This window comes from Drosophila grimshawi, unplaced genomic scaffold, assembly GCF_018153295.1.
Source record: "Drosophila grimshawi isolate 15287-2541.00 unplaced genomic scaffold, ASM1815329v1 contig_131, whole genome shotgun sequence".
In the NCBI taxonomy this organism is placed as follows: Eukaryota; Metazoa; Arthropoda; class Insecta; order Diptera; family Drosophilidae; genus Drosophila; species Drosophila grimshawi.
In genome coordinates this window covers 613,029-670,471 of record NW_025062826.1, presented here as the reverse complement: position 1 = coordinate 670,471, position 57,443 = coordinate 613,029, and the positions used below count along the sequence as shown (strand labels likewise).

At 38.9% G+C, this 57,443-nt stretch overlaps 2 protein-coding genes across 4 annotated transcripts; one reads left to right on the top strand and one right to left on the bottom strand.

Moving 5' to 3' along the window:
• Positions 1-23,765: 23,765 nt before the first annotated feature.
• LOC6568827 (protein krueppel) lies at positions 23,766-26,956 on the top strand. The gene is made up of 2 exons (XM_001995346.2): positions 23,766-23,802; positions 25,248-26,956. The coding sequence occupies exons 1-2, from the start codon at positions 23,766-23,768 to the stop codon at positions 26,930-26,932; spliced, it is 1,722 nt and encodes a 573-aa protein (XP_001995382.1). The 3' UTR covers positions 26,933-26,956.
• Positions 26,957-54,141: 27,185 nt separating this feature from the next.
• LOC6568828 (MORN repeat-containing protein 3) lies at positions 54,142-55,762 on the bottom strand. Of its 3 annotated transcripts, XM_032740982.2 has the most exons (3): positions 55,167-55,695; positions 54,974-55,014; positions 54,702-54,905 (listed from the first exon to the last, which is right to left on the bottom strand). In XM_032740982.2, exons 1-3 carry the CDS (start codon positions 55,642-55,644, stop codon positions 54,777-54,779), a joined length of 648 nt encoding a protein of 215 aa, XP_032596873.1. In that variant the 5' UTR covers positions 55,645-55,695; the 3' UTR covers positions 54,702-54,776. The 3 variants fall into 3 exon arrangements, with proteins under 3 accessions (XP_001995383.1, XP_032596873.1, XP_032596874.1); XM_001995347.3 differs by lacking the exon at positions 54,974-55,014 and having other exon boundaries at positions 54,142-54,905; positions 55,167-55,762; XM_032740983.1 differs by lacking the exons at positions 54,702-54,905; positions 54,974-55,014 and adding an exon at positions 54,906-54,973 and having other exon boundaries at positions 55,167-55,696.
• Between the last annotated feature and the right edge of the window lie 1,681 nt (positions 55,763-57,443).

Below are 57,443 nucleotides of genomic sequence, written 5' to 3'. Positions count from 1 at the left end.
CCTGCGTTTCTCGAGTATCGATGCACTTAGATTTCCGATAGCAATAAAAGCGATCATTTTAAATGCCATGGGCTTCGTATTTATAAGTAATATACATTTACAAACATATTTTAATTTTGATCTCATTTAAAAAAGGGAAATTTGCGAATAGAACCAGAATATGGTCAACAGTTGGTTTAACAGGGTATATTGTAGTCGAGTCGGGTAAGCGACTACAGCATTCTTACTTCGTGTTGTTGTTGTTATTACATCTAACGGTTTGTTGTGGTCGGCAAAGCTTTCAGTAAAATTGTGTTGTGTCTGTATAAAGGACCCAGCAGCGAAAAGACTCCATTACGAATTGGATTCGTAATCTATATTTGCAGCCTCTCATACCTTGTGTGAGGGGTTATTAGCGGAATACTGATATGACAAGATATATATATTGTAATGCAGTTGCATTCAAAATGAAGAAAGCTTACTATAATAAAAGTATACAAAAAATTATCCATATAGAATGCATCCGGTAATTAAGTGTCATTCTCTAGACTCTGTAGTTCGGCTACTGCTGGGGTCTGTAAGAAAGGAGTAATGAATGGGAGAGCAATAAGAGAATAGGCAACTACATAAATACACACATGCATATATACACATCTAAATACATATTTATACATGTGTAGTAGTGGACTAGCTTAAGCTACCCCCTCACCCCCTCACGCCCCCTACCCAAAAGCTGACTTACTTGTTGGTTTTACGTGCTCTGTTTGCTAGTTTGACCATTTGGTTAGACTTGTGTTGTGTTGTTCCCCATTAAATTGATGAGCATACATTTGGGGATTCCCTTTTTATGAACAGTTACTACACGTCCACACACCCCCACCTTCTTCCTGTGTTGTCCGATGACTCATTATGAGAGGGAGTTAAAGATTTGCGCAAAGGATTAAATTGCAATCAGTTCTCACGGCATGCAACCTTGCAACAGGGTTGCATTTACCGAGAATAAACAAGAACAACAATGTACAATGACTTAAGGGGCAAGGGAAGTAAAAGGTTAACAGAGGATAACAAGAAAAACAGTGAATGCGAAGGTGTTGCTTCTAATAGGGTTGACTGCTGAGCTGAGCCTGTCACCAAATAGGGAATAAGTAAGAAAAGAAGAACAGAAGAACAGAAACAACTAAGACTGCTAGTCGCTCGACTCGACTACAATATACCCTGTTAAGACAACAGTTAAATAGATTCTAGTTTTATTGCTAAATTTTCCTTTACAAAGTTTTACACACCTAAATGTAAGCAGAGGCTTCCTATTGATGTATTCAAATTTCTGGCTTTTATTGGTTTCACTCTGAGATGGACATGCGGCCATGGCTATATGTCTATTGTCTGTTGATCCTGATCAAGAATATAAATGCTTTATGCCTTTGGAGATGCTTTCTTCTGCTTCTGTTGCATACATTTGCACAAAATCATTATACCCTTTTTACCCATTTTCAAAGGACTTAGGATATACAAAAGGAACCAAACAAAGAAGAGGAGGAAATAAGTCGCTGCACTTGCCAAGCAAAGTGAAAAAGGGTAGCCGAACAGAAGGGTAAGGATGAGGATGAGGAGGATAAGAAAAAGAACTGAGCAATGATTGAAATCGTAAGCATAACAAATTGAGAACTCGATATGGAAGGAGTAAAGATGTCCAGCAAGGCGATAAGATATTGTTTAGAGCATGTTAGGGTTAAGAGTTAAATGCAGAAGAAAAAGCAGCAACAGATAAAGGAGAAGAAGCAGACAAAGACGAGGAAGCAGCAACTTGTTTATAGAAATAATAAATGACTTTAGTATTTTGAATTTTTCGATTGAATCACATTATATTCGAATTACTTTTTTGCATGCCTTATTTTTGGGTATATTTTTAGACATTTCCGCAGAAGGCATGTGTGATATTGATTTCTTATATATATAAATAAATATATATATATCTGTGGATGCAATCTGCTTTTTGTGTTGCATGGCAATTCGATCGCAGTGTCCGGTTTATTGTTTGCCTCAGAAAAACTAGGACACTAGGTTGAAGATGATGATGATGATGATTACACAGGCGTATCCTGCACATGCGTATGTTGATATATATGTAAGCCTGCGGTTTCCATTTTCATTGTGAAAGTGAAAATACAAACGGATGCACTTCATTTCATCTCATCTCATTTCACTTTACTCTTCGACTCAGGTTGAGATTTTTTTCTGCTTCTGTTATCATCATCAATGAAAATGCAAACCTTAAGAATGGGTCCTCTATTTGCGGTCTGCGTGTCTCTTTGTTTTCCCTCAAGTGGTTTCAGATTCACTCTCTCTCCATTTCTCCATCTCTCTCTTGCGTTATTTACTCTTCGTTTCATGCAATTTTCGCGCATCTTTTGCGCTTTGTTGAACATTCTCACAGGTGTTTTGAGTTTTGTTTGCTGTCCATTCGTCCAGATTTCCTTTCATCGGATGAGCTAATGCCCCCTTGGACAGCGAGATCTTGGTCCTTTGGCGCAACTCTTCAGCAAATAAATGGCTTATCTTCCCAGGCCTATAACTTGGTCAAAGCTGAACCGGAATTCAAAAGCAATACATTTTGGGTTATGGTTTGTGCTCTGAGCTGAAATTCAAGTTGGAGACGAGAAGCTTCGAAACTTAAAAATAATGTAACTCCTTCTAAACTAATACGATTTTCCAAAAGGTGGTCTTCTTAGTCATCAAAAACAAAAGTGGAATTGGATCCATGTTTCAAAATGCTAAAGCTCAACCGATTCTCAAAAACTAGATTCTTTTTATCACGGTTCGACCTTGAGAACATGGTTTGCACCATAGATATATGGTAGATCTATAATGTTCAACTCAATTATATTGTTCGACAGTATTTAAAATGCGTTGATTAGAATAGATTGCTCGCTTTTAATAAAATGCGTTACTTTGTCCCGTCTTTCAAATATTTTCTTCTGTTATAAATGAACTAAGTGAAAAGTTGTCGGCCTAATGCTGGCTGGCATCACTGCATCCAAATCCTACTCTCACTCTCACTCTCCGCATCCCCAATTCTAGTTGTTTCCAGCTGCCAGGCACGCACTCAAGGTCAAGCAAAGGTGAAAAATGTGCAGCGCAGATGAAGATGGTGAAAAAGACTCTTCTCTCTTCGACTCCCCTCGTTCAACCGGGAAGAAGACGACAAAAAAATATCATTTATTTAAATTCTTCTCCAAGTGGCAAGCATATGCGGCAAGCAAATGGCCCCCCTGCCACCACTTGCTGTGTGTTGCACAGACAATTGCTGCAGATGAGCTGAAGCGTTGCAAAGGAAATGAGACATTTGCTGGGGTTTTGTTAAAAAATATTTGAACTTTTTAACATTTGAAATGCAGCGAGTGAGGCACGCTTCCCGATGCAAGATACACATGCAACCATGTGGCAGGAGTGGGGCAGGAGGGAATGAGGACCGATTGCCTAGTCAACCAATTGCAACGCCTAAGCGAACAAAATGAATGAATTGCTGACAAAAATAGCGCCCTCTGTGAAATGCTGCCCCCAGGCACATTTATATTATTTACTCTGGTCCCCCTTCCCACCTTCAGTGTGGAGGGGGTGAGGGAGGGAGAGAGATGTGCCAGGTGTTGGTTTAGCTACTACTCGAAACATCCAATCAGCTGAGCCAACCGGCAACAGTCCTGTGTGGGGCGTGAAATGGAAAGTGAAATTGTTTAATTTACTTTGTTTTTGTAGTAGAAATTTATAGTTAAGAAAGTAAGTCAATTTAAGGTTTGTAGATTTAACAAACTCATTTTAAGATTGAGAACAGAAAGTTTCATAGTTTTCGAGTCCACTGTGGAGTTTACAATTGTTTTCTAACTATACTTCAAGCTGGAATCCATCCAAACGCCGAGAAACAAACGAATAAATCGGTAATCAAGAAGAACTTTCCAACACTGGGCATACAATTGTAAGGTATATCGAGTCAGCAAGCGCCGAAATATCTATAAAAACAGTGCCAACAATGCGAACAACAAGAAAAGTTACTTATGTATCCTTAAGTATCCTTATTTTGGAATGCAACGCGAATAAGTCGAATCCGAAGTGGAGGCGTTGCCAATCCATAAACCTAAAACCAAAAACAACAAAACCCAAATGGAACTAGCTAAATTATATATATATATATGGGTCACTTAATGTGGCGTTTAATGCCAGCAAGGATGCGTAAAGCGTTCAGCATAAAAAAGTAGTTCACGCGACAGAAAAAGAAGAAGACGTTGGAGCAAGCAGCAGGCAGTCGACTAATTTGTGGCAAAGTGTCGAATGTGCGTGTGTGTGTGTGTGGCCATAAAAGCGCCACGCCAGGATAACAAGGACGGCAAGGACAACACTTACGAGTATTGCGCGTGTAAGCGAAAAATATCCTTCAGATGATGCTGCTTTTGCTGCTGTTGCTTGGAATGTCTGCAGTTGATTGCATTTGTGTCCTTTTTACGATTCGATGACACTTAGCGCCTAATATCCTTTTTAGGACCCAGCCTAGTGGCTGATTTTATTTGCCCAGCTCTGTCTCACTCTGCCTCTCCCACTCCCCCTGTCTCTCTCTCTCTCTCTCTCTCTCTCTCTCTCTATTAGTTTGACAACTAGTTGTGCATAATTCAAGTTCGATCTGCTGCCCCTGCCTCTGCTCTATCTCGCCCTGTGGCAAGTGATTTATCAATGATGAAAATGTGTGTCACAGCTTGACACTTGTCAGCTGCATATCAATCCTTTGCAGGTTGCACGCACAGGATGCAGAAGCAATTGTTGTCGTTGATGTTGTTGTTGTTGGTCTTGTGTGTTGTAATGTGAGATATTGTTGTGAGTACGCGTAGTGAAAGTGTTTGCTTTCCCACACATGTGAAAGGATGCAACATGCCACAACGCGAACACTTGCCACACAGTCATGGGAAAGTGATTGTGCATCCCGTGTTGGCCGTGTTGTGTTGTTGCTATTGTTGTTGTTCTGTGAGGGTTGCCGAAGTGTTTCCCACCTAATCCCAGTCAATGCCTAACCGATTTTCCATTACGCTGCAAAAATAAAATAATAATAGGAGACTTGCAATATTATATATATATATATATATATATATATATATATATATATATTGTAATTGTTGCTTGACAATTGTAAATTTACTGAAAAAAGAAAAATATAAATATATATAGTTAAATTTGTGTAGTGAATAGTCCTATATAAATTAAAATGAACTCTAGAAACGAGGTGCATTTTGATTTTTATTGTTTTTATTTTAGAACAAGTAAGAAGATTCTAGTAGGGAGAACTTTACTAGGAGATATCCTGAACCAATAATAAATAAATAATAATAAATTATCATTAGCCCTGAAATCGAGCCACTCTCATGCCCATAGTTCACTCTACTTCGTATAAGGAAAATCATCTCGCAGATTCTCACCTACACTCGAAAAAAGTGCTGCTTAATTAATCTTGAGTGCACGAATTACGTCCAAAAAAGGGGCGTAACAGTTTTGTGAATATGCTGAACTGGTCAAGCGTAGATTATGCAAGTAGTTGCCGGGAGAACTGTAGATCAACATATGCGAGCAGAAGTAAGATTCCCTGATCCCAGGCAGACTATTCAGAGGATCGCCTGCTGCGAGCTGTGCTCGGTTTTCATAGAAAACTCATGAGACGCTCATCAGAAGTGCAGGGGTGCATTAAGCAAGAGGCATAAGGACAATGGTCAGCGTGGACAAAAGGGATCGCTGCTGAAAGTGCGGCTCATCATTAATAATGTGAAACATGTTGCGAAATTTTCGAGCACTCTTAAACCTTTTTCTTATTTTATGTAGACAATATGGCCAACAGACAAAAGCAATCGAAGGCGCAGAAAACAAAGGATTCCTTTGCCCAGTTTTCCTATTTTCCTGTTTCTCTTTTTGGCAAAGACAGTTGCAGTTGAGTCTAGTCCTGGGCAGTGTCCGGCACTAAATGGCTTCGTATTACTTGTTTGTGGTTGCGAGTTGAGAGATGCGGCAACGTTGCAACAGCAGCTGCCACAGCTGATTGAGTTGCTGCTGCCACACATTGCCAATGTCAACTACCGGCTCTGAGGGAACAAACAATGGAGCCCAGTGTCAACCACAAAAACAGGAGGCAGGTTGACGGCAGGCTTATCTGCATCTCAACTCTCATCCATCTCTCACTCTCCCTGTCTCTATCCTCTCTGTTTCACCCTATGTGGGAATCCTGTGAGTTGTGCCATCTGATACTTTCGGGTAGATTGAACAGGTCCTTCACATCGATCGCTGTTCATTTGTGGGCGCTAAAATGTCATTCACGATGCTTGTCTTGATTGAATTCTCTTATCGCAATCGCCAAAAAAAGAAAATACAAAAAAAGACAGCCGAATATCAGGTGTGTCTCACAGTAGCTGCAGAAAGTATTCGCATCTAGTGTTACACTTCGCCAATTATCTGCATCTGAATTGTCTTAATTGCTAGTCAAATTCCTAGTAATCCCATTTTGTTGGAGTTTTTCAGCTTCTCACGTAGCTTAATCAATGTACTGTCTAAATGGGGGTTTAATGAAAGAAAAGATCTTTAAGTGCAGGAAATCGAGAAGTTAAACAAGTCAAAAATGATGCAGCTGGACAGTGGATGAAAATTAAGTGGACTAGATTGTAAATGAGAGCTATAAAAATCATGTGAGAGTAAGTTGGAAATTGGAAACGTTTTTACGGAATAGAGTAGGAAAAGTAGAGATTGGATTGGACTAGTAAATATTGCTGAGGTAAACACATATTATTATCAAAATTTATTAATAATAAACTTGGATATTACATTGTAGTTTAAGAGGGCATCTAGTCAGTACCAGTGAGGAGGAGTCCTTAATAGATGTCCTAGAATAGCAGTGAAAAAATCTGAAATCCTAGGAAGGAGTATCTTAAGATATTCATATAATCATCCTAAAATCACAATAATAATACGTATCAAAAGTCAGCCGACTTAATTATTAATAAAAACCGAGTTAAAAAGAATATATATATGTAATTTGGCGCTGAATCAGACGATGTGCACCCTTTTGTAATGAGTAAACAAACCATAAAGATAATGCAAACCACACTCGAAATCGAAACACGACACAACAACTCATTACAATGTGTGTGTGTGTGTGTGTGTGTGTGTGTGTGTGTGTGTTTGTGTGTATTGAGTGTATTACAATCGTGCAAATAAATTTTTGACTTTCTTGTAGAGGAAGGGAGATGGGAGTGGGGAGGGGTCAATTGACAATCAGAGACTAAGAGCCACAAACTGCTGCCGATAAGACGCAAAGGTCTCTGAGGGGATCGCCACTCTCTTTTTTTTGGTGAAAGCAAATGCATTTCCGGCTCTGTTTACTCAATTGCAATTCCCTGATAAGCTAAACTCAAAAATAAATGTGCCCGGGAGGGGGAGAGAGTGAGGGTGGGGGCGGGGTTGTAGTGGAAAATGCATTTTGAGAGATAGTCGTTGACTTGGGCAAATTAAAATGTTGCTGAACTTGGCCTCTTTGTGTTGTGTGTTGTGTGTGGGTGACTGATGACGAAGACACTACTGATGATGATGATCGTTATTGGGTTGTCTTATCATGCAAAGTGACTTTGGTCATTATTTGGTCAGTTCAAATATATTTTTGTATTAAATGTCTAAATTTGCTTTGTGGCGCCAAGCGACCAACATGTATTCAAAGTGGGTTCTTTGAACTCTCCACCTGGGAACTTGAACAGCTTGGAGTTGAGCTTTAAGGGAACTTTTTAAAAAAAAATCACATTCACACTCATCAAAAAAATCGTCCTGAATTTTAGAAATTCGTCATTCTTTTGGACACTCCAAACATTAGGTTTTTTATAAGCATTTCTTAATAATATGAAATATTAATAACAACATAAAAAACCTTTATTTGATATTGTCTTCTTAGCGAAAGCCTTTCTAATATTTTTTAAAAAATATCTAAGAATAAAGAAACAATCACAGCGATTATCTAAAATGAAGGAGTAATTTTTTTCTGAGTGTAAGTACTCTAGTCAAGTGTTGGCTTTGGGCTCATTAGAGCTAGCTCATCATTAATCCGTTTTTTTGTTGGCCGTAACAAATCTCAGTCTGTAGAGCTGACCCGAAATCAAGATGCGTATAATGCGTATTCTCTTCCCCTCTCTCTCTTTTTCCCTATACATATCTCTCTCTGTTTGTGAGTATCCCACGCAAAAGATGTGCAATCTTGCGCAAAAGGATAACGAATTAAACGATGGACTGTTGACCCGCTGACCTGCTGACCAGCTAGCCATGAGAAGTGAGAAAAAAAGATGTTTAAGGAAATCCAAACAAGTTGCCTCAAGCATGCAAAATGCGTTATCCTGCCCCTTAACAAGTTGCAAGCGCCACACAAAAAAAATATATATGCCTCGCTGAATTTCCGTATATTTTTGAAGCAATTAAAGTGTGTGTGTGTGTGTGTTGTGTATTGGGTGTGCTGGCATTCCTAATGCGTAACCTGACACTTGGGTAACTAGGCACACACAGAAATAAATCAGCGAGGACGAGGACGTCAATAAGAGTGAAACCATTTCCGGTATCAGCATGTTGTCCTGCGACTTTCGCTTTTTATTTTTATGCCACAGATTTTCTATAATTTCCACATCAAATCGCGGCACAATGGAAAAATCGAAAACGCCCCAAGACCAAAAACCACATTCAAATTTCATTTCCGTGTTGCAGGTCGTCTCAATTGGGTTTTTGATTCAGGTAACGATCGGTTATCGTATTGCAAATCGATATCAGAAAAGTGAAAGGGGGCGTGGCAAGGGGCGGCTCGCTGTTCGTGGTTAAGTGAAAGTATTTTTCGTTTTTTTTTCTCTTTTCGATATACATAAAACTTTTGTCTAAGCATGCACATAGAATGCCCGCATAAGTCAACCACCTCAGCTCGGTTTAATGCTGCCACAACTAACTGCCACATCCGGCGTGACATTCTTTTCTAAAATACTAGCCACCTACCCCCTCACTCCTGGTCAATGGCCACTTAAACTGGCGCCGCTGATGATGATGCGGCACTTCTCTTCTCAGTTCAACTACTGCAATCAAACATAACTAAATATTTCCGCATATTGTTAATCAATTTTTACTGCGAGCTGACTGCCTGCCCCTAGCTGCAAGTTCTCCAGTAAGTGGCCTCTAATTTATGCCACATGGAGGCGTAACAATTGCGAGAGCCCAAACAAATATCCAATAGGATACTCTACCATATTCAAATTGTACATATATATGTGTACATATATATAAATAAAGTATATATTCATTTGCCTTGTTTGCTTCATTGTTTAGGCAAATTTTTCGATTGGTGTTGTTTGCTAATTGTTTGGAATTCTACTTCTTTTTTTGTAGTTGTTGTCATGGTCACGAGACGCGGGCAGTTTGCAAGGGAAGAGTGATTGAGGAAGAGGATTGGGGAGGAGGAGAGTTCTATTTGCTGCCAAAATGCGGGCGACAACTGAAAACACTTGAAAAACCTTTAATATTCTATTAATGAGCTATTCGCTAACTATTATGCGGAAAGTGTGTGTTACAGCTGTGATCAGGGTTTGGATTTAAAAGGTGTGAAAGTGTGTTTGGGGGGAAATTAATGTACAGTTCAACCAAATCTAACATTACTTTTGAGAACTCTTTCAGAGTCTATTGAGGATTATTAAGAGTAATAGAAGCTCTGCTGCATATTTGTAATAGTTTGTATTTTGATGAATATCTTATCTAAATGTGTATAAATTTCATTGGAATCACTTAAGAAACGCAGATTTTATTTTTTAATATGTCTTTTGAGAAGTTTAGTTTTGATTCTTTAACTAAATTATTTATACTTTCCCTCTTTCTCGACTACTTAGTTTGAATGGGCTTAAATGACGCTCAAAATACGCTCAAGTATCCGTTTAGTGGCCCAAGTGTTCAAGCTGAACTAAAAAAGTAACTCAAGCGGCATTTTCACTTGCTGCAAGGATGAAGTTGAAGGCAAAGGACAATTGCACAATGGGTGAACAAAAGGATGCCGTCGATGTCGTCCACTGCGGCAGCAGCAACTGTATAAACAAAAGTGCAATAAAAACAATGCGCAGACACAGCAAGGACAACGACAAGTGGCAGGAAGTGGAAGTCATCGTTGCCAGGATCTAGAATTGGGAAACTAAAAACCCAATTTAAATACGTGTGCGTGTAACCCAAGAATATGTATTTGTTGTTATTGCTGGAGCAGCCGAGTTGCGAGTGATGTTTTGAGAGGGATAAGAATACATTTCGAAAAAATTTGCAGCATTTTAGACTTTTGGCGCCAAGAGGGCAGCTCACCTTATTATTCAGAAAGTAAATTTCTTATTTTCAGATTCTTATACAATTATTAAACATTAGCGTTTTCCGATTTATGATTTTGAGAGAGCAAATTTCATTGTTATTTTCTGAATTTTACAAAGGAGTTTCTAAAAATAATGGTTTGCATTTCTGCTTTTTAGAAATGCATTTCTTAATAATGGAAAAATAGTTTTGGGATTGTGGATTCAAGCCAAGCCTTGCTCATCATGTGAAAAATGTTTTCTTTTATTTAGCATTTATTTCTAACAAGAAAAACTTTGTAGTTTACAGTGCGATTTCTAAAATGCAGGGTTATTTATTTTCTGAGTGTAGGGATGGGCTTGCAAGTAATCACATAGTCCAGGACATGCTGTCAGAGCTGGCGTCAAGGCAACAACGCAGTAGCAACCAGCAGCCAGCAGCCAAGATTTGTGCCAATTTTTTTTCATACAAGGTTTTTAGCAATACAATTCTCCTTTTGGGAACAGGTCACGTCCTCTTTGGCCCGTTGCCCTGTACTGGTCTGCTGGCCAATAGTTACCCATTCAACTGGTTGCTAAGCATTTGGGCCCACTGTGCGAACACGTTCTCCCTTTTGGCTGGGCGACAAATTGAGTTGTCACCTTGCGGCATTAACATAAAAAATCGATTCGGCGGCAATTCTTACGTGATATTATAACAAATTAACAGACACGCATCCCCGGCCAGCTGATTATCCCTTTGCATCGGAGTCCTTTGATGATGTTGATGCCGCCAGCGGCATCTGTGCACTTTGCCTCTCTGCATCATCTGGAGTGACAAGTTGCCAGTTTCGGGCATCAATATCTCTGAATAATACGACGGGCAGTCATATGTACCGTAATCCGGCTGCTTGCGATGTGTGCACGGAGTTGATTGCAAGTCTTAAACGCTCGGTAATTTACTTGCCTGGTAGAGGAGATTGAGTAATACTACATTTAAATGTGAAAACACTACTCCAAGTCAAAATTCGAGCAAAAATTGTTTCCCAAAAACATATCAGTTCAAAACTTTGTCATGGCATAAATCGTACTAAGCTGTTTCGATTTTTAATTTATTTTAATTATGGTTTGGCCTGTTTATTATTACTGCATTCAAAGGTGAAGATACGATTCAGTGTTGAAATTTTATAATTTACAATTAACAATTTTATAACTTTGTCAAATTCGCAACCGATTATTAATTCTTATCATGGCTTATGTTCAACATTTAAACTTAGCGCGATTCGTTTGAAATTCGCTGTGCACATGTTGATAATGTTTGCAACTCGTAATTAATGCTAAAATAGCACAACGAAAAACATATCATGTTAAATTAAATTGTTATTCATCTAATTAGTAAGATTATGCTAGATATGACTTATTCTAAGCCTCAGAAAATCTCAATGTATATTTTCCCTAACAATTTGCAGCTCACCTTGTCTGCAGAGAGAGGGACACGAGGAGACATCTGCTTTGAAAGGAGGTCGATGAGTTGGGGGAAATTGGTATAAAAAGCGGCGACTGTTGCTCCTCTGAATGCGCCTTTCATTAGGCCAAGTTGAATAACTAGAACTACGCCGCATGACGAGAATATTTGACAAAGTGTCAGAGGACTTAAAAAAACCCAAAAATAAAAAAACAAAAATAAATAAAAGAAATAGGAAAACTCGACAAAAGTTGCTCGGTTCGGGGCATTGAAAATTCTTCAACTGCAGTTTTTGTGTCTTTTGCACAAGAACAAGAAATAATCTGCAGCTACAAAAAAAATGTATATATATAATGTCGACGAGCAGAATTATGATTAATGAACATGGAGCTGGAACAGCCAAGTTGGCCAACTGCCTGAGTGTGTTGGCCAAGTGGCCGGGCAGAATTTTTAATGGTCTCTCGACGATCCAAACAAAGCCAAAGGCCATTGACAAAAAAAAGAAGAAAAAAAAGAAAAGCAACTAAAAAAGAGAACAAAAATCGAAGTAGCCGACTTTTATACAATTTTCAAAGTGTCGCAGGAGCTGTGCCTACATCCAAACCATAAATCATGCAGTTTGATTAAAGGACAGCTCCTCCGACTGCTGGCTGCTGACTGCTGTTGTTGTAGGTGCTGTTTGGGTTTGATTAATTGTTGGCCCAAAGGATTGTTGCCCATTTCCAAATTGCAATTCGCCGCGCCTGTTGACAAGTTATCCTTGCAAATATTTTCCCGCTCTCTCTGTCTCTCTTTCTCTGTGTGTGTGGTCCTTTACTGACCCCCGGCCCGCCTGCCCTTTGCTTGCCCTCGTTATCGTCCTGCTGTCAATTGTCGCACAGCTGACAACGGCCAATCAATGCAATTTACAGCTTCATTTTTGCAAATTTATGCCGGCCTCGTTGACAGCTCTTAACAGCAACAGCAATAGCAACAACAAAGGACATCCGCCGCAATGTCCTTCAAGTTTGACTTGAAAAGCTGCTCAAGCGTATGCAATGCGATACTTTTTTTTGTTTATTTTTTTTTAGCATTTAAAATACCTAGTTTGTGTTGGTTTGACTTTTCTAGGACTTCGCGACGGCGTCGCCTAATTGCATAACAATTGCGCCTGATTATCCTGTCAGGCGTCGTCAGCTGTTGTGCGGTTTCCCGCTTTTGTTTAATTGGATTGGATATGGGACATGTGGACATGTGTGAGTGACATCCACGTCATCGGGGCAAGCACATCTTCAGCATTCTCGCACCTTTTTTGCAAAGAAAAAAAAAAAAAACAACGTCGCAACTTTTGACGCCGCAAAAATCGAAAAAATCCAAAAAACAAAAACACTTTTCGAAAAACGCACGTAGTACGCGTCTGCACATGAACGGCCATGACTGCGACCTTATCAGCCCCAGGTTGAGTGTCTCATCTAACATAATTCTAAAAACAAGAAACATCGACCAGCTGCGACCAAGCCGACGACTAAATACCTTTTCAGACCAAAGCCAAGCTGTGGAAAGATTAATTTCATTACATCGACTCTTTGCTGATACAACAATTATATGTTATAGTAGACCCATGTTGTTGATTTTCTGTCTAACTGTAAGGATCATATCAACATTTTTTTTAAGCGAGCTTAGTTTGGATACCTTGTAAAATTAAATAGTTTCTCATACAAGAATTCATGTTTCGACTGATTGTTCCAATGACTGCATCTGTAAAAAAACATCCTGGATATTAGAAATATTTTTCGGAGATTATTAAAAATTGAACCGTGAAATTACGAAAACAAAAAAAACTCTGGGCTTTAGAAATATATTTGCTAACTAATAAGCTGAGTTACCCTTTGCACCAAAAGTATGTCTAATTTCTACAATTCAGGTCGATTTTTTTCTGAATAAAGTTTGCATAGAAACATACAAACTTCAATACAAGATTATAATACCCTACTTTAGTTGTATATACAAAATATGATTCTAAATTTTTTTTCTGCTATCAACAATAAACAAAGTTCGGCATTAGATTGGATTGCACATTAACCCCTTAATAATGATGTCTATGCGAACAATGAAAACAAAAAATAAAAAATGGAAAAACCCTTAGAGAATGTAATTATGTTAGTCTGTTCTTAGAAAGTTAATCTGTTATTCTTCCAATTTTTAATGACTTGTTGTGCAGCGCTCAACTTGATGATAATGAATCTATTTTAATATAATTAATTATGCTGCGGTTGTCATCGTTTGTTCACATGTTTTGATGAAGCATAAATTGCATAAGCATATATATGCAAAATCTGCTATAAATCTTTCTGCGGATTTAGGTATTTATATATTTTGTGATACATATCTAAAGAAACTAATTTGATTCAATAATGGGAAGCATGGCAAGCAGAAGATTTTTATTTAATATTTTGAACTTGCTTGTTGACCAACTTTGATGGCTGATTATATCCAAAGGTATAAGCAAATATATCTATATGCAATCCAATCTAATGCCAAACTTTGTTTATGGTTGATAGCAAAGCTTTTTTAGAATCATATTTTGTATATACAATTAAAGAGGGCTATTATAATCTTGTATTGAAGTTTGTCTGTTATGAAAAATCTCTTATAGATCTTGTTGAAAAGTAGATCGTATATATTTAGTAATAGTGAAGTGAATTTGTTATTTAGAATTCGCCAGTTGTCATTAATTTTGATGGCTGATTATGCCGAATTATGATTTTGATTATGAGCTACCTTGCACTGTCGCCAAGTGCTTGTTGATATGCCCCCACATATACACGCACCCCTCCCCCTCCATTGTGCCCCCTTCTTGCCCATTGAGGCAGCTTGCACTGAAAATCGGGCGACATATTCTTTATACTCTTTGACATCGAAAGGAGATTTCGTTGATTTGATGTTTGCCAAAAAAAAAACGCGTTGATAAGAAACTCGTTGAGTAAATGTGGCCCGGGTGCATTGCTCGACCCACTGATAAGCGTTTGAAAATCCTTGATCTTGAGCTGCTGCTGCTGCTGCGTTTCAAGCGAGCTATTTGATGTTTACTCTATAACCGGCAGCCGCTTAAAAAAAGCGCGTTTTTTTCTTAAATTTTTTTCTGCCTCTATTAAAAAGAGAAGGAGCGAGGCCGCATCTCAAATGCAAGAAATAGCAACTGATATGAGTTCTCAAAAAATAAACAAAATATAAATAAAAGTTGTGTCGCATTGCCGGCGGGCCAAAAAATGCTTGATAAGCGAGATGGAGAGAGAGAGGAGAAAAAGGGAGAGGGGGAGAGAAGTTGCTTAATTACACAATGGGGACTCATTTGCATCTGGTGCCTGATAAAGAGCCAGCTGTGTCTGTTTGTATGTGTGTCCTCTAAACAGTAGCTGATTTCAAGGCACGCGTTTTGGCATTGGCCTAAAAAGCCGCTTAGCAAACGGAGCAAACAGCAGCTGTTTTTTGAGCTGACTGGCTGCCACCAAATGGTACACAAATCTCTGCCAAATTGTGCTTCAGCCGCTTAGAGTTGACTGCGCTGCTTGCCTCTGTGTTCAAGCCCCTGCCCTTGCCACTGTCTCCTCCCACACACCTAGATCTGCCAAGAAGTAGAATCGATACATTATCACAATGCACAAAACTCAAAAAAAAATTGTATAGCACTTAATCCTCTGGCAGCTAGTTATGTAAGAAGCGCACAGGAAACGGAATCTAAACGCAATCTTGGACAAATTGCATCAAAATCCAAAAATACAAAGCAGCCAAAGGGCCAGTGAGCAATAGTTGAAGTCCTTTGTTGTTGCCAAAAATAAATAAAGATATTGATTGAATGGCCAAAAGTAAAAACAGTTAAGGAAACAGATGAAAGGCCAGAACGGAAGTGAGCGCACTAAGCAGTAAGCAGGACGAGGGACGCAGGTCGCAGGATGAACGTCGTAATGCACTTGGATGATTGCATTACGTAGAAGGTGTTGTTCCTTGGGGAGACGCAGTGGAAGCCATATGGGATTCCATAGGGAATAGTCTAATATATAACAAATACTTAATAATTAATCTAAGGAGTGCGTTAAATGTGCATAATCATAGACATTCATAATCTGTTATGGATCTTGTTGAACATTTAATAATGGGTATCTAAATAAAATAATTTGCATTCACATTCTTATCAAATACAAATGGAGAAGTTCTTAGGCTACTTTATATTTTTCTCTGAAATGATTACTTTATTACTACTTACAACATATATCATTCTATGTTTAAATATAATAATAAATAAATAATGACATAATATATTCTTAACTGTACTATCTACCATAGATATCATTCTATATTAGGTATATAAACTTAATATAATAATAAAGATAATTAATTGTTTTATAAATAAAATCTGTCTTTCTATCAAAGCTCAAGTTCCCTAATCCCAATTCGCACATGCCTGATCCTTGCTCTCTTTCTTTTTGTTCACAATTTTCCCAGAAGCTGATTACTTTATTACTACTTACAACATATATCATTCTATGTTTAAATATAATAATAAATAAATAATGACATAATATATTCTTAACTGTATTAGGTATTAGGTATTAGGTATTAGGTATATAAACTTAATATAATAATAAATATAATTAATTGTATTATAAATAAAATCTGTCTTTCTATCAAAGCTCAAGTTCCCTAATCCCAATTCGCACATGCCTGATCCTTGCTCTCTTTCTTTTTGTTCACAATTTTCCCAGAAGCCCACTCATTCTGAGTGTGTTTTTCACACACGCGCTCACTTCCTGCTTGGACTAACTTTAATCCTGGAGATCGAGTCGAAATCCTCGGAACTTGATCACTCCGTCCATGGCTGCTTATTGCGCCACAAATCTGTAGATCCTGGCTTCCTGGCGCTAATCACAGCAGATCAGCTCAGATCTCGCTAATCGCACGCCTTAAGTTAACTATAATCCAAGCTGATCCACTCGTTAAGCAATATGTTCCGGGCACTCGCGACTCTTACCTGCTTGCGCAGGTTCAACGGCTGATTCAACGCCAACTGTTTTTACTTAATCCGGGGGCTTTAATTTTTTTATTGGCAGATGGATTATAATAAACATATTTGAATATTGCCACAGTTTTTATATTGTTTTTTCTAGTCTTTTACCTCTTTTACGCCGTGCAGCTGACTGACTCCCGGATTAGTGGAGGAGTGCAAAAAAAACACGTTGCGCCTACCTCGGGCGGATTAAATTTTTTCAGCAAAATAAGTCAGTGTTAAGCACGGCGATTAGAGCTTGATCCTCCGCGCAGACATGGGCGTAATATTGATGGATTTTCCTCTAAATCCGTCGGCTAATCTCCGGCTTAGCGTGCGACGCGATTTTTTTCGCGACTCTCCGCGCACATTGTGTGTGTGTGTGCGGGTGTGTGTGTGTGTGGGTGTGTGTGTGCTATGTTTTTTTTTCGCTAGAAGGCAAATCGAGCTGACTGCTCTGCTGACTGAGGATCATAATTATGGAATTCCTAAAGAAGAGAAGCCGCCAGAAGTAGTGCTGGCGAAGCTACCTGTAAGCGTGGGTTACCTCTTTGCCCAGGTCGTAGTCGTAGACGAAGTTTCAGGTAGTCGGAGCCGGCCTGGAGGTCGCTGGGCAATTAAGAAGTCAATTTTAGCCAAGAAAAAAATACAAAAAGACAAAAAAATGTGCAAAGCTGAACTAAATCCGGCTTAAGAATGACAACGGCCAAAGGACTTGCGTCATAAACAGCAACGTCCTTTTTCAAAACTCTCTGCAGAGAGAGAGAGAAATGCTCTTTGCATTTGCATGCGATCATAAAAATAAATTCGCCGCAGAGAGCGACAGAGAGCGAGTGAGAGTTCTAAGGTCTCTCTCCTTCTCTCTCTGCAGGCTCGCTCTCTGATTTATTTGTATTCGTCCTTGACTTGCTGCCTAATGAACGCGGTTTGACTTTTTTGGTCCCGTTTTTTACGAGTGTCGTTTTTGTTTTAAGCGCACTTCCGTTTTTTAGACATGACTTTTTTTTTTGACCAGGTTGTTACCTGATTTTATGATTGGCTGTTTTTTGTTGCTTTGCTGTTTTTTAATGAGTCTCGCGAGGTTGCTGAACTGCAAGTGCACAGTGAATCACTTTCGCCAACCGATCTACATAATCATTTAGCTGCAATATTTTCTCATATGAGCAGCTGCTAAGCAGCAGCAACTAACTGACAAATATTTTCCTTAGAATTTTCCATACAGCAAAAGGACAACACTTGGCTCTGGCTCAGGATCTGGTTGTGGCGTATGTTTGTAATTAGAATTAGGCTGGGACCAGCCCACCAATAATGCTGAAGGACAACGCGGAGACCGAAAGACTGAGAGAGAGTGGCGGATTAGCTGCTTAATCCTTAGAGGCCTTTGAGACTTTCTGGGTGTTCTATTTACACGCATTACGGCCATTTGCACAGCGGCCAAAACCATTAGCGCAAAATGTTTGTTGGCCAATTTTTCGATGTTTGCAACTTTCAACTGTTTACGCAGAAGAAGATGCAACAACAGCTAACAAAAATATTTATATGTATACATGTCGATCATAAAAAGATAGTGAATATTTTCCTGGAACTAAACTTCTAACATGTTACAATTTCTTTTTATTTGCTGCAATTGTAAACAAAAATTTGAATTTATAAAATTAATTTCATTAAATTTCTTTTTAATTTCCTTAAATTTGAATATGGCGAAATTTGAATGCTTAAACTATTCCCTGGAGATCTGAAAGAGTCGCTAATCCGGCCTGCTTAGCGGTTGCCTAATCTTAAGCCCAATAGGAACTGAGTGTGTGTGTGTGTTTGTGTGTGTGTGTGTGTGAGTGTCCAGGCTCAAGCTAATCTGCTTCCTGACGTCACTCGCTGGCTTTATTAAATCACACGGATTAGCTTGAGCCGGAGAAGGAGATTGAGCCTGGTAAGATTCATTCAAGCTCAATTTTGAGTTTGAGTTTCATTCGCTTTGCACTCTGCCCCTTGTGGCATGCGTCGTGTGTCTGGCATGCGCTGCAGCTGCACCCAAGACTAGCTGTCTTCGTCGCCTTCTTTTTCCGTCTCTTGCTTGCCCTCAATCAATTTTATATCAAAGCGACTCAAGACCCTTAGCCTGTTGAGATGTTTGCGCCCTAAAAAAAAAAAAAAATAGAAAAAATTCAAAAAGAGGATCGTTTTTTAGTTTTTAGTCCTTGAGGGATGCTGCGGCTGTCAGCACAAACGGCGCCGAGCTTGTTTACACATATGCAAAAGGCAAGGACGACGTCTGACACGCCCCAGTATCAGTATATTAAATTTCAAGTATATATTTTTTGAAAGAAACAGGGAAAGTTTTGCGTGAGGCGCATTTCCTGGAAGCCGACTTAGATAATCTCTCAGTCGAAGAAAGACTGCCTCGTAATTTCCTGTAACTCTGTGCGAGCACAAACACATGTCTGCAAGTAATTTGCCAGATTTCCCTTAAAGCCCGTGCTCATTAGGCGAAGGGGTAATCATCAGCCATCAGCCACGCAAGGGGGTTTTCCTGCGGAGCATTAAAAAGCGGATTTTGTCTAATGCAAAAGAATAATAATGCCGTACTCTCAAGATTGCGTGGCTTAATCCTTATCCTTTTCCTACTAGCGATTCCATTCAGAGCTCGGAGCCTGGACGCGTGCGCATTTCGTCCTGCGGATTAAGCTGTAGGATTAGGCATCTTCCTTAAGCATCTCCTCAACAGTTTCAAGTTCATTAAGCGCCGTACATAATATTGATATATACATATATATATATGCAAATACACACAAAAGATATTGAAAACATTTCTGGTTAGATATACATATATACATCAATAACAATTTGATTTGTCATGTTTATTATTGTCGGCACATTATCAGCTCATCGCTCGATTGACTATAAATCAAAAAATCAAAAATCCCCTTCTCAGCTCGTTCGATCCTCGGTTACAAATGGTTAAAAAATTTGTGGGCACACTCACACTTATATATATATAGATCTGCACACACAGATCGCATGACAAACGCACCCTGGGCTACCCCTAATCTAAGCCACAGGGTGCCCCTAACCCTATGACTAACCCTAACCCTAATCGTAACCCTAACCCTAAATCTGCCCCGCAGCGTAGCGCATGCGCAACGTGCGCTTTCCACTTTCCACTTTCACTTTTTTCAACTTCGCCTCTATTTGCCAAGCACTTGGCTTGAGTCCTGCACCGTTATTATCTGTCTATTGGCAGCCCTCGTTTCTTTCCTCCGCTTTCTGCTCGCGAAATTTGTAAAAAATTTGTCGCTTTTATTTTTATTTTTATTTTTTGGGTTGAAAATTGGTGTTTTTTGTTTGGCTTGCGCTTTGTTTGGTACAAGTTGCTCTTGGTGGGGTTAGATTGGTTGCAAGTAGATGCTGGCAACAGCTGTAACTTGAAACGGGACTGTATAAAACCAGGTTCTGATTTTATTTATATGAAACTAGTGCAGCTGCTGCCTTAATATCTAAAATTCTTCGTTGTTTTTAATGTTTAGCTCATTTTATTATTATTATTATTATTATTAATATATGCAGCGAAATTAGATGGAAAAGTTTAGTTTGACAATTCTGTTTATATATTATGTTAATAATATATTTGCTTATATTTCGAGCTATTTAAATTATATGAAAAAGTTCAATAGTGTTTATATTTTATTCTGATGGATAGTGATATAGGAATTTTTGTTAGTATTTAACTTAATATTATGTGTGTGCATAGTTTAGATAAATGGAACAACTACTTAATGTAGTTTTGTTCAGATTTGTATGTCATAAATGTAATTGAATTATTTTTGCTATCTTAAACTGTTTTTGTCTACAAAACTGCCAAGTTTCTTAGAATTCTGTTTAGAGATGATTTCATTCAGCGATGTAATTATTGATTTGATTATTTCAACTTCTAATGAATTCATCTCTAATCTAAATGCTAAATCACTGCCATGCCAAATTTGCCCAGCCTATACAAAAATATATACTTAATTTCGAGCAGCTATGTGACTCAAAGTACAATTTTTTATAATTTTGTGATTTTTTGGCACGAGCCCAATTGAATAAGTTCAAGGTCAATTTGGCTACGCACTAATTACAGCAATTTGTATTGGGCTAGGTTAGTTGTTTCCCAATTGATAAGAACTTACGCATCTTACGCACTGCTGGCCCACATTTGAAAATAATATAGTATATTTTATTATTATTATTCATGTAGCATGTTTTTAAGGCTGCTTGGAACTGGAACTGTATGCAAATCCGTCTGATCTCATCTGAGCTGTGTTTTTGCTCTTAACTTTCTCTTGGCAACGTAGACGTAGCTGATAATGGGTTGGCTATAGTCAGACATTATATTATCTCTAAAGACCGGATTTAAATGAAGAAGAAACACTAATTCGCTAAACCAATACTTGAAACTGAGCATGCTCAATCTTATCAACACTCAACAGGCGACTAAGCCAAAAATCAGACAAAAATGAAAAATAAAAGTGAATGTGGTAAAGGGGTCAAACATATATAGGCATATGTATTCATTTTAATCTAAAATCTTTATCAGTCTGTCAGTTTGTGTCTTGTTTGCCTTGTCCAGAAATATTGTTTTCATTTTTAATGGGTTTCTGCGTATTTCAGTTTCGGCAAAAACATTTCTTTTCAGTTAATCCGTCGGGAATTGTTTCAGTTTTGCCGTTTTGCATTTTTGCCCACTTTTACGTAACATTATGCAGAGCAAGGATGAGGACCAGACCTATGAGTAGACAGACAGACAAAGGTCCTTTCTGGCCATTGTAGTTTTTCACTTTCGAAAATATGCCAAAAATTTCCACGGTAATTGAAATTAACATCCCGTCGCGACTTTGACTCGATCGGATCCTTGGCCTACCTACTCAATATAATATAATATCTGACTGTATATATGTATGTAAATATACATACATTTATATATATATATAAGTTATGCTTGCCATAAAAATCTACATAAAACCATTTAAAAGTCAATCCTCAAAAGTCACAGCTATGAAATGAGACTGCAAAAAGAAAAACGAACTACGGTTTTTTAGGAATGGTTTGCTTTTTTTTTTACCTGTTTTGCAGTTTAGCTTAATTTTTTTGTTACTTCTTTTTTTTAGCTCGTGTTTTTTATGATTTTTGTGTATGATATCTTTTGGAACGTGTGCCGGCAATTAGTTGCTGGCCATCAATGAGCAACTGCTTCCTCAACAGGCTGCAGCGAAAGATGAAAAACTCACTCACAATTGTTTGCCCCCCTTCTTGGTTTTACTTTCACTTTGAGTGCCCCTTTTTGGAGTCGAATTCGTTTCGTTTTGTTTACTTCCTGTTTACGATTACAGCGCACGCTCCCAAAAAACGTAAACCGACAACGAAACGAGGGAAGCAACGAAAGAAGTGAGAACAACCCCCCCTCCCCCATGCACAAGCCACTGCTCCTACCCCTCTCTTGACTTTTGGCGTTCGCTCTCTCTCTCACTCTCTTTCTCTCGCTCTTGCGTTTCAACCCCCTTTTGAGTTCTTTTTCATGTTTGCAAAGGGGAAATTACTCAAATGAGTTAATTCCTGGCTGCTTTCGAGTATTTTTTTTTTTAACTATTGCAAAACCTTTTTTTAACCCGCATCAAGTGTTTTTTTTATGAAGGCTCTAAAAAATCGGAAGTCCACGCAAGTTTTTTAAGGTCGTTTTTTCTTTTTTGTTTTAGGTAATAATTATTTTTTATCTTTATGACTCTCGGCAGCAAATAAAAAACGCCTCTGCAATAAAATCATAAAAGTATTTACAGCATTTTTTTTAAATGCTAGTTGGCTAAAAAAAAATAGTTTTGTGCTAGAAATTAGATATTGACAGAAAATGTTGTCCCGTCTCCCTTGCACACACAATTTGCATATGAGCTTAGGTAAAATAGCCAATCAAAACAACAACAACAACAGCTAGAAACCAGCTCAAAAAAAAGAGCTGAGACATTTTTGAGCACTTCGTTTTTTTTTCTTATATTTTACAGCCTCAAAGAGAGAGAGAGAGAGAGGCATGAAACGCACACATCAAGCATTGAAAGGAGAGCAGAGCAATTTACCTGCTGCTACTGCTATTGCCGCTGTGGCTGCTGTTGCTGCTTCGGTTTCGGGTTCGGGTTCGTTTGTCGGTTGTCGTTTGTCGGCTCGTTTCTTGCTCCCTTTGACTGACTGCTTGACGATGTGTGCGTGAGCGAGTAAGTGAGCGATTGAGTGCGTAAGTGTGCATGTGCATGTGTGTGTGAGAGAGGGTGAGTTCAGTGAGCGTATTTATAGTTAGCACACGCGGCGAATTCGTATCATTCGTGTTTTGGCTCTGACAGTGAGAGGAGCACACGCACACGCACTCACACACACACTCGCAGTCGCACTTACACTCAGTCGCTCTTTAGAATTTGTTGCTTCTAAAGGATAAGCATAGAAAAAAGGATATTCTCGCACTCAACTTGCCTCGTATATAAAAACGTGTTGCAATCGCTCGTTTCACATCATTTCTCAGCGACAACTCGTCACAGTCACAACTCGAGAAACAATTTAGTTCAATTTCAATACAAATAAACTACAAAACTTCTGTTGTGAAACGTGTGACAACTGAAGAACATCAACATCAACAAAACCAAATACCTCAACAACAACAAAAATAAAATAAAAATTTCAACTACCTCATTTTGTAAATCGTGAACTTTTGTAAACTGTGCAAAAAAAACTACCTCAAAGTACAAACTAAGAAAACAACGACACACACAAAAAGTGCGCGAAACAAATTGTTAAAAATATTTAAAGTTAAACAAGAATAAGAAAAACACAGCTCAAATGAAAATTTGTGTTCAAAACTGAAGGAAAAAAATCAAAAACGTTAAGTGAAATTGCAAGTTAAACGCTTGCAATTTGTTTTTGGCTCGAAGGACAACAAACAGAAACAACAGTTATGGCCATATCCATGCTGCAGGACGCCCAAACACGAAGTAAGTAAATACCTAAATTAAGCAACAAAGAATAAATAAATAAAAATGGAATATATATTAGCTGGCACAGGAAAATAATCTAATTCAAGCTCATAATTTGGCTGCAATTTTGGCTACTTTTTTCAACTTAGCAAATTTTCGAAATCCAAAATTAGGGAAAAAATAAATATTTTCATATTAAGCTATACATTTTTGAAGCTTGAAAAATGTTGGAAATTATAAAAATATCTTATCCGTTTCCCGCTAAAGTAAATTAGAATAAATTTGCAGAGTTTACGCGAGTAGGGGCGAAAAAATCGAAGTAAAACTTTGCATAGAAAATGCAAGATAAATTCAAGCTGCAACTTTTGACTAATTTTGAAGATTACCAAAAATTTCTTACTCACTTAATGCTAGACACATTTAGAAAAAATTCAAATTCTTCAAAAATTCATTAAGATTATTTCGCGCAATTTTCTTATCTAACTTCAAGCTAAATCAGCATTTTAATATTTATATTATATATTTTAAGCATATATATAAAATAAATTACTCATAAAGTTCACTTATTATATATTTTAAATATATATATAATAAAAATTAGTCATTAAATGCAGCAATTTCCCCATAACACATTAAAGCGCACATTAAAGCACCGTTGTTTAAGCACACACACACACACACACACACTTAAACACTCACACAGCGACGTATACAGCAATAACGACGTCTCAATGTGCCCGAGTTAGCATTAGGCGCCATTTTGGCAAATGCTCAACACATACACACACACACATACACACACACATACACACACACACACACATGCACAGCAATTAAGTTTTGTTTACAAGTTTTTTTTGTGCTGCCCACAAAACCGGCATTTAACTCGTTTCACGCAACGCCCACCAAAACAAACGAAAGTGGGAGCGAGAGAGAGACAGACAGAGAGAGAGAGAGAGAGAGAATGGAAAGAGAGCGCAAAATGGTCATGTATGTTTTTTACACACACACGCACATGTGTGTGCTTTTGCTGCTCTTAAGCGCTCTCTTTGCTCGCGTTTTGCTCTTGAAAAGTTTTGACACACGTGCGTTGTTTAAAAAAAGATAAAACAAAAGAAGAAAGAAAGTAAAGTAAAAAATAGGAGAAAAGTGTTAAAAATTAAATATGTTACAGCTAGATTTTCGACAAAAAAAAAAACGTTGCTGATATGCAAAAGCTTCTTGTAGAAAAGTGCCAAAATTAATTTCGATTTTCATAAGCTTACCAAAATAAGAAAAAATGCTTCCGCTAGGACAAAACTGAAACTAGAAAGGTAAAAATATTTCGATTTTCGTAAACTGATAAAAAAATTCTGCCTATAGGGGAAAAATGCTTGCAAAACAATTTAAAAAAAATTTAAAAACGAATGCTTTTTGAAAAACTTTTGCTAACTTGCAACACTTTTTTCTCTCCTCTTTTTTAGGCCTTGCTGCTGCGTTGGCTGGCATAAAGCGTGAAGAAATTGTGGTGGATCGCTCGATGTCGCTGTCACCGCCAATGTCGGCAAACACCTCCGCCAGTAGTCCGGTGGCAGCTACAAATAGTCTCTACCCGGCGATGGGGCTGCAACAGGCAGCTGCCGCATCTGCATTCGGCATGTTGTCGCCAACACAACTCATGGCTGCCAATCGTCAGGCGGCTGCTTTTATGGCACAGCTGCCAATGAGCACATTGGCAAACACGCTCTTTCCACATAATCCAGCGGCACTTTTTGGTGCCTGGGCGGCACAGCAGCAACAACATCAACAGCAGCAGCAGCAACAGTTGCAACAGCAGCAGTTGCAGCAGCAACACTTGCCACTTGGCGGCACGCATTTGCACTCGCCGCCAGCGAGTCCCCACTCGCCGTTAGCCAGCACTGGCAAACACAGCTTGAGCTCACCAAACAGCACTCCACAACACCAACAACAACAGCAAAATATGGTTTTGGGTGAGCCTCTGAAGAAATCGCGAAAGCTCTCCGTCAAGAAGGAGTTCCAAACGGAGATTAGCATGAGTGTCAGCGATCTCTATAATCATCATCATAATTCGCATCATCATCACCATCATCATCATACGCCCAGTGGACCCATTTCACCGCCCTCCAGCGGCAGCTCACCAAACTCCTCCGCACACGAGGCAAGCTCAGCAGGAACAACAACAACAACAGTTGCAACAACAACAGCAACAGTAGCAACAGCTGCTGCTCCCTCCTCAAAGGATCCGTCGCGTGACAAGAGTTTCACTTGCAAGATTTGCTCGCGCAGCTTTGGTTACAAGCATGTCCTGCAGAACCACGAACGCACCCACACCGGTGAGAAACCCTTCGAGTGCCCCGAGTGCCACAAGCGCTTCACTCGCGATCATCATCTGAAGACCCATATGCGTCTCCATACCGGGGAGAAACCGTATCATTGCTCCCACTGCGACAGGCAGTTTGTCCAAGTGGCCAATCTCAGGCGTCATCTGCGGGTTCATACGGGGGAACGTCCTTACACCTGCGAGATTTGTGATGGCAAATTTAGTGATTCGAATCAATTGAAGTCGCACATGTTGGTGCACAATGGCGAGAAGCCATTTGAATGCGATCGTTGCCACATGAAATTCCGTCGGCGACATCATCTGATGAATCACAAGTGTGGCATTCAATCCCCGCCACCCACACCCGCCCTCTCACCGGCCATGAGTGGTGATTTTCCGCTTGCGGCAGTCGCAGCTGCAGCTGCTGCAGCTTCCGCGCTGGAGAGTTCAACGCATAAGTTTGCTCAGATGTGCGCCAGTTATGGCGGCTCTGAGGAGTCCATGGAAATGAGCAAGGATGCCGAAGATGCACCACTCGATCTCTCCGAGGATGGTGGCAGCTCTGTCGATGGCCAGTGTATTGGCAGCGGCAGTGGTGGCAGCAATGCACGCCGCAAGGCTCAAGATATACGTCGTGTGTTTCGGCTACCACCGCCACAGATTGCGCATGTGACAAGTGCGATGCCGGAGCAAACGGAGCCGGAGGATTTGAGCATGCACTCGCCACGTTCGGTGGAATCGCATGAGCCAAACGAGGACATCGACCTCGATGACCTCGACGATGCAGCGGCGCTTTATCTACGCCAGCAACAGCAGCAGCTCCACTAGAGCACTCGCTCCTAATCCTCTTCCTCCTCCAAAGAATGAAGAAAGAAAGTATATTGAATTGTATATAGTTTTGTGGACTGGCGCTCATCAGATGCAGCCTCAGCCTCAATTGAATCGAACAGGAATTTACGTCAAGTACAATTAGCTTGCAAATTACAAAAAAAAAGAAATAGTACTAATATTCATTTTTAGTAAAAAACATTTGCACATAAATCAAGTAAAAATTGTACAAAAAAACACTTTAAATTTAAGCTAAACAAAAAACTCTTAACCCAGCTAATGTTGTGCCATTCTCAAAAGTTATAGTTTAATTTAATTCTTGGTTGTTCATTAATTGTATATATATATATCTATATCTATCTGTAGCCAGCGTTTGCAGCTGCCAATTGTAAATTATACAGCGCTCCAAAATCCAAAAAAAAAAAAACAAAAACACAAAACAAAATCAAAAATATTATTGTTTAGTCTAATTTTACTTATATCTATATAATTTTATTCTCAAAGAAAAAAACCAGCCAATTAACACAAAAATCAAAATTAACTTTAAGTTGAGGTTAAAACGCAAAAAAAGGAAACAAATATTAATAAACTCTTTATGCTTAATGCCAATTGTTTTGTTTGCCATAAATTATAAATTTTTTACGTATAAATATTATTTAATTTAGTCGGTAATGTTTTCTTGCATGAATCTCGTTGTTTGATTAAAAGATCAACTTTTATTCTCATTATTATTCGTATCCCGATTTTTTAGTTTGTATTTTGAATTGTTGCAACAGCGAAAAAAAAAACAAAAAATGTTGCGGCATAATAATTATGAAAAAATAAAATTGATAGAAAATCAGAACAAAAAACGGTTTATTTTTTCTTTTATTTTACGATCGATTTCAGTTCGTTTCTATATTATTATTTTTTAAATATTTTCTTTCTCCCAAGTTCTCCCTTATCCACCCACTTCCAATTTAACTGATATATAGTATATATAACACACATGGAAATCAAAAATGGATAATACATAAATATTACCAAAATACAAAATAAACCTAGTCTAAAGCTAAAGCTAGATCGTAAGTCGTGAACCAAGTAAACAGGAAGAACTACTATAACCGAATACCTCCAATACCTCTAAATAAAAAAACAATTTGTTGTGATTGTCATTAAGCAACTCACACACAGTCACACACACGCGTACACACACATGCAATATATATATATATGATACAATAATTATAAATTGGGCAATCGTACAATTCAACTGAATTTATATACAACAAATAACATAAACAAAATGGGAGCTAAACAAAAGATATACACAAAAATCAAATATATATAGCAATTTTTATGCATATTTTTTATGAACTAAGGCATAACGAACGATTTTCCAAAAACAAGCATTTAGAAAACATATTCCAAAATAACTTAGCTGATAAGTGTAAATATACATATACATATATATAGTCTTTATATGTATTCTATAAGTTGTACATAATCAACAAAACTTACACTACAGAATAATTTTAGTGCAATCTTTGGTTTGGTTTTTTATTTATTTGTGTTTGGAAACAAAAATGCAACAAAATATGGTGTAATTTTCTTTGTTCATTCAAGTGTATGGTATACAAGTTCCTCAAGATTAAATAATTACAAAACAAAACAAAAAAGCCCAAATAGTAAACAAAAACAACGCAACTCAAGTCTGGCCTGAGAAGTGCGCTTTGTACACACACCTCACATGTTTCATATGAATTATGTATTGTATATTTAATGGTAATACTTAACACATAACCTAAACCTAAACTTAAGTGTATAAATAATTAACTTTATATCTATAACTATAACTATATCTATATATATACATATATATTCTCATGTTTAATCGGTAAAGTCAATTTAACTGTAAATACTTAACGCATTATTCATTATGTGCAATATTTAGTCAAAAAAAAAAAAAAACAAACAAAATACCAAAACTCAGCACTTAAACTAACCAAAAGTGAAACTAGAACAATTAATAATTATTATCTGACTTATAAACAAATTATACATATATATATATGTATATATATATTATAATTATACCTACTTAAGGCATACTCTGCTTTGCATATTGATTTTTCTCGTTTATTGTTGTTGTCTTTTCAAACATTTTAACTATATATATATATTATATTAATATTAATTATATATATATACACAACTATATATATATATATATATGTATATCAATCTCAAGCAGCAGATTCATTAATTTTAAATGTGCGAGTATTTATTACGATTATTATTATTATGTTTATGGCGAATTTGTGAATTGTGTGAATATACCAAAGCGACAAATATATATATTACAATATTGTGTTAAAACCCAGAGCAATGTTTTAAATCAATATGCCCCCTCTCCTTTAGAGCCCACCCCTCCCTCCAAAGACGAAGCGAGAACGGGCAACATTATATAAATTTTTAATTTATGCAAACGAAGCCCTTTCGCATTATTTTACATTTGCCACAAGACGCCCTACTAATGCTGTCGACCCCCCCAACCCTCAACCCCCAACCCCAACAACCCCAAACTCGGGCAATTTTGAATTTTTTTCCTCCGTGCGGCAGCTGAGCAAGAAAAGAAAAATATATATATCCTTATATATATATCTTTGTACATAAAAAACGCGCCGCGCGCGCAGCCAGAAAATGTCACAGTGTTTTCCCATTTAATCTCCAGTGAGCAAACAACAATAACAACAACACCAACAGCAGCCGCTACCCCCTAACCCCCACCACCCCTACCATAACCCCCTCGTGAAAACCTTTCAGCCCCCCAACGCGACAACGCCTCCTTTTTTATTTTTTTTTCTTTGTGCCCCTTTCAACAGCAGCAAAAGCAGAGCAGCCAAATATAAAAAAAAGGCTTCGTTCTATGTACAAAATGGCAGCATGTATTACATAAAAGCCGTCTTATGTGCTTACACAGGACGAAGCGATGTCCTCCTCCCCCGCCCACACACACTTTTCATTATGGGGAGCAGGGAGTGGAGAGAGGTTCGTCCTGCGCTGCTTATTAGCATTTCAGCCTTTCTTCGCTGAGCGCGCCAGTTTTGCCTTTCGAGTAAATGATTTAGACTCGGGTAGCCAGAAATTTCTACCAAATGAGTTTACGAGTGTTTGGCTGTAAGGATTTCAATACCCTATACGAGCAGTACTCGTGCAGTATGCTCCTTTTACGAGTGGTGAAACTAAAAGTTGAGCAAAACTTAAATATGATTTATATTTAACATTTTTATTAGGTGTGAATATGTCCTCGGCAAACTGCATATTATTTAGTAGCTCAGTTAACGCCTTATTATAACGAATATATTCCAAACTTACCTTTGGCAACTCAAATCAAGAGATTAATTAAAGTTTTCTTAATTATATACAACATTATGCAGCTCATTTTTGGTTCTCATTTGAATATCTGCAGGAATAAAATAAAATAATAAAAAATAATAATCTTCCGCTTCAGCCAGCTGGTTTTTGCCTCTCTAAAACGAAAGCATAAAAACAAAGTTGAAATACATTCCAAAAGATTTATGTTCTAATAACCTTTCTTCCGAGTAATTAGGGTATCCCATAGTCGATCATGCACAACTAACTAGCTTGTTGTTGCCTCTCTCTAAGGAAAGAATGCAAAGGCAGTTGAAATAAATTTTAAAGGCTTCTCGTGCGTTTCGCTCGCCAAGCGTTGCTCATTATTCAAATTGAAAAATTATGATTTGCGCCCAGGACTCGAGATACAGGACTCTAAGACGCACGAAGCAGGACTTGAAGTCCGAAGTTGGCGTCCAGCGAACCAAACGATTCTAATAAGCTGCCTCAAGTGCAATAGACTATAGAAGGGGCAGTGTGAGGGCAGGGCGGGTACGGGTACGAGTGCGGGGGTGTGAGAGAGTGGGGCAGCTGATGCCGCCGCATTGGCTGCGGCTGCTTTCATTATCCTGCGGCCATTCGCCTCAATTAAATGGGTAAAATTATGAGCCTTATTAATATGGTTGGGCTTTTGCCTGGGTTTGTTTCGCGCTCCTCAATTTGTTGTTGTGAAGGATGGGCTTTTTTGTTGGTTTTTGAGTAATCGCAGCTGGGAGCGTTTTAAAAAAGCGCGAAAACTTAAATTTAGCAGTCCGAAAGATAAGAAATTAAATATATATGCAAAGAAAAACAAAATTAATTTATATTATACATCTAAACAAGAATGAACTCAGACACGCTGACCATTAAATACCCTTGCAGTTGAGCGTAAAACTGGCGATATTTAAATATCACTAGAAATTGAGAAAACTGACAGATTGCTTCCATGCAAGCTATATGATATATTAGTTCGATATTTATATTATTTTACCAAAACGTTAAATCTATTCAGTCGGTTTAGTTTGGATAAAAAAAACTTAACGACAAAATTATAATGCCGTCCGCTAGGGTATAAAAACTCAAAACTTATTTATTTTCTTTTACACAAAGAGCGACTGCAGTAAATTCAAATTCCAATGAAAGCAAAGCTTAAGAATTCTGAAAATATATTTAATATTTATCTTCAGTGACTAATAACAGCTTAAGGGATCTAATTTGAGTTTAATAGAGATATAATATTTTAAGCGTGTTTTTGCTTAATTTAAATAGAATTAAAAGAAAATACTTAAATTCTCAAATGAATTGTAATACTTTAAACAAATTTCCAAAAATCTTAAAATAACATTTTGTGTACCTAAATTAGCTTGCATTCACAGTAAAAACACGAGTATTTAAAATATCCTTTCACATGCTTTTAGAACATTTTAATAGGGCTCAGGCATTGTGATATATGTAACAAAAGTATGGATAATATGAGAGAGACGAGAGAAAGGGGCTTAGACGACATCAATCAAATGCACACACGCACACACACACACACACAACAATAAATTGTAACAGGATCAATAATGCAATGGGTAAACAAAAGGGTTAACGCTGAAGCAGAGCAGAACCAAAGAAATGCCAAAATGCCGCATGAATAAACACAAACTGAAGCCAATTTGTTGCCAGGTCCTTTTCCTCTGCTCTAGACCTAAAACCCCCCTGTGCGGCATGCAAATTTTTTTTGGCAAACCTTTGAGCATATATATGTATGTGTGTGTGTGTGTGTGTGTGTAGCTACAATTAACAGCCAGCGGGTAGAAAGAAAGGCAGAGCGAATACTTCGACTTGGTTTTGTTCCTGGTTTTGTTTTTTTGTTTCTAGCCATGTTGTTGCTGTAAGCGATGCCAGTTTCTCAATTTCGCAGGCATTTGCGAATTTTCTTGGCCACACACAGCAGGCAACCGTGTTGCACAGAGAGAAAGTGGCACTGCTCTCAAGGACATTTGCGCGCAGCATGCTGCAAATTTCTGTTGTTGCCGGTGGCAAAATAAATTGCAATGGTCCGAAGCAAATTCGAAATAAAAAATAAAATAGTACCAGAAATGCTGAATACTGTTTTCACATATAACAATTTGCACTCCTTTCACTTCCCTTAGTTTAACTAGAGATGTCTGGTATCTTAAATAACATTTTTGAAAAAATCATAAGCATTCTCTCTCTCTCTCTCTCTCTCTCTCTCACACACTCTGTAGCTGTTCCTAATTTGGCAACAACTTCGCGCTTATCATCAACAACCGTCTCAACCCCATTGAAGAAAAAACAGTCACAAAAAAGCAACCCTGTCTGCGAGCAGCGATGCGAGCGTCGGCAGCGCAGCGGCGCAGCAGCGATAACGACAAACTCATTTGCATACGAAGTGCTTTCGCTTTCCACTGTGTTTTCTTCTTCTTCCTCTGACATCAACCCCACCCCCCCCCCTCACCCCATCTACCCTTCCCCCACACACAAACACCCCACGCAGCAACCCCTTTCTTGGCTGTTGTTTTGTGCGAATGGCGTCGCCGCAGCAGCAGCAGCAACAGCAGCACCAGCACCTGCGTCGGTGTGCGAGCGAGCAAGATGCCCGTCTAACTTGTCTCGCCCCGTCTCGCTCTAGCTTCTTGGCATTAGTCAAAGAGTTTAATGCTGGCTGAATGCGCAGTCGACGTTGACGCTGACTGAGAGCAGCTTCCTTCTTCTTTTGCTTTGCTGCTGCTGCTGCTACTGCTCATTATCAAGCAAGCAGCGTAAAACTCATTGAGACGTTTGCAGGCAGGTTCCACAGCTACCCCTACCCCCTTCCCACTCCATCACCTTTTTCGGTTTTTTTTTATTTGTTTTTCTCAAGTTGCACGAAAATCAACGTAAAAGCGAAATGAAGAAAATTTTGTTTAAAAAAATTACAAACAACCCCTTTGGCTTTTTCTAAGGCGACAGCGGAATAAAAAAAAAAGAAGCACAGAAAGTAGCAGCAAAAGTTGAGCAGAGAGCGGGGAGGGAGCAGAGGGGGTGCAGTGGGGGTAGGGGGTTGACGCCAAAGCCAAAAGCAAAAGAAATGAGCGTATATTATTCATGGTATTAATGTCGCAAGCAAGCAAAGGCAAGCAGTGGGAGGGAGGTGCTGCCGCTGCTAGGGGTTGGAGCCGCGCTTTTTGGCTGTGTGAAGGTAGAAGCGGTTGGGGTGCGGGGTAGCACACATTTTATTTTTTGGGTGTAACTCTCCAATGCGAGACTTTAAGTTTTCCAAAGAATTTTGAGTGCAAGTGTTCAGGTTGATGAACCATTTGTGCTGCAGAAAGGGGAGGGGGTTGGAGTTCAGCGGGGGTGGGGTGTTGGGAAATGGAAAGTTACTTTGGTAGAGAGTATCAGATGTCTCTGTCGCTGCTTAAGTACGCGTCTCTCTGCTTAACTGCTTAAGCTTCAACATATTCGTAAAAGGCTTCTTCGACTCAATTTTTATGCTGCGTCTCTTTTTAGACAAAGTCGTCTTTTTGTGCTTGTTTGTAGAACTGTGATTAATGCAAAAGATTTCCATATATATATATATATATCAGTTTCCTATCGTGAAACCAGTTTTGCGTCTGTTCAAGTTGAGCATTAATAGTAATCATTATTTGTAAGTAATTTTTTGTGAACATATTAATAGCCATAGATTTGTTGTGTTCTTGTATTCTTCATTTAATTTAAAACTTTAATTGTAGCCTGCTAAACTTTAATTTAAACTTTAAACTAAACACAAAAATCTTATTTTTAATTTGTATCTAAAAGTTTAGTTTAAAATTTGTACAAATTTAGTTTTGTGTGTTTTAAATAAAAATTAATTTTAATAAAATGTAAGCTTAAGAAATACTTGCAATACATTTTTTTAAAATTATTTGAAGCCTATAATTGTCTGCTATATCATATCACATAATATACATTATATTCCAAGCTTAGCATTTTATAATATTTATTCATTTAATCCGTATTCTATTCCAAGCTGAACTTTTTATATTTCTATTCATTAAATATGTGCTTAAATTAATTTTAGCACTAATAATAATTAACATGCCATAAAATAATTGTTTTTACAAGTTTCACACATACTTTTCGCTAATTTTATGGCAGCCAACATGCAAATTTGCACAACGCTGTGACCTATGCCAATATTAACACCCAAATATTCCCACGCTCTGCCCCCGATTCCTACACATATCACATATCAATTTCCATAACACAACTTTATCCAACCACCGACAAACACCCACATCCTCCTTCTCTTCCACCTCCATCTCCCCTCCCTCTTAACAACAACAGCCAGAATAATGGCAACTCTATATAAAAACGTTGATGATTACGCGTACATTAGACAAGTGCCTCACACACACCTCACCCACTTTTTCCTGCCCCTTTTGATGCCCCTGATGCGTTGCCCTTTATTTGCCACAAAATTTCGACAATTTTGTACAAATTTACATGCATAAACCGCGACTTGGGCGGCGGAAACGGCAATTGCCCGACAATAAATGCCAAATACAAAAAGCACATGTAGCAGTCGTAGAAGCGAACAGCAGTCGATTATTGACTACCCTGTAACCTAAATTGTATTGTAATGGTCTTGGCTGAGATTATTAATGTCAGCAAAGAAAACTGTATTTATTCTGTGTTAAACTTATATTCTTTTATCATTTATATGATACCTTTTCTTTCTTATGCTACAAGTATACACTTATAATTTACGCCCCTTGAAGCTTAAGTCTTAAGCATAAAACTTTTAGGATAAGATAACTTTCAATTATAAAACTGACTTAATAATTTGTTTCATGTAGGAACTTTTAAAAAAGTTTTATTTAAGTAAAGCAAAAAGTCCTATAAAGAAAACAATTCCATGCTAAAATCAAATAGATATGATACCAAATCTTATCTCAACAATAAAACCCTCCATTTTCTGTCATTCCATTGCAGGGTATACAAAAAAAAACAAAAAACTACACGCACGCGATTTGCGTGGATATATTACGGGTGGTCCTGTGGGTCTTCTTACTCATACACATACACACACCTACGAATAATATAACGGTCGACATATGAGGCCAACAAACGGCGACCCTTTTTCCCCCTTTTGCCAAAGAAAATTTGTTTAGCGAAAATCAAGTAAAAAGCTATCGTATCAAAAAGAAAAAAAATGCGAAAAACATTTGAAAATCATATGCATAAGGGAGGCTAAGAGCCAGCTTGAGGGTTAACGGGGGGTTTAGAGAGTGGGTAAGGGGTGGTGGTGGAGGAGAAGAGGATGGGGAGGGAGGTGAATGCTTGTTGACATTTTGTGCGAGAAAGAAAAGCAGGAAAAGTGAGCTATCAACAAGCTATCATTCACTACACATATGCAAATCGTTTCTCTATGTGTGTGTGTGTGTGTTATAAGGGCTTGCACATGTGTGTGTGTGTGTGTGCGTGTTTGGCAAACTGTTGATGCGACTTAAGCGATTTGTTGTGGGTTTTTACTGGCCGCAGCTTTCCTTTTATTTTTTTTGCTTGTTTATGTTTGGTTTGGCGGGTTTTTATGCAAAAAAGCGTAGCATACTTTCAGGCATATGTTGACATGTGTGTGTGCTAGAGTGTGTGTGTGTGGGAGTTTGCGAGAGTGTCATATTTGTGTGTGTATATTGGTAGAGGTCAGTGTGTGTGTGTGTGTGAGCTCCTTTTGCTGGGCGTGTCGGGCAGCTGGGCTGTCTTTTTTTTTTTGACTGTTGATTCAATTATAACCCATATATGAGCGGCTAAAAGGATTTGCAAGGATATAGAATGTAAGGGCAGAGCAGGCGGGTAGGGAAGGAGGCGTATACACACATTATTAAATAATGCACAACTTTCAGGCTTTCATTGGAGAGCCACACGCCGCTTCTGAGCTGAGCTGCTCTAATGGTTGCCATAATTCGCTTAGGCCGGCAGGACATGCGAGTCCTTTACTTGAACCAGCCTTTGAACTAATTTGCGCCACAGTGTGTGTGATTGTGTGTAAGTGTAGTTGTACACTCAGAAAAACAAACGCTCTGAATAGAAAGTTTTTCCTGCTTTTAGTAATAGTTTTCATAAAAAAAAAATTTGTAAAAAGGCGCTCGATAAATTAAAAATCCCAAAATATGGTGTTTTCTTTTTAGCAATATGTTCTATTATTTAGAAATCCATTTCTAAAAAGAAGAAATTCAAACATGAATTTTTACAAAACATCCTCTTTAAAATTCAGAAAGAAATTATTAATTTACTGGTTTGCCTTCTATATTGGAACTTAACTGTCGTCATTTCGATTATTTTTTCTCTGAGTGCATTTCAAAAGCTTAATGCCATTGCCACACAGCAGCACATCAAAGTCAGGCAGTGCCAAAGGACTAAGGATTCACGGCTTCTTGTTGGCGGCAGGGGGAGCTTGGGGGAGATAGCGCCGCAAAATATGCAAAGCGCAATTTAACAAGGCAATGAAAATGTTTTAATTACCTCTCATATCCGGCTAAAGTGGACCGGTGACGATGTCAGCTCTCAAGTCATATCCTTAGCCTTATCCTTTTAATAAGCAGCTCCTTTGCATAACAACAACAGCAACAGCAGCAAGGAAAACATTAATTAAAATGCAGACAAAAACGCAGCAGGGCCCAAAGCGGCAAATAAGCGAATTAACAGCAACCAGGACTCTTTGCATAAATGAAAGGATAATCAGCACACGACAACAACAACAAAATGGCGTGCAATTAACATGGAAATGATTCTGTTTGACACCGCGTTGCGGACAAAAGACCAAATGGCGTCCAGTTAAGAATACCGCCAACCCCTCCACCCCCTGCTTAAAAAGGGGTGGCTTGAAATTAGCCTGGTCTTCGTCCTGTGCAGCAAGTTTGTTTTAAGGACGCGACAGCTAAGGACAATGCAGCGCATAATTTAATATTGCCCATTAAGCGCGGCCATTAATGAAAGGACCAAGCAGCAAAGGACTCGCGACTCGCCTGCGCCTGCGCTGGAGTCTGTGCCCCACCACCCCTCTGAGGGCGCTTCCATGGCGAGTAATTAAGTTTATGCGAAGTACAAAATTTAATTTCGTTTGCCACCCTTTCCTGCAACAGCAGCAACAGCCCCTTGTGGCAGCAATAGCAGCAGCTGGGCTTGGGGGTTGGTTGGGGGGTCAGTTGGCTTTCATTTTGTGAACGTTTTTCTTTTTTTGTTTTTAATGCCTTTTGAAGTATTCGCCATTCGACGGGATATGCTGCCTGTAAGTATCTTAACGGCATCATTTGGCGTCGCTTCGCCCAGGTGGCAACACACACTTTTGCCTCTTCTTGACCTGCTTCTTCTTCTTCCTCTACCTTGTTTAATGTACAATTTTCTCAGTTTTTTTTGTTGTATTTTTCATAAAGATGGTATTAGATGTGCGTACTTAGAGGGGGTCGAGCGGGGCTTGGGTTTACTTTGCCTGTTTATAATTTTTAATTGGTGTTTGAAGTGTGCTCTTCTTGAGAGGCGGAGAAACTGTTGCTAAAGTGCCCCATGAAAGAGGGGTTCGGTTGGAGAGGGCTACTTCTTGGAAAGGTAAATAGGTGCCAAAGCTCTAATAAGTAGGCGTACTGTATTTCAGGCTGTTAGTATTGCATCAAGTTAAGCAACATTTTTCTTAATTCACTATAATTGTTGATTAAAATATCGTATAATGTTTATTGCTTATAAGTCCGTTCTAAGTAATAGGTTATATCATGCTTTAACTGCAGTGAAAATCCAACAACAAATATATTTTCGGAGTTTAGGTTACGGAGACATTTATACAATATAAACATCAAGCTTATACCATTTTATCTATAACTGTTTCAATTTCGCAAATATCGATACAATTGGATTATAAATTGTTATATTCTGCAGTTATTGCTTTCAAAATGATATATAATATACACATATAATAGATCAAGTGCAATGATTTCATTGGGATCGAATAAGAAACGCAGATTTCGTTAAGCAAATATCATATTTAACAAATTACAAGTGGCCCTCTATCTTCTATCTACTATATAGAGAGTTCTTTTATATTCTATGATGCAAAATAATTTGAACTTCTTCATCATACAACTTGTTTAACTATTAATAGAAAAATTAAATTTCCACTTGTACAGTTTCCTTAGAGTTTTCCCACAGATAAAAGAAAAAAAAACAAACAGCACAGTGCGAAATTGCTTCTTGTCTGTTTTGTTCGCATCGCTGGCATGTGGCGAATCATAAATCAATAATTTCCAATAAAGCCAAAGGATTTTCCAGCCACATCATCAACAACCAACAACCAACAACAACAAAAGGCGTCGCATATTTTTCAAATTAAAAACCCAACAGCAGTGAAAAAAAAGTGCGAGAAAGAGAAAGAGAAAGAGAAAAGAAAAAAATCATTTCGCAGCGCTGCCTCGCTGCATAATCAGCTCCAATTGCTGTCGCAGTCCCAGTTGCCGTTGCTGCCACGCTTTCAGTCTCGCGATGCGCATAAATTAAGTTAACCCCTCAGCAGAGCAGCCGCCGCAGCAGCGCGTCTGCCTCATTTTTTTCTCCTGTTCATCTATTTTTTATTTTTTGTTACCGTTATGTATTTTGTGATTAACTTTCGTTTTGCATGCAACGCTGCGTGCTTCTTCTTCATTTTTAGCTTATTTTTTGTTTCCAGCCCATATATCTCAACCCTTTGGCTGCTGTGGGCCTGTGGCCTGCTTGTCTGCGCATAAGTACTATTTTTTTTGGTTTATTTTTTTTTTTGGTTCAGCCAAGCTTTATGAATTTTGAGTTTTTTAAGCGGATATTACGGGTGGTTTTTTGCAAAGACTTATGAACAGGGTGTCGGTGGAACGAATTGCAATAAGCTTTGAGAGAAACTGGCTGACAGTTTAATATATATTTAAGCATAATACATATAGTTCATTTGTCGGATTATACTGATAAGCTTTGAAATCAATATATTTTCAATAATTTCTACTGCTTACTATTTACTATAATATTATTTTGACACACCTTGCAATCAATTTAACGTTGTTCTCTAGCTAAATTCTTAAATTACAATGCTTTTTAAATATGATTTTTATTTACAGCTCCCTCTAGGCGGAAACTTCAGTAAGTTTGCTAGAACTGTATTCCTTTATTTTTAAACAATTTTAAAAACCCCTCACTTCGATCCTCACCGACAGCTACACCCTGTAAAAAGCGCCTGCATCACTTTTTCAACTCTTTTTTTTTTGGCCCGACCAAATCAACCCAAATTATTCTGCACGAGCACATGCCAAAGTACCCACGTTTTTTGCCTTCAATTTTTTTTGTTGATTCCTCTGCCCGCTGCGCGGCCCTGAAAAGTTTTTAACCCTTGCATAAAAAAAATTACATGAATATTCACTTGTCAAATACAAAAAATACAAAAAACGAGTATAACATTTATGCGCCCGTCTGGGGTAAGTTTCAAACTTGATTTTCGAAATCCCAAAAAAAATGCAAATTAAAGTGAAATAAAAAGCAGAACTTCTGGAGAACCCTTTAAAAAAGGGTTGTGCACAGCCGCAGGACTCGAGCCGTTGTCTGGGTAACAAAAAATAAAAAAATCAGGGGGGTGCGCGTGTGTCGTGTGTCCTGCCAGGCACAGTCTCACTATTTTTTTTTAATATTTAATTTTTTTGTTCGTTTTCGTGCCGTATGCAAATCCAGCCGGCAGTTGAAAAAAAAAGAATAGAAAAAAATAAACTACACCCCATAGACAGACAGACAGATCAATGTTGTTGAGCTGGAGATTTTGAAAAGGGTTTTCGGTTGCGCTTATTGACTTGCCTGCAGTTTTTCCACATTTTCCATTATCCATTTGCATTTTTGCATATGGACCCGTAATCCATGTTTACGAGGCCGCACATGGCGCAAGATCAGCGCAAGTAATTTGCGCAAAGGATGCGCGTCTGGCACACGTCCTGGCTGTGGCTAAATATTTTGGCCTTTGTTCGCCTGCCGGCAACGGAAATTAGTTTTCCTTTTTTTCTTTCTTTCTTTCTTGCTTTCTTTCTTTCACCCGTCTCATCTCGGTCATTGGGCGTCTCATTTACGCCTATTAACATTTTTGACAGCTGCGCCAAAGGTAAAACGCTTGCGCCTCAAAGGCTTGCCAGTTGCCAGTTGCCAGTTGCCAGTTGCTCAGCAGAGCTTCTGCTGCTGACAGCTGCCCAATGGCGCCCATATCCTGCGGCGCAGCTCGATCCAAAGCACCCTCCCTCCTCCAACCAAATAGAGTCCTCGGTTAAATGCCTTGGGCAAACATTGGACTCTGGTCAAACTGTCGGTGCAGACACATGTCTAAACACAGCAGCACAGGACATTGCAGTTTACACACGAACTCCACAGGCTGCCCCGCTGACCTTTCGATTTGTTTTTGCACAACAAATCAGGTTACTTCCGTGCCACATACACACACACATGTGGCAAATATTGACAGAGGCACACACACGTGCACAGCAGGTAGACAAAGCCAAAAAAAAAAAAAAATCACAACAAAATCGAACAAAGACTGGTTGACAGTAGTTGTTGAACTACTAGAAGATGTCCTGTATATAGAAAAAATTAAATATACATAATTATTAATTATAGGTTCTATATTACACGTATTTCAAACTCGTTATACTTATTTTAGACCCATGACAATAAGTGATCATGATAAGAGAATTTTGAAAACTGTGGCGTAGTTTGTTATCAATAAATTGTTATTCAATAAAAAATGTATAACTATTTTAATTATGTTGAATATGTTACTTGAATATTTCAGGTAGTTTTCCACACCCTATCTTCTTTCGTTCACCCTTAAGGGGTATATAAAGAACCATAGCATACTTATAAGGGTACCTTAGAGCTGGCAATCCCAGATGCAGACGTGGCTTATCGGCAATTACGAGCTGAGATCTGGACACAAGAGCAAAGAAAGAGTTGTCTGTTTGCAACAGATTTGAATGGGGTTTATCAGCCATCGATGATCACACAAGACAATGGAATGTGGCAGGCACTGTTGTGTATAAGGGACATGTGCTCTGTCAGCAACTATTCAGCAAAACTATTCAAAAATGCGCAGACACGTCTTTCACTCAATCTTTCGCATGATTCGGTCTTCTTTCATCAAGTGTCTGGCTTTCAACATAATTTATATTTCGTCGTTTTCGTGGCTCATTTGCGTAGCAAATTTGCTTTCATAGGATTCCTGATGAAGGGTCCTTCGTGTTTGCTGACTTTTGGTCACATTTTTTTAATTTTTAAATTTCTTTTTTTGCATTTTCTCCTTTTTTTTGTCTAATTTCATTTAGGTTTTTTTGGACGCGTGGCGACCCTGTAATTGACGGTGACTTTTCATTAGGCAACCGGGCAAGGATTCTAAAGGATGCGCAGCAGCAAATGTAAAAAAATTGTTGAGAGCTACCCTTAAATTAAAAAGTCGTTGAAAAAAAGTGGAAAAAGAAAGCTGCGTGTGCCTCAAGTTTTTTTCCTCAGTTGCTATCTTTTGTGTGTGGGTCTCTCGACCAGGGACGGAAGCGCGCGTCAGACTCATTTTTTTGATTTTTTTTTTTGTCTCTTATCCTGGTCTTCATTGCCAGCGGCCTATTTGAGACATGCAACAGTATGGGAGCAGAGTAAAAAAAAAATCGATGAAATAATTTCTATTTAAGCAGCTGGTGAAAAGGTTGAGAAGCATGAAACAGCTTCAAATTAGCCAAGAGCAAGAGTTGGGCTAGCACAAAAAATAAAAGTGAATAAAGTTAGCAGATAGATGGATAAGTGGCAAAAGTAAGCAGGAAAAGTATTTCAACTATTTTTCATGTATGCAATTTTAATTAGAGGCAAAGACTTCACAACTTGAAACTACAAAGTTGTTGAGCTAATCGTTACGTAATCTTTTTTCTTTTTTGTTGAACTGTTTTTTTGGTAGCACACCCTTTAAAGGCAACTTGACTTCAATTAGAACCCGTTGAGCAGCGTTGAAAAAAATTGTGTTGGCATAGAAAAAAACTGACACCCTCAAAGAGAAAAAAACTTAGGCTCAGATGTCTCGACATAGACACCGGGCAACCCTAACGCGCTTTTTTCCGCACTTAAATATAAAATTACACTATCAACATTAAGTTTAATACCCGCAAGTGTGGGGCGGGGGGTGGTAGGGGTTGACAAAAGCAAAGCAACTTTCTTTAAAAGAAAAACGTTTTAAGTGCTGAACCCACACATACAATGAAAGTGGCCAGGGTTGTCGTGCTGCCAGCGACGGAGGGAAAACAGAAAAAAAATCCAAAATGTGCCACCCTTCGAAACAAAAAAAAGGGGCAGGGGCGGAAGGAGGCAGCGGCGCAAAAAATTTCTCTAGCTATTAAAAAATGTAAAAGCGAAAACAAGGAAAATCGCGCGTGCAAAGCAAAAGTAGAAAATTTGAATAGCGACGACAGCGACGCCAGCAGCGATGTCGGCGTCAACGTCAGAAATAATGTGGAAAATTTGTTGCTGTGTTGCCCTTCTGCGGGCATAGCCCCCTTAGCCCCCACCACCCCCTCAGCAGAGCTCAACTCAGCTCATTTGCAAAGGGTGAATGGAAATTAAGAGAAATGAGAAAATGAGCAGAGGCAGCACCAGAGCAGTGGCAGAGGCTGAGCAGAGACAGCAGCAGAGGCAGAGATATCACCGCGGCAAAGGATAACGCGTCCTCTGATGAATTAAAGCGTTGGGGATGAAAAATAACAGCGCCACCCTGGGTAATTTTTTTTTAAATTGCACTGAGAAAAATTGTCGATAACTTAATTTGATTTTGATGTATGCGATAACTTATATTCCACATTTTAGGTCTGTTGCTGTTGTAGTCTCTGAGATCTGCTTGATATTACAGATATGTCTAGATCGACTCGTCTGTTGCTGCTTACTGAAAGGTTAATATCTTGCATAACTGTTGAAAGGCCGAAGTCATTGTGCAGTGTACTATTGCTGACATCTATTCTAATTATTAATTAATCAAGGAATTTATATTTATTTTAACAGACCTTCTTCTTGGAAATCTATTTATTTATTAATTTTAACTAAAAAATACAAAAAGTAATAGATAAATGAAATTAAAAATCAAATTTTAAGTGTACATTTAAAAAGTTTGAAATATTTATAGGATTGCAGGTTGATTTATGTGCTCAGTGTAGTTGCTTTCTTACAAACTCTCACATATAGAAAGAAGCGCACACTTTTTTACATGCCAGTTCAATTTCCTCATCAAACATGCTTTTAATTTTAAGAGCGCACGTCGAGGACATGCACAGCGCTACCTCCACTCCCTTCTACCCCTACCACACACCCCACCCCACCCCCTGCCAGTATAGACTCTCCACTTGGCAACGATGAGGAAGAAGAAGAAAGACAGCGTCGCCAAAAGCAAAAGCTCATATCAGAAGCCCTTTCGTCTGCTTTCTCATTTACCCGACGTAAAGCCCCCCTTGAAAAGGGGTTGGAGTTCGTTAGCTGATGCTGCCGACTGTTGATCGATATTTTAATTTTATTTTTTCGCAATTTTCGCAATTTCTTCTTGGCATTTTTTTTGGTTTTTTTTTTATTTCTTGTTTCTTGAGATGCGTTTCCTTAGCTTTGGCTTTTGGCTTTTCTCATTTGGCGCTTTGATTTTCCTGCCAAGGATGTTGACGCTGATGTGGCTGAGCAGCTCCACCACCACATCCCCTCTCCCCCCGCCATCGCTTGTTGCCTTTTGTTCATTTGCATTTGCCTCGTTTTCATTATGAGGCCATCGTCGCCCCAAACACACACATATAGTATATAATGTATATATATCTATATAGATGGGCGCCTTTTTGCCACCCTTCTTCTTTTTCATCGACGAGCCTTTGTTATTAAGTTTGCAATTTGGCGCTTCGAGCGTTGTTGCTCGCTCACTCTCCACTTCCTGTCTCTCTCTCTCTCGCTCTCTTTCTCTTTCTGTCTGTCTGCCTGTTCCCTTTGGCGTGGCTCATATCCTTGGCAACTCTTTTGATCTGTGTGTGTGTGTGCCAAGCAAAGGCTGTGCTAATGAGTGAACCGAGGTGTATTGGGCTACAGTTGTGTTTCTAATAAATATTTTTATTTTTATTTAATTTAGTTATTGACTGTAAATTGTCTACCCTATAACCTACACTAAAACACATATTTATACTTAAACACAGCTTTCTGTTTTAATTTAATTACTGTCTGTAAAACGTAAACTAAAATATATATGTGTATTTAAAGACAACCTTTTATTTTTGTTTAGTTACTGACTGTAAATGATCAATCTTAAAAGGCAAACTAAAACATATACATATACTACAAGGAGGTTTTTATTGTTTTGCATTAAAGTTTGTGCAATAATTCGAGGCCTAAGTGCTCAAGAGGACAGCAAAAAGCTTTCAAAATGCAGTCGACACAAAAAACTACGAAAACAATTACGCCAATTATGACTTGTAATAAAAACTTAAAAGCAGCGACATAAAACAAACAAAACGAACACAAACACAGAAAAAAAATCAACATGTTTTTGTTTTTGTCGGACATTTTGCGCGAAATCAACGCACAAATAAAAACAACAACATATCATAACAAATGAGATGTTGGGCTGGGGAGGGGTGGGGATGGCTCTTAGCCATAGGTGACTTGACATACTCCGCCCCCCTTCCCCTTTGCACCCCGGCAGAAACCTGCACCCCTGCAGCAGCGAATAAAAATGTCATAAAATTTGAAAAGCACGAGACAGACAGAAGACAAGCAAACAAGGACATGACAACATGTGCCTCTCTGCCTAGGCACATGCAATTCCAGGACATATAAGGATATCCTTGAGGGGTTGCCGCCCAAGCTACTTCCACTTCCCCACTCAAATCTCAATTTTAGCTTCTTGTAATGCAATTAGATGAGTGGAGAAGTCTTCTTCATATACTTTCTCAGGTCACACACACAAATTTGTTAATGTGTTTTCCTGATATATTTATCCAAATATACAAAATGCATATGAATATTTTATAGTTCATAATATTGGAGAGCTCCTGTATTTTTGTTTATCTGTCAGTCTGTTGGAATTAATATGCGCAGTATTAGCAAATGAAATTATTGCTTATTTATAAGCGCAATCAAATTAGAAATGAATATTAGCTTAAGTGTCTCTTACGATATTTATATTTTTAAGATTGGAATCCATTTTCCCGTCTTTAAGAACTTAAGAATATCTATTATATTTATAGTTAGATTAAATTGGGAAACTAGAGTGCTTTTACAAGCTTAGTTACTCTTCTCTGAGATCACCAAGGGTTAAGTGTTCTAATTTCTTTTTATTATCGATTTCTAATCACATCCATTAATTGTAAATCTTTTCTCTCATGGATAAAAATTGAAAAAAATAAATTAATTCAATCTAAATGAAATCAATAAATATCATATATTTATATTATTAAATATTATATTCAATTAGAAATGTCACTTTCTTTAAACTAGTCAGCTAGCGTGCTCTTTCCTTCTTTTTATTTTAACTTTCACTTCCACAATCTGTGCCATCGCACATAAATATATGACTATCAATTGAATTGTAGATAGATACACTCACCGATAACTGATCAAATTAGCCTCACACACATGCAATTTTCGTCCATATGTTTTTGGGGTTGCTTGCCACTTATCAATCAATAGAATGCGAACTGAGAACTGACATCTAAAATCCAAAATCTAAAATCATTTGGCCAAGTGCCTTGACGGCAATCGGCAAATAAACAGCTCACTCACAAATTGATAACCAGGCGTAAGGGTTGTCCACACTCGCACACATATGTATGTGTGACCCTTGTGGCAGTTGTAACAAAAGAGGCAACAAAGGCTGTAGTGAAAGGAGTAGCTCAGCCTCAGCAAAACATGACATTTATTATGCTCTATTAGCGGAGCAGGCAGGATATGCACTGCCACGATAATAATGGGCAGTCAATTCTACTGCGGTGGCTTTTTATGCGTTTTTTTTTACACACATGAGCGACAGCAAATTCCCAGTGTGTGTATGTGTGGTGTGTGATGTGTATGTGGTGTGCAAGCGTGCGAATCCTTTCGCATTTGAGGGTGAGACTCCAAGGCGAGGCTACGATTTGTAATGCGTGCGGGTGCGAGACTCTTATATGCTAATACACAACACACACACAACACACACTAAATGTTGACGCGTGCTGCTGCGGTCGACTTTACCCCACACACATACACACATATGTGTGCATTAGGTGGGGGGTTGTGATCGGGGTCGGAGGTGAAGCTGCTGTTTGTTTTGCAAGTCGCTGAAAGGTTAAACGCCGCCGCTAGGCACATAATTTTGTCAAGTGCTGTCAGCACACACACACGTCTCCAATTCCCCCACATGTGTGTGTGTGTGTGTGTGTGTGCTTTACGTGCTGTTCTCTCGCACTGCTTAATGGGAAATTAACAACTTAATTAATTCCATTGCCATTTATCTTCGGTTGCACAGCACAACAACAACAACAGCAAAACTTCAACCACGAAAAATCAACAAATTCCATTGGTCAAACTTTTGGCGCATAGTCGCCCCCAAACCCCCACAAAACCCTCAACCCCCAACGCCCAAACACAAATGAGTTTTATTTATGCGCGTGTAGCGAAGACAAACAAGCAGCCCGTGGGCCTGGCCAAGAAGAGGGGAAGAGCGTCAGAAGGGCGGGACGAGTGGTGTCAAAAGCAGCTGGCTGTTCTATGTAGACCTTATATATATGTACACACAATATACATATTTAAATTCCTTAAATCTAACTAATAGACCGATGATTGCCTAAAGACATCTTGCAGCGATTTCAAAAAATCATGTGTTTTACTTTAGCACAGTTGATCTCTTGAAGGCAGATTTCTCTCGGGTATATTTATCGGAAGCTCGTTTTACATATATGCTTTTATATGTTTGTTGATTCGTAAGGAATATAGCTGTCGATCGACCTTTAAAAAATCTCTATCTGATTTATGACAGATTTAGTCAAGAAAGTCTGGGCTTACATTATAAAACTTCATCAAAATTCGACAACTCTTCAGCATACAAATCTAAAATCTGATCTCCTTTGTCTGACTTAACAGTTGAAGTCTCCGATTAGCTCTCATTATTTTAAAAATGCATTCAAAAAATTAAAAATTTTCATTTTGAATAAATAATATTTTTGTAGTTTTAAAAAAATCCAGTCCCGCAGACGACATAAATTTGCTCTGCCACGTAGACTTACTTTTGTTGTTAAGTCCCCGTTGCCCCAAAGCACAGATCTACCTCGTTATTTTCGGTCTACCCTCAACCCCCCGTAAGAAACCCCTGCTTCCCTCTAAAGCACAAACTCCATTGAAACCTTACAAATTGTAACTTATACTCGAGATGAGTGGCTAAGAGTTGGAGTTGAGAGTTGGCGGTTTGGAGAGTTGGGGGCAACTGCCTGCTAAGGGTGGCAGTTTTAGGGTTGGGCGTTTTGTTGGGTGAATGAATGAAAAACCTTTTGTTTTTATCATTTTCCAATGCGCGCGCTGCGTGGCTGAAGTTGTTGTTTCTTTTCCTTCTTCTGGTCTTGTCGCAGCCTTGTGTCCTGCCAGGATGCCAGGATGCCAGGAGAATGCCTGGAATGCCAGGATGCTCACCTCCTTCAGGATGGCCGCTGAACCTATTGTTGTTGTCGTTGTTGTTGTAGCTGTTGCCATTGTTGTTGGTACTGCCACTTTTCGGCCTACGTGCTCTTTGCTTAATTTTAAACACCCCTCATTTGCATAAATGAATTATTTTTTTCAACCCCAAAAAAACAACAACAGCGTGAAGAGCGAACAAAAATTAAGATTGGAAAATGAGAAAAGCTAGGGAGAGAGAGAGAGATTGATGGAAAGAGAGAGCGAATGAGAAACGAAATAATAAAAGGCGAGAACCGAGACGAGTGCGAATAGAAATTGCTGTGCAAGCGCAAAATTTCAAGTGCAAAGCACAAGACGAGAAACGAAAGAGGATAGCAGAATGGCACTTAAAAGTGAGCTTAATGGGCAGCTGCGAAAGAAAGGGGGGCAGGCATGAGTGAGGGGGAGAGGGGTGCTGGCCACGTCAAGAGTTCGTTTTTGGGGACAAAAACAACAACATATTCGATAAATTGTATGCCTTTGCTTTTTCTGGATTTTTTCTTTTTTGTGACAGCAAACAATTAAAATTGACAGTAAAAATGAGGCAAGAGTGTAAACAAAGCAGAGAGCTGAGAACTGCTTCCAGGACCAGGTGTGTCCTTGTACTCGTCCAGCGTCCTGCCCTTGGCAATGGCATGAAATGACACAATTTCAGTTTCAGTTTTATGGCGAATTTTTTGTATTTCTTTTCTTTCTGCTCGACTGAAAGGCAACACCAGAAAATGCAACTGCAACTGTTGCAGCCGATTGTTGACCTGCCTCTCAAACAGTTCTTCTCCTTCTCCTCTACTCTGTGCGTGTTTTTTTGTTTACTCAACAGCCAAATGTCAAGCGGGCGTGGGTTTTAGTTTTCCCATCCGTTCTATTGTTTTTTGTGGGGGTCCCTCGCTCAAGAGTTAACACCATTCACAGTATTTCAGGGGCGGATTGGAAAGTACACAAAAAGAAAATAGTAATAAGAAATCCGCTAGGTTTTTTAAATGCCCTAAATGAGCGTAAAATATTAGGCAAGATTGTCTGTGGCAGCTAACCATTAGGTGAGCTACCTGGCCGAAAAAGGTTCCTCTAATCAATCATATTGACAATTTCTTTTTGCAATATTCTAACTGTTTTTTCTTCTTCTTTCTTTTTCACGAAGAGTTCATTGTCCACACTCATTAGCTGTTTGTGCATTGAGAAATCCTTCAAATACTTTTCTGAATACTATTCAAAAAGGGAAATTGTCGATTTTTGTCTTAGAGTGGGAGGTATGTTACTATATGATTATATGAATATATATAAATGAGTGCCATAATAATTTTCAGTTAAAAATTCGATAGTTCAACTCTAATTATAAGATTGAAAGGATTTGCATCTCACCTGCCGCAGTCAGCAGCTGTCAAATGTATCTTTCATCTGTATTCAACTGCTGCTTGCCCCTCCCCCTTGGTCTTATCTCTTTTTACAGCGTGCTCTCATTTTGCATAATGAAATGGATCATAAGGATCTGTAGAATTTGTTTCTTTGTTCTGCTAGCTGGCACTTTATTTGCAGGACACTTGGCGGCAATCAGGCGTGAGGCAAGAACTGAAGCAGCAGCATGGGCGGAGGCAGGTGTGCGTCAATTTGGCATGCAACATTCAACATGCAGCATGCAGCATGCAGCTCGGAATTTGAGCCACATTAAGACTTACAGTTGGATAACAGGAGAAGGGGCGGAGACGAGGCACGCGCTTTGTTTGGTTAACGGTGCCACAGGCTGTTGCAATTAGAACCCAGCAGAGATTGAGTGGAAGTGATTAATGCCCAAGCAGGTACACAGAATTCATATTCTCCAGAGAGACGAGAGAGAAACAGAGGCAAGTAGGGGGAGAGAGAGAGGCAGAGAGCCGAGTGAAGAGAAACTTTTTGAGACAAGTGCGCGTTTGGAATCAAAGAAGGCTGGCGAAACAAGTCAAAAGCCAGCACAAGTAGGAAAAACGGGAAAAACTTGTAAGTCCTTTCGACAGCTGCTGCTGCTTACATGAGTGCCACACCGTGGGGCAGGCAGCGTGGGCGGGAATTGCAGGGGGAGGACAGTGGGCCACTGGGCAACTTCTTAAAAAAAAGTTCATTAAAATTATGCCCTTTTCTAATTTTGAATCGCCTGGACGATGCGGGGGCGGGGAAGGGGCGTGGTGGTTAGGTGCGGGAGCGAGCCAGGCTCTGCTCTGAAAAAGTTCCTTCATGTTGATAGGCACTTGTTTTGCTTCCTCATTTCTGGCTTTTGACAATAATCACTGGACTGTTAATTTGTTTTGCCGCATATTTCTTCTTTTTTTTGCCTGCTCATATACTTTTCAGATTTTTCTTCTTCTTCTGCTTACCCAATTTGTTGTTGCTGTTGTTGTTTTTGTTGTGCTTTCCAGTTGAAGAAACTTTGGCGCATTTTAAGCAAATCAAATGAAATCAAAGTTTTCAACCAACATAAACAAAAAAAAAATCCACAAAATAAGTGAGGCGGTAACGGAGAAAGAGAGAGAGAGAAAGACATTGAGTGGGCGGCCATGCTGTGGGTGTGGCAATTGCCCTGCTCATTTCAGCTCACCCTACTCAAGCTCTGCCTCGAAAGGGTTAAGACTGCTCATTGGTCCAACTTCGTGTCCAGTTTTTGAGGGGACAGCGAAAGGGTTAAAACAAAAGATCTTGGTAATGGCTGCAGAACAACCCTCTTACTCTCCCATCCCAACACACTCTCCTCTCACCCCTTTTAACCCGCACAATCTGCATTTGCAATTAGTTTTTCTACTCTCAGCCATCATTGCAACGACTTTTTTGTCCCTGCCCGTACCCCTGCCCCTGCCCTGACACTTTTACCCTCCCCTCCAGCTGCTGCTGCTTCTTTGCTGCTTTATTTATGGCCAAAAGCTCAAACGTGCCAGCAGTAAGAACAACAACAACCAGAACAACAACCCCATCTGCAGAGCAGCAGCCGTTGCCGCCAAATGTAAAATATGCAAATTTTTTTTCATTACACTTTTTAAATACGCACACTCTCAAAAAGAGGAGTTTACACTTTGTTGTGCCGTTTGGCAAGCATTGAGAAACTAAAGTTTACAAAATTGAATCGAATATATACATACACTATATAAACTATTAAAATAACATATGAATTAATGTGAAATGAATTGCTCACAATATGAAGTACTTAATTTAATTGATTGATATGTTTTTTATAATACAATTATATCAGTATTACGCTCTAGCCTATCTCATTTAATTATTTTTTTTGTTTGTCAGAGAATAAAATAGTCACTGCCAGATTTCTTGCAATTGTCATTCGATTTTATTCAAGTTTTGTTTCGCCATGTTGTTAACGTTAAAAGTCACAGGGTTGCCAGCCAGCCATCCAGCCATCCAGCCAGCTTGCCAGAGGTAATGAGCCCACCTTCCAAACGTCTCGACCCCAGCCCACATCCACACCTACACCCTCCACACTCCACACCCACACACACCCATCCCACACCACGTTGCCGTTGAGCACCCCCATCACTTAATTTATAACAAATGCTGCGTCTCCAGCATCAGCATCAGCTTCAGTTTCTACTCCTGCTTCAGAAGAGTCTTGTGTAAAAAGTTAGCGCCGCGCTTTTCCAAGGGTTGGCGACGCACCGAATAATTTATGGGACCCGTGTGTGTGGCTCGAGTTTGAGTTGGAGTTTCACTGGCTGCCTATTGCCACAACTGAGCTAAGGCCTTAACTCGCGCTTGGGTTCTCATTTCTCCCCAACTCTCCAACTCGCATCAGCTTAATGAGAAACAGGCCACGAAAATTTTTGCGTCTCAGTGTCGTCATCAGCATCCAGCATCAGCATCAGCATCATTTTCGTTCTTGTCAGTGGCTTCCATGTGAGTCCTTTCATGTTCGTTGTTGTGTTCTCATTTGCGCTTGTGTGCGCATTGCAATAATTTAAATTTCATTAGAAATGTGAGCGGGGACATAAAAAGAGTGTGTGTGTGGGGGGTGCGGGCTGGCTAGATTGTAACCATTACTTTAGGACGCCAACAACAACCCCTTTTATGGGCCATAAGCTTAATGAAAATGCTTGGCTTAATTGTGTCTCCTTTTTTTCTGAAAAGTATTGGCAATACATTTGTAGGCTAAGATCCTTTTCTAGATTTCCAAATAGGCCAAACTTTGGGTAGTTAAGCGGTACAATTGATAGGCTAATATATTTTTCTACATTTACAAATATTCCAAAGTTTGACCATTTATGATTTCTTCTTCATTGTGTGTTGATTGATGTGTATTTAAAAAAATATTTGCTTTCATATTTGAATTTTACTACTCTCGCCACTCCTTCAAATATATATATATTTCAACTGTGTTTTTAATCGATATGCAAATATGTTTTACGACAGATAACTGAATTGCTATTCGCCTACACCCACACTACCCACACCACCCACACCACCCACACACACCTACACCCACATAAGAGAACACACACAGAGCAATTAAAATTTTCCATTTCATTCAACTGCAAACGCAAAAGCTATCGAACAAAAAGTTTCAGCTGTTTTCTTCATTTCGTCTTCGACTGTTTTTTGTTTTTGTATATTTTTTTTGTATTTATTTTTTGCTGTTGTTGTTTTTTCGTCATTTGCTTTTCTTTCACAGATTTGTTTATTTGAAGTTTTGTGCCAAAGTTTGCTGCTGCTGCTGCCCCGATTTGTGGTTAGCAGCAACGCACCTCCCCCGCTCTATCGAGCAACTGCCTCCCCAAACAGTGCCCCCACCTTAGCTGTCAACGCTCATTGGGGCCGCTCATTTACACTGAATTAAGTTTATCATAAACATGGCAACCGGGCCTGAGCCCCGTCCTTCTCTCTTTAGGCCACGTCTAAAAATAAGCTGCCAAAGAGGAAGAAAAATTAAAGCGCCTGTCACTTGCAATTATTTGGCCGCCAGGCAGCTTCGCTTCACTTCCTGCCACCCCTCCCACAACACCCCCCCCCCCCCCTTCCAGCCAGTCAACCGTATTAACCAAATCCAACCGAACCGTTGAGTTGTCTTGAGAAATCTCAACGATGGCTTTCCTTGAGCCGCCATCAATTATTAATCGTGTGCAATTGTTGTTCAGAACCTTTGGATTAATTAATGATTATCCAATCCACAAACACACAAACACAACACCCATCAACAACACCCACAGATTTCTGTTCTAGACGAAGTGTTTAACTATCGATAATAGGCAATCAGAGCAACTATCAGCTGACATAGATACTCTGAAGTACATATTCCAAAACGAAAAACAAGATCGGGGCTTTAATTGAAGGCACCTTCGAGAATTAGCATATAAAAGAGTTTTCGAGGCACGCGTCGATTGCACATCTTTCTACATTTGCATAGTTAGATTTATGGCTGGGACACACACACACACACATTCACATAAAAAATGACACCACACACTTTTTTTTGCAGCTGCACTTTATGCAAATGAAAAAATAATAATAGAAATCTAAAGGGTTGATGCTGGGTACAAAAATACCAACAAAAAAATCTACCACTTTTGTAACCAGAAATTCAAATGATTTACAGTTTTAGAGAATGTGTATGAAATGAATGGGTATGCTTTGGTTATAAATATTGATAAAGGAATTAGTTGATTGCTTAAGGGAGCATGCAGATTTAGTCGATTAGTCTGCCAAGTAATTAAACGTATCGAAAGTAATAAAGATTTCTCATCTCTGATCTATTCAGCATTCAACATTTCAGGTATCTTTAAGATATATAGAGCCAATTATCAAGAACCTAAACTTAGCGAGAGTAATGCATATTTTTATTTATTCAAATCAATTGCGGATATTGAATATTGCATTAGCCGAGTATAAAATCAGTATCTAAAATTATCAAAGTAATACAGACTTCTCTTCTCTGGTCTATGATCAGTTCTATCAACTGCTATAAATATGGATGTTTACATTAATATTTTAGATAAAGTCGATTATTGTTTGTATTTTAAAGCATTTAAAGTATCTAAACATACAAATTTATCTGTATTCCAAGCAAAATTTATAAACAGTTCTAACTAAATTGCTGCCTACCAAGAAGAGCTTATCCCAACATGCTTTATTCAATCAAGACCAACTTGAGTTATGAAAAAAGCAAATATCTCTCACTATTAAAATTATCCTTTATTGAATTGAATATTGTGTTGAAGAGGAGCAGCACCTTTTTCTTTTTTAAATGGGATCCCCAAAGGAGACAACAACTCGACCATCAAATTTGCATGTGAAATGATTTACCCAAAGCTGACAAAAGCAGGCCCAAGAGCAGCGAACCCAGTCTCAAAATGCTGACCAAACCAGGTGTTTGCACTTCATACACAATTCACACTTTCCTCCTCCTCCCGCTGTCTATTATTTAATATTTTTGTATTGGTCTAACCCCAAATATGTTTTATGTGGTTGACATGTGTCCCATATATTTTAATAGGGTATCTCAAACAGACTTTTTACAACACTGCTGGTATCTCAGCACTGCAGCTGCAGGTACACACATAGCCCGAGTTGGGATGGAGATCGAGAGCCGTCGGAGTCGACAGTCGCTCCTCGAATGAGGCAAATTGCCGAGAGCTGTGCACAAACTCCAGACTGACCTTGTCATTGAAGCGACGATGGGGTAAGTCGGCCCGCGGTCGATAGCGTTGGAAAAGCTCTCTCATTATCTCATTGGGATATGTGAGATAATTGCGTGGTATCGGATATGGAGTAGGTTCATCATTGCGTCTAATATCCCGCTCATCCTGCATCAGTGATGTCTTCGCATTATCATTCTCCCACATGCCCTTCTGTATCTGGCCCGTATGCATGTGATAGAAGACACCCTCGCCATTCTTATAACCACGTGAAAAATGGCCCTCGTAGCGATTGCCATTAGCTGGTTGAGATTGGGGAAACTTGACTTGTAGCAGATGTTGTTTTAGTGAATACACTCAAAAAAATTACCTGAATTTTAGAAAATGAAATGTTGTTGCATATATGAAATCCTAAAATACTAAATGAATTATTAAGCCAAAAATACTCTTAAATGTCGATATTAAGAAAAGAAAAACCCCTTTCCTTTAAATATACTTTTTGAATAATATGCTGAGTTGCGCTCAGCGTCAAAATTATGCCGAATTATTGTAGTAGTACCTACCATAGAAGTGTATGCCCAATCCATGCTTGAAATCCGCTTCCCACTCGCCGACATAGATGCTGCCATCGCCATACCACTGAATGCCCAGACCATGACGACGGTTCCGCAGCCAGCATCCAAAGTAGACGCATCCGTCCGGATAGAACTGTTTGCCCTCGCCGCACTTCATGTCATCGTACCACTGTCCAGTATACACTGTCTGCATATCTGTGCCCCTCTTGCGTATCATCGAGCCACAACCCTGCCGCTTACCCTGCGCCCAGTGACCATTGTAGATGAGCTGACCCTGCGGTTGCTTCTTGTTCGCATAGTACGCGGCACTCCGCTCCGCCGTAGTCTTAGTCCCCCAACCATGATGCTTGTTGCATAGCCAATAACCCGTGTAGCTGCCTCCACCCGGATAGTAAAAAGTAGCGCGACAGCCCGTGCTACATACGGGCTTATTGGGGCAGAGAAAGCGACGCACACAGATGCCCATAATATCAGCAGAAATTTACTCTATATATAAGAGAAATTGAAATTTACTTTTTAAACACGAATTTATCACTTTTTCAATTGTACTTTTGTGTAGTATTGGAGTTAATATTGTGTTGTATGCCAATTTCAGGAGAAGCTGTATATCATAAACCAAAGGCTACCTAGACAGATTTATTTTAAACTGAGTCAGTTCTCTTAAATTGATTATAGTGAATTTAGCCTTATTGGAAGACATGATATATTAAAACAAAATAACTACTTGCTTTCATATATATTCCGCATATTTTTCTGTGCCGAATGAAATCATCTAAAATATCAATTATATATTATATACCACAACTATCTGCAGCAGGCTTTACACTGGTGGCACATTCTATTTACTGTACAACCTTTTAAATACATATTTATATACTTATATATACTTATTTATATTGTCCGTTGTTTTAGCTTTTGGTTCTTTACTTTTCCCCAGCATTTTAATCATTTAATATATTGTTCGCTCTCTGGAACACATGAAAACACATTCATTTTTAATTTTAATTGTTTTTCGGTCGCATTTATTAATTATTAAAATATCAATTTTTGGCCGCAATGATAAATATAAATAAGAGCACATCATGGAATTTATGTTTTATATATATTTTTTATTTTTATCGTTATCTCCTTTTTTTCAACGGCGCAACCTTAGAACTTTAAGCAGACATCGCGTTCCTGCTTGCTAATGGCCGCAAATACCTGTACAGGCAGCACTCCAGAAACCCAACCCCTCCCCTCTCCCCCCCCCCCTCTCCCCTCTAAGGCATAATGCCTTGATGGCCGCTTGCCACGCCCCAGAGAAGCAACCCCAAGTCGCCCATGCTGCTGTCTACTTAATGATAAAAGAAAGGACATTAGCGGACCGCGGCGCATCTTCACATTTGGAGCGCCTTTCAAGTGAAAAGCAAAGAATTAAAAAAAATTAACAACAACAACAACAAAAGGAAAGCGAGAAAATGCTGTCCAAAAATGGGGGACGGCACAAAGGAACAAAAAAAAAAAAACGAAAGGAAAAAAGGAAAATGCGCCTCGCGAAAAAACGAAAGATTTGGAAATTTTGGTGCTCCCATTTATCAAGTTGCTTTTTATTTTGGTGCGTGGGCGTAGTTAAAAATTAATAAATGAAATTAATGTCGGCGACACTTTGCACAGGCAAATGAAGGCAAGGCAAGGCAAGGCAAGACAAGGCGAGTGCTCGGCCAAAATAGCAGTTGCCAACGGTTTCCTTTGACGTTGGACCCAGGTCGACAGAAACTGCTGTTCCTCCTGTTCCTGCTGCAGCCCCTGCGCCTGCTCCTTATCCTGCCCCAGCTCCTTCGTGTGTTTACATCAGAAACATTTTCATTTGAAATATTCAGCGCCTAAAAGTCGATAATGCTTTTTGCCCCGCCAGCTGCGTCACATGAATTTAATTAGCGACGCCCAACACTTTTTTTACTTCTTCCTGCCACATCTGCTCTCTTCTACAAGCTCTTCTCGCTCACGCTTGTGTCTCTGTTTTTGGCCAAGTCCATCTGCTGGCTAACACAATTAACTGCCCGAGCGAAAGTAAAAACTTTTCAGGCGCACAAAATCTTTGTAAATTCATCTTTGTCGCTGCCGGTGATTAATCACCCCATCTCTCTCACCCTCTCTCTCTCTCTCTCGCTCTCTCTCTCTGTCTCTCTGTCGTTGTCGTTGTCGCTGACCACGTGTTCAACCTACCCATTGAACAGGTGTAAAATGTGTGTGTGTGTAGGTGTGTTGCCCTTAAAGTGTCCCCCT

Bases quoted from the DNA above. Each gene is read 5' to 3' on its own strand.
- LOC6568827 (XM_001995346.2), top strand. From the start codon at position 23,766: ATGGCCATATCCATGCTGCAGGACGCCCAAACACGAA. The intron at 23,803-25,247 runs GTAAGTAAATAC...CCTCTTTTTTAG, and splicing joins GCAGGACGCCCAAACACGAA to GCCTTGCTGCTGCGTTGGCT.
- LOC6568828 (XM_001995347.3), bottom strand. From the start codon at position 55,644: ATGGGCATCTGTGTGCGTCGCTTTCTCTGCCCCAATAAGCCCGTATGT. The intron at 54,906-55,166 runs GTAGGTACTACT...AATCTCAACCAG, and splicing joins ATTGGGCATACACTTCTATG to CTAATGGCAATCGCTACGAG.